General features: G+C 44.4%; 1 protein-coding gene and 2 pseudogenes across 1 annotated transcript; all 3 read left to right on the top strand.

The window, feature by feature from the left end:
• The first annotated feature begins 14,118 nt into the window (after positions 1-14,118).
• LOC141229499 (forkhead activin signal transducer 3-like) lies at positions 14,119-16,427 on the top strand. The gene is made up of 3 exons (XM_073667484.1): positions 14,119-14,397; positions 14,718-14,822; positions 15,822-16,427. Exons 1-3 carry the CDS (start codon positions 14,119-14,121, stop codon positions 16,425-16,427), a joined length of 990 nt encoding a protein of 329 aa, XP_073523585.1.
• A 17,284-nt stretch (positions 16,428-33,711) lies between these two features.
• Positions 33,712-40,132, top strand: LOC141229498 (forkhead activin signal transducer 3-like; annotated as a pseudogene).
• Positions 40,133-53,851: 13,719 nt separating this feature from the next.
• LOC141229497 (forkhead activin signal transducer 3-like) lies at positions 53,852-58,433 on the top strand (annotated as a pseudogene).
• The last annotated feature ends 13,656 nt before the right edge of the window (positions 58,434-72,089 follow it).

Here is a 72,089-nt window from a genome sequence, read left to right as displayed (position 1 = left end):
TTTTGGCCTATTGCAGAGTGTGTTAGTCAGTGGAGTAGCCTATCTGTGTTGCAAGATATACCACCTGTGTATAGAATACCAATTTTTTATTGCACCTAGTGAAGTAAAATCTTTTGGGCATAGCATCATTCTATTAGTCCATCTATACTGACCTCCATCAGGTTGCAAATTGAATATAATTTTTTTCTGCATCTAGCTCTGAAAAAATATTTGGGCTTCTAGCTGTGTGTGGGACTTTCTCTATTAGTCCATCTATACTGACCTCCATCAGGTTGCAAACTGAATATATTTTTTTTCTGCATCTACCTCTGAAAAAATATTTGGGCTTCTAGCTGTGTGTGGGACTTTCTCTATTAGTCCATCTATACTGACCTCCATCAGGTTGCAAATTAAAAATAATTTTTATCTGCATCTACCTCTGAAAAAATATTTGGCCTACTAGCAGTGTGTGGGACTTTCTCTATTAGTCCATCTATACTGACCTCCATCAGGTTGCAAATTAAAAATAATTTATATCTGCATCTACCTCTGAAAAAATATTTGGCCTTCTAGCAGTGTGTGGGACTTTCTCTATTAGTCCATCTATACTGACCTCCATCAGGTTGCAAATTGAATATAATTTTTTTCTGCATCTACCTCTGAAAAAATATTGGGCTTCTAGCTGTGTGTGGGACTTGTTCTATTAATCCATCTATACAGACCTCCATCAGGTTGCAAATTGAATATAATTTTTTTCTGCATCTAACCCAGCCAATAGTTTTGGCCTAATACCACAGTTTGTCCACTCAGCTCTGCTCGGTTCCCATCCATTGTTTTTTTGTGCAAACAGCTCCAGAGTTGTGAATTAGTTAACCACCAAAATGAGTGGAAAAAGGCCTGCTGCTGGTGGAAAGGGGAATAGGCGTGTTCGGAAGGGGAAAAAAGGTTGTGTCCGTGGGGTAGGTGTTAAAGCAACAGTAACATCTGCAGAAGAAAGACCATCTTCCAGCCAAACTAAAATGTCTACTTCTTTTAGCGGACAATGTGATAAGATCCCTTTCTTACGGCCACGCCAATCGCTACAAATTCCAGATGAGGCACAAAAACAGCAGGTGCTTCAACGGATATCAAGTGCTCCTTTAAGTGGGCTCTCCTCCACATCAACTTCAACATCACAAATACTCCAGTCCTCAAAGGTGTCACCCCAATCGCACTTGCTTCCTCACAGCTCCCAAATCTCCAGCTGCCCGTCTGAGTATGAGGTAGAACAGATGGTTGAGTCTGCAGAGCTGTTTACTCATACTATAGCCTGGGAATCAGAGGTCGACTACAGCGCTTCTGTGAATCCAGACGAGGAAATGATCTGCACTGATGCCCAGAATCTTTATGAATCGGATCCAGGACCAGATGCAGAAGGTTCTGACCATAATGTAGACCCTCATTCCCAAACTGTAACTCCTGTTGGTGGAGACAATGAGGAAGACGATGATGAGACTCAAATACCTGATTGGAGCGACAACTTTAGTTTTTTGTCAGGGCAGGAACAGGTTGGCTCTGAGGACGACGGGTGTGATAACGCACAGGGTGATGATGATGAGGTTGGAGATCCCACTTACTGTCAACCCACAGTCAGCCAAGAGATGAGGTCAGCAGAGGAGGTGGAGGAAGATGCTAGTGACGACGAGGTCAGGTTGCGCCTTCCTGGACAGAGACGTAGTACTGGAAGCACGTCAACAACTGCATCCTCAAACACAACTCTGCCTCTCACCACAAGTCGTGGTGGCTCTTCAGGTCGCATGGGTGCTAAGCCTTGCATAGCCTGGGCATTTTTTCAGATCGATAAAGATGACCCAACTCGTGTTATCTGTAACATTTGTCAGCAAAAGCTAAGTAGAGGCCAAAAAATACATAGTTTGAGTACTTCATGCATGAACCGGCACATGGACATGAAGCATAAGTTGCAGTGGGAAGCTCAGTGTGCTACAATGGGGCCTAGCCGGCCGGGCCAACCACCGTCTGCCATATCTTGTGCATCCGCGGCCTCTTCATCCTCTGTGACTGGGGGGACAGCAGTCACACCTGTTTTGGGGCGCAGACCTGTCACCTCTTTACCTGCAACAGCCAGCGTGATTGGCAGGTCATCATTTTCTTAGGAGGTGGTAACACCAGCTGGTGTTGAGCGCTGTCCGACATCGATAGCACCACCTTTGGATCAAGGCAACCTAACATGTCCGCCTGCATCTTCCTCACAGACCGGCAGTTTGCCGGGGACACCCTTATCAACCCCGTCTAAGCACAATAGCCAGCCCTCGGTCCCTCAGATGTGGACAAGTAAAAGACCATTTCCTCCTAGCCATGAGAAAGCTAAGAGGTTGAATTTCACCATCTGCAAGCTCTTGGCTACAGAAATGCTGCCTTTCCGCCTGGTGGACACAGAGGATTTTCAAGACCTTATGTCCGTCGCAGTGCCCCAGTACCAGATGCCCAGTCGGCACTACTTCTCAAAGAAAGGTGTGCCTGCGCTCCACCAGCATGTCGCACACAACATCACCGCTTCTTTAAGAAACTCTGTGTGTGACAGGGTGCATTTCACCACAGACACTTGGACGAGTAGGCATGGACAGGGGCGTTACATGTCGCTGACTGGGCACTGGGTAACTATGGTGACAGCAGGACAAGGGGCTGCTGTCCAAGTCTTGCCGTCCCCACGAGTTGTGCGTCAATCCTCTTTATGTCAAAGTTCCTCCACTGCTTCTGCCTCCTCAACCTCCTCTCGGTCTTCCACCTGCACCCAAAGCCTGTCTGGTCATGCCACAAGCTTTCTAACTGCGCAGAAGGGATCCTGCACACCTCCTTACTATGCTGGCAGTAGGGCTCATTGTCATCAGGCGGTTTTTACTTTGAAATGTCTGGGAAATGTGAGTCACACAGCTGAGAAGTTGTGGTCAGCTCTGGAGAACCAATTTCATGAATGGTTGTCTCCACTGGACCTGAAACCAGGGAAGGCCGTGTGCGACAATGCTGCAAACCTGGGTGCGGCCCTTCGCCGGGGCAATGTCACACACGTGCCTTGTATGGCTCACGTGTTGAACCTGGTTGTCCAGCAATTTTTAGCCCACTATCCCAGACTAGATGGCCTTCTGCAGAGGGCACGGTCGCTGTGTGCTCACTTCCGCCGTTCGCATCCCGCAGCTCAGCGACTTACATCTCTATAGAAGTCGTTGGGCCTGCCACTTCACCGGCTAAAATGCGATGTGCCTACCCGGTGGAATTCAACTCTGCACATGTTGCAGCGACTGTGGCAGCACCGACAAGCCCTGGTGCAATACGTTCTCACATATAGCCTGGGCCAACGAGATCCGGAGGTGGGGCAAATCACGCTGGAGGAGTGGTCTCAGATCAGGGACCTATGCACCCTTCTGCACAGTTTTGAAATGGCGACGAAGATGTTTAGTGCTGACGATGCCATTATCAGCATGACTATTCCGGTGATTTACATGCTGGAGCACATGTTAAACAGAATTCGGAGTCAGGTGGTGGCACATGAGGAGGTGGAGGAAGTAGAGGAGGAGGAGTTGTATGCGGAAGGGCTAACATCTGCAAGGTATAGACGGTCGGCAGCACCAAGGCGGCAGGCATGTGAGGGTGGGGGAGATGGTTTTACCAGGGCGCATGGTAGCAGCCAAACTAGTGAGGAAGGTGCAGGAGCCCAGGAAGAAGTGGAGGACGAACTGATGGAAGACTCATCAGATGAGGGAGACCTTGATCACATTTCTGTTGTGCGAGGTTGGGGGGAGAGGACAGAGGAAGGAAGCATGATTGTTACCTCGCCACCAACACAACAGGGACTTGGTGCTCCTGGATGCGCAACACACATGAGTGCCTTCTTGCTGCACTACCTGCAACATGACCCTCGAATTGTGAGAATTAGAAATAATCCTGACTACTGGGTTGCCACACTGTTAGATCCCCGGTACAAAAGTAAATTTGCAGAAATTATTCCTGCCATAGAAAGGGATGCACGCATGCAGGAGTATCAGCAGAGACTGTTGCAGAATCTTACATGTGCTTTTCCACAAAACACCAGTGGTGCACGTAGTGAATCTCACAGTTCCAACTTGCCAACCGTGGGACCGTCAAGTGTTCAGCACTCAAACCGTAACAGAACCACAGTATCTGCTGGTAACATCAATTTTGCGCAATCATTTCACCACTTTTTTAGCCTATCCTTTGCAAGGCCACAGGAGACAAGAAGTCTGACACATAGTCAACGCCTAGAGACGATGGTACAGGAGTATCTCCAAGTAAACATTGAAGCCATGACTGTGTCACTGGACCCTTGCTCTTTTTGGGCTTCCAATCTGGATAAATGGCCGGAGCTAGCCACTTACGCCTTGGAGATCTTGTCATGCCCCGCAGCCAGCGTTCTGTCTGAACGTGTGTTCAGCGCTGCTGGTGGTGTGCTGACAGATAAGCGCACGCGGCTCTCCACTGATAATGTAGACAGACTCACGTTCATAAAGATGAACAAATCATGGATCCGAAACGACTTTTCTACCCCTGTGTCATCCTGGGGAGAGTAAAAGCTTGGTGATTGGTTAAAATCACCCTACCAACCGTTTTAAGCTTTCAAATTACTAATCATGTTTATCTGTATCTTGACTGGAAAATAATTTGGGCTTTGTAGCAGTGTGCAGCACTGATCCTATTAGCCCATCTATACTAAGCTCCACCAGATTTAAAATTAATAATAATTTTTAGCTGCATCTAGCCCGGAAAATAATTTTGGGGCTCCGAGATGCGCAAGACACATAAGTGCCTTCTTGCTGCACTACCTGCAACATGACCCTCATATTGTCAGAATTCGAAGTAATCATGACTACTGGGTTGCCACACTCTTAGATCCCCCAAACTTTTCGATCAACCTTTTCATTTTAATAAAGACCAAAAAAATGGTCATTTTTGAAATTATAAGCATTAGCAGGTTATTAGAAACTGAAATCAAACAGTTTTCAACTCAAAACTTTATTCTAGGTGATGTTACATTTTCACATAGGACCCCTTGTTCGAAAGGAGCTTCTGAACTCTCTCGTCCATTGAATTTGTCAGGTTTTGGATGGTTTCTGCTTCAATTGTTTTGCATGAGGACAGAATACCCTCCCAGAGCTGTTGCTTAGATGTGAACTGCCTCCCGCCATCATAGACACTCCTTTTGATGATGCTCCAGAGGTTCTGAATGGGGTAGAGGTCAGGGGAGCATGGGGGTCACACCATAAGTTTGTCCCCTTTTATGCCCATATCAGCCAGAGATGCAGATGTTTTATGTGCAGCATGAGATGGTGCATTATCATGCAAAAAAATGATCTTGCTGTGAAATACATGGTTCTTCTTCTTGAACCATGGCAGGAAGTGCTGTTTGAGAAAATCCACATACATTATGGAGTTCATCTTTAGCGCCTTCAGGGATCCTAAAGGGGCCGACAATCTCTCTCCCCATGATTCCAGCCCAAAACATTACTCCACCTCTTCCTTGTTGGCGCTGTAGCCGTGTTTGCGTGGGGTGTCCATCAACCAGCCATCCTCCACTCCATCCATCTGGACCATCGAGCGCTGCACGGCACTCATCCGTGAACAAAACAGTTTTGAAATCAGTCTTCATGTAATGTTTGGCCCACTGGAGCCGTTTCTGCTTGTGTGAAGTGGATAGAGGAGGTCGACAGGATGGCATATGCACAGCTGAAAACCTCTGAAGGACCCTGCATCTTGTTGTTCGGGGGACGTTGGAGGCACCAGCAGCTTCAAAAACTTGTCTGCTGCTATGACAAGGCTTTTTTGCCGCTGCTCTTTTAACCTGACGTAATTGCCTGTAGGAAAGAGTCCTCAATTTGCCCTTATCAGCACGCACACGTGTGTACTGTGAATCAGCTACATACTTCTTGATTGCCAAGACACTTCATCCTGATCATCGCACAATGTTGATTGTAGTCATGCCTTGACCTAAACACTCCACAATTTGTTGCTTCTCAGCAGCCGACACATCCTTTTTCTTTCCCATTTTGGCAGAAAATGTAGGCTGCTTAATAATGTGAGACAGCCTTCTTAAGTAGTCTTGCCTTTCATTGGACACACCTGCCAAACTAATTAGCACAGGTGTCTGCAATTGCTTACAGTGATATAAAGAGCCCTGACACACATCACCATCAATGAGTTTAACTGACAAACAAACAAATTCTTCCCTTATCACTCCTAAACACTTTTTGCATAATAATTTGGAACACAGTGTACATGTGCTTTTCCACAAAACACCAGTGGTTCACGTAGTGAATCTTACAGTTCTAACTTGCCAACCGTGGTCTGTATGGAGTTGTTCAATAAAGGGCCCAAAATTAAGATAACATAGATGGGAGAGGTCTCTATGAATAGGAATTCCTAAGTATTTGATACCCTGTGAGGGCCAGGCAAAGGGAAAGTTGGACTGGATGGAATCCTATATGGATTTGGGGAGGGAGACATCGAGGGCCTCAGACTTCGCTGCATTGATTTTAAAATTTGACCATGTAACAAAGTGATCTATTTCAGCCATAACAGCATGGATGGATATATGTGATTGAGTGATATATACTAGTACATCATCAGCAAATAGAGAGCACTTGTACTCGGTGCCTCCCACCTCAATCCACCTAATATTGGGGTTATGGCGAATTGATGAGAGCAGGTGCTCCGTCACTAGGATGTATAAGAGAGGGGACAGAGGACATCCCTGCCTTGTCCCATTGGTGATTGTGAAAGGTGATGAAAATGTTCTGATGCACCCCCTGGGCCTTGGGACACCCGGAGCCGGACCCTTTTTGGTGGATGCTGGTGGTTGTAGTCTTCGTGGCGGCGACCCGGTTCCGTGGCTCAGGGTGGTCAAACCAGTGGCGGAACTATTTATGTGGTTTTGATGTTTAAATGGCCGACTACGCCACCCGTGGATTGCGGTCAGAGTGAACCGCCGCTACAGGGCAGACCACTGAGGCTGGTGTTGTGGGTGCAGCAGAGCGTAGCATAACTCCCCACGGGAGGAGTATAGCCTCAGGGCAGTGTATGCAGAGGATGGGGGTGATGGTGCAGGGCAGCAGCAGTAACGACACGGAGTCAGTGATGCAGTCCAGGGCCTTTACTCACAGTTCTTATTATCCAGACCACGTCTGCAGGTAACGGCTGCCCACGTCGTACTGTGCTCACCAGGTGAGGGGCTCAGACAACTCCCAGATAACTTTGGAGCGCTTTACAGGACCCCCTTTGTGTGTCCTTTGTCTGGCCTTTCTTACTAACCCTTCTGTCCGGCTGCCTCGGGCCTCCTCTTGGTAAACTTGGCGCCAGTTTCCCTGACCCTATGTGCTGCCCTCCTAGCGGGTGTAGCGAGGGGCTGCGCCACATAAAATGTCACAGCCTCCGGTTTCTAGCTGAGGGTCGTTTCCTGCCTCCACTAGTTTCGGGGACCGGTTTCCCCCTTTGGCCTGACCCCTCCATGCAGGTGGATTCGGGCGTGCGGTGGCGACTCGCCCGTCCGCACCCCTGGGATCCCTTCATTCCTCGTTCCTGGAGCCTTCTCCGCTCCTCTTCCTTCCTTCTCCCTCTTCCAGGCCTGGGCCTCTGTTACTAGGCCCGCCTCCGGAGCAGAGCTCATGCAGAGCCCCTGCTCCCTGCCACTTCTGCTCAGACTTCTCTGCACTGAACTAAGATGGTGCCCACCTTTTATACTCCCTTCTCAATGCACCCAGGAACTGCTTCCTCCCTGCTCCTGCACTACAGGGTTCCCCTTCCTCAGTGTTCCCTCCCCCCACTCCAGCCAGGGACAAGGACTGTCGTGCCCATCTCAGGGGCATATTGGTCGCCCTGCCCCATGGCAATGTGGTGTAATGCATGCAGGTGTCGGGTCCTGATCCACACTCCATCCTTACCTGAGAGTGAGATATCACACCTCTGGGTGAGGTGCAATACCTCTGTAGCAACCGAGCCCTCAGGGTGCTACGGTTCCATTTATCTTCAGCCTAGGTGACGTATTGCGATACAGGGCCGTGATTTTGGCTATAAAAGGGTCCCCTAGACCCCTACCCCAAGCTTTTTAAGAGAATCATATATGGCGTGCCAGGAGACTCTATGGAATGCTTTCTCAGCATCCAACGAGAGTATCTAATTACAAATTTTTAACTGCATCTAGCCCAGAAAATACTTTGTGCCTAGTAGCAGTGTCTGCTAGTCAGCGGATTATCCCGGCTGTTAAGCAAGCTACACCACCTGTAGTTTGGACACTTAATTTTTTCAAAGGAAATGCTTCGGGACCACGGGATACTCAGTGAAGAGCATCAGGAGGCACCCCAAGGCATAGGGGCTGGGACTGGCAGTAGGATGCCTTGCGGTGGACAGCCGAGCTCGATCCTTATAAAAGCTTTTTAACTGCAGCAGCTTTAGTGGACGCTACTGGAGCTGGAATTACGCGGCTGCTGGCATGAGACTTGCCCTCCAATAGATCCTTGTAAATGGATTTAAAGTGTATTCATTCAAATTAGAGAGACAATTTAAATTAAAAAGCTTAGAGCTGCCTCCACCACAGGGGGGCTCGCTCGATCCACCAGCGGACAGGCACCAGTATTGGGAGAGGGGGGCTGGCCGTCAGGGTTCACCGCGGCTCTGGCACAAACCCGGCGACACGGAGGTGGCACGGGCAGGAGCGGACTGAACGTGTCGGCTTCTCACTTTTTGGATTTTAGAAGGGCATGACATGCCTATATCTGTGTCTCCCCCTCCTTTTACTCCTCCACCTCTTTTCTTTTCTCATGACTATATGTACTTGTCACTTTTCCATGTGTTAGTTATGTCTTCTGAGCAGTTTGTCAGCTTTTGGACACCTTTGAAGGTGTTTTCTATGTGTTTCTATGTGTTTTTGTTTGCCTGCCATTGGTTTTAACGGTGTTCGAAGGTGTTCGACGAACAGTTCGACGAACAGTTCGGCGAACACACGGGTGTTCGACGAACCGAACCGAACTCGAACACTACGGGGGTGGCTCAACACTAGTCTTGATTCCTCCACGGATCACTCATCACACCCCTGAGAAATGTGCAGTTCAGTAGACCGGCACCGCACAGCTCCTGTCTGACCGCGCACATGGAGTGGAGTACGGACACGATAGTAAGCACACGCTGTCCGTCATCTGATCTCCGTATCCATCTGTGCGCAATTAAAAATACAAATACAAAATTTGATAGCAAAAATTTTGATATTCTTTATAGGAATGAAAGCACAACCTCCTCTTCCTGCTGCTGCTGACATTTAGACTTTTTTGGGTGCCGGATGTACAGTGATATTCTTCCTCAGACGCAATATTAATTATGATATGAGAGAAAATAAAGATTCTCCAGAGGTTGGTTCATTGCAGTGGTCAATAAAAAGCGTCCACTTCTGAGGTCTACATTTTACTTTTATTAAATAAAACCATATAAGGGATTTTATTGGAAAATATTACATCTTTACTGATCTTTCAGCCATGATTTGTAATACTTTAATACATCGACTATATGACCCGCAGCTTCCCACATTCTAAGATTCGCTGTACCTACAATCTATGAGGAAGTATTTTCTTATATATATGAAATGGGGGATTTATAGGAAGATGGAAACATGGCTGGTGACTTATTCCTGCACTTTGTAATACTATGTAAATCTTCTGGGAGCAGAAACATCGGGTGGGGAAGGTGTTACATGACAACAAGTCTTCTATTCTCAGCAGAGTCCTGAGGGATCAGGAATATGGAGCCTCCTGCGGTGAGAAATCAGTGGAACAAGGGGGTCTTCATAGGGGGAGATTTGGGTCACTCACATTGTAACTGATGTAAATACACAGCAGCCGGAGCAGAAGACGACCGGAGCCGGACAGGGAGATCTTACACAGAAAATAATCACAGCTTTACTGTTACTATCGTCTGACAGAATTCAATACTCCATAGTTGTTGTAAGTGGAGAAATCAGAGGTTAAGGTGAAGCTACAAAGAAATCACCGGTGCAAACGTGCAGAGATCAAAGCATAAGTACGATTTCACATATTTGTCCTTGATCAAATCTTTAGTAAGGACATAAAAATGCTAAAAAAAGAAAGACATCTACTCGAGTAAACAGCAAACAGAGGATAAGCCGATGTTCTAAAAAATTACAGTTACCTATCACTTCATGTCTTCAAGAGTAAAGCAAAATCACCTATCAACGTCTTGAAGAATTTCGCTCTGCCAATAAACGAGAGACTCTCCATGTACACGTTGTTTATGAATCTAACTAAATGATACAAGGATTGTTATAAATCTCCCAACAAATTATTTTTTATAATAATAATAATAGAAGGAATTTGTTTTGTGTTTCAGCTGGAGAGGATTTACTGGAAATTCCAAATCCAACATTTTATTACTCTCTATTATATGTTTCCTAAAGAACAGAACTTTTTATTCTCAATCTGAAAATAAAAAAAATAAAAAAATTTGAAAATTACAAATTGTAAATTTGCTTTTCTTAAAGTGAATTGTTTATAAATTGTAAAATGAACTTTTCTCTTTGTTCTTGTAATGCTTAGAGCAGGTATGAATGATACACTTTCAAGCATATCTCATTTACTAAAGCTCCCTATACACATTAGACCAAATTCGCCCATATAGACAGGTTCAACCGACACTAATGTGTATGGGGCAATGGCCGCTGATTGCTGTGGGTAGATATCTATCGGGCTTGTCCGATTTTAGACTGATGATTGGTTTGTTCTCCCGAAGATAATTTGCAGAAATGTCGATGGCTTTCTCATAGACAACACAGGATTAAGTGGCCAAATTAGAGTTCCTGTGAATAAGAGACAGCCGACAGCAATCTAATGTGTATGGGGCCATTAGGGTCACTCAAGATTCCTATTATATCTGCTTTTCATCACATAAGATAAAAACAGGCCAAAGCGGACAATTTCAACTGTAAAAACCGATCGTTTGTTCTTTCGGTGAAATGACCGACTCTTTGTTTTCATCAATGTCTGACCAACAGACGATCATTCTAAACACAGATCTCCGATGTTGGATTTTTTTCAGGCTGATGATGATGATGACCACTGGCTGCATCATTGGCTGATAATAGTCCAACACGGTCAATGTGGTCTGACGATTGTTTACTATCACCAATGAACAACATTCACACAACAGAGGAATGATCATTCAGCAAAGAACCTTTGTCTGATGTGTGTGAGGGACTTCTCAGGTCTTAAGCCAACGACAACAATGATCAAAATGTGTCCTTATAAATAACAATAATCACTAACCGGCTGTAATCTCCTCTACTTATAAACGGGAAAAGGTATTAACGTTAGAAAGTTAGTATAACAGTGTTCTAAAATGTATCACGGCATTCTAGGAACAAACATTTAAACATTTTCTTGAAAATGAGAAGCCCACAAGACAAAACAAATGCTCCTCATGAACCCAAGCGTCCATAGAGGGCTGTAGGGGATCAGCCTCTAAGATCAATCTCCCCCCTGATATTAGCCAGAGCAAATAGTCCACTGGAGGGATCAGGGAAACCATTCACATGGGCAATGGGTCTATTACCTCACTGGGTAAAAAGGAGTAAATGGCTCCGCTAAATGATACAGACGTCTAATGATGCGTGAACAAGGAACTTACAAAATAAGGAAAAAGAAGAAATCATAAACTACAACAGCACTTCCGATTTATATATGAAAGGAGGGATCTTTATTTATATATGAAAAGTATGAAACCTTTAAAAAGAAAATTGAAACACTGAAACCATATACAGTGCTGGCCAAAAGTATTGGCACCCCTGCAAGTCTATCAGATAATACTCAGTTTCTTGCAATTACAAATTCTTTGGTATTATTCTCTTCATTTAATTTGCTTGCAAGGAAAAAACACAAAAGAGAATGAAGCAAAAATCAAATCATTGATCATTTCACACAAAACTCCAAAAAAGGGCCAGACAAAAGTATTGGCACCCTCAGCCTAATACTTGGTTGCACAACCTTTAGCCAAAATAACTGTGAACAACCGCTTCCGGTAACCATCAATGAGTTTCTTACAATGCTCTGCTGGAATTGTAGACCATTCTTCTTTGGCAAACTGCTCCAGGTCCCTGATATTTGAAGGGTGCCTTCTCCAAACTGCCATTTTGAGATCTCTCCACAGGTGTTCTATGGGATTCAGGTCTGGACTCATTGCTGGCCACCTTAGAAGTCTCCAGTGCTTTCTCTAAAACCATTTTATAGTGCTTTTGGAAGTGTGTTTTGGGTCATGACCTGCTGGAAGACCCATGACCTCTGAGGGAGACCCAGATTTCTCACACTGGGCCCTACATTATGCTGCAAAATTTGTTGATAGTCTTCAGACTTCATAACGCCATGCACACGGTCAAGCAGTCCAGTGCCAGAGGCAGCAAAGCAACCCCAAAACATCAGGGAACCTCCGCCATGTTTGACTGTAGGGACCGTGTTCTTTTCTTTGAATGCCTCTTTTTTTTTCCTGTACACTCTATGTTGATGCTTTTTCCCAAAAAGCTCTACTTTTGTCTCATCTGACCATTCTTCCAAAACGTTTTAGGCTTTCTCAGGTAAGTTTTGGCAAACTCCAGCCTGGCTTTTTTATGTCTCGGGGTAAGAAGTGGGGTCTTCCTGGGTATCCTACCATACAGTCCCTTTTCATTCAGACGCCGATGGATAGTACGGGTTGATACTGTTGTACCCTCGGACTGCAGGGCAGCTTGAACTTGTTTGGATGTTAGTCGAGGTTCTTTATCCACCATCCGCACAATCTTGCGATGAAATCTCTCGTCAATTTTTCTTTTCGGTCCACATCTAGGGAGGTTAGCCACAGTGCCATGGGCTTTAAACTTCATGATGACACTGCGCACGGAAGACACAGGAACATTCAGGTCTTTGGAGATAGACTTGTAGCCTTGAGATTGCTTATGCTTCCTTACAATTTGGTTTCTCAAGTCCTCAGACAGTTCTTTGGTCTTCTTTCTTTTCTCCATGCTCAATGTGGTACACACAAGGACACAGGACAGAGGTTGAGTCAACTTTAATCCATGTTAACTCGCTGCAAGTGTGATTTAGTTATTGCCAACACCTGTTAGGTGCCACAGGTAAGTTACAGGTGCTGTTAATTACACGAATTAGAGAAGCATCACATGATTTTTCATAGGGTGCCAATACTTTTGTCCACCCCCTTTTTTAGGTTTGGTGTGGAATTATATCCTATTTGGCTTTAGGACAATTCTTTTTGTGTTTTTTTCATTGAAGACAAATTAAATGAAGAGAATAATACCAAAGGATTTGTGATTGCAATCATTTTCAGGAAGAAACTGAGTATTATCTGACAGAATTGCAGGGGTACCAATACTTTTGGCCAGCACTGTATGTTAGCCCATAGATGCCAGACATTGTAATCCTGTATCTAAACTCCCCCACTGTGGAAACCCACTAACAATCAAATGCCACCTGAATAATAGTGTGGATGGAAGCAGGAGGAAAACTCAATAAATTATACTTTATTCTTTATCTCATTAACAAGTGTAAAACCTATAAATATATTCATCAAAATACATGGAATAATGGGTTGGAGTGGGAAAAGCCATAATTATCAATGTGGAATATTTTAATGGATTTATTAAAATATAATCTTAATAGAAATGATTGGTAATTTGGTCTAAAAGTGACCATTTATTTATGCAAAACTCACAAAATGTAAGGTCTTCAGTGAAGGGCTCAAACTGTTGTCCCTATGGGCTGTTTTGTTTCTTTCTTGGCCTCAGCATTACTTATGCGGCTGATTGTTAACAAACAAGGGGCCACATGGTATACACAATATACACATGATATATACATGACAAAAGGCATTTTATGGATGGATCACACCCAAAGATGTATCATACTGCTATTGTCTTTATGGATCTAGATCTTTCAATAACATTTGTGGTGTTACCAGCCAATGAGCTCCATCTTGTTTTGGGGGTATTAACATAACAACGTCTTAGCTGGGGTGATCAGCACTTATCAAGGCTCCTTCCCAGAGTCACATCAGAACTAATATTGGCATCTGTGAAGACATCTGTGAGACATGAACTCAAATCTCCAACCTTGGGAAACCACCAATATGCCAACACCCGACGTGTTCAGCATGGAGCAGATACTAGAGATGGACTCCAAGATGGACGGTCGTCCAGGAGAGGATACAAGTGCACAGCGTGACCCAATGATGACACCAGGTCAGGAGGAGAAAACCTCCGGGGAAAAGAAGAAGAATTACCAGCGATACCCCAAGCCTCCATACTCTTACTTGGCCATGATTGCGCTGGTGATACAATGTGTCCCAGACAAGAAGCTGAAGCTGTCGCAGGTAAGAGAACGATGTTATAAAGGAATAGGTTAGTGGGATATGACTTATAATAACTGGAGGGGGCCACAAATCTCTTAATGCTCTAATCACATGGAGTGGACAAATTTAATTTTTTCCAACAATTATTTTTTTAATATACATTTTGGGTGAATATTCTATTACATGTTATTACAGCCGCAAACATCCAGGTTAAAATACTTGAAATCTTTTTGTTGGTTCTTTACGCTCCATAGAAAGAGAGAACTCCCAATTTAGCATAAAAAGCGGTTCACTGTTAATAATAAATTTACAGGACTGAATGTTTATTTTTTTGCTTTTAGATTTTAGAGAAGATCAGTGAATTTTTCCCCGTCTTCAATGGAGAATATAAAGGATGGAAAGACTCCGTCAGACACAACCTGTCCTCTAACGACGGCTTCAGAAAGGTGAGGACTCCGTGTGGTCATTTACTGGGGGGATTCTCTTCTAATGGACCTTGCTGGGTTTCCACATATCAGGGGAGATTTCTTTATATTATAAGATACATCATTTTATGAGATGGTAGAAATAGTGGAAAGAGTAAAAAATTATCAAAATGGTGCACGGGGTAAGATACATTTACATCTAGTTGTCCTATTTAAGCTTGAAAAGTGTCAGATTTTTAATACAAGTTATAAAAATAATGTTGTATTTTACCATTATCTCTTAGACCTGATCTCACTTTCTGGACACTTTTCAACTCTGATACAAAAATAATTTTACTAAAATAACATTAGTAGATTCCAGGTTCTCCTCCATAAACCTCCTCACACACAGCGAGCGCTGTATGTCTCCTCTAATGAGACAGGACTTCTCTTCATCTCACTAAATATTTATAACCTCAGTAACATTTTTCTGACTCATAAATCTCATCTGTTTAATTTTAGTTGTTTTTCAAAGAATTTGCCATTATTTTAGAAGGCATCACATTCTCACTTTATTTCTGAAAATCTATATCCCAATACTAGTATAGTTGATAAATGACCCCCCCAAGACCCATATAAAAACACCTCAAAGTTTCCAGACTTTTCTACCTCAGAGGTGATTATTCCCTAATTTCTAGTGAGATTTTCTATCATTATCCACCCATCCCCCGATTCAAGCTTTCACCCTACACAAGGCACAACATGGATTCAGAGATTAATTACATTAAATATGTAGATGATAAAAGTCTGAGGCTCATAGTAAAATAAGAGGAAACCTATTGTATGAACCTCTTCTATGCGACTATCTATATGCACGTTCTGGAGCAACCCTCCGCATATCCCATATAGCCGTCCTTCCCATATACAAAGTTAAGTCAATCATTTCTTCTCTATGATTCCTATATATAGTAGTGACTTTATATTTCCTAAATTAGAATTTTATTTGAACCATCATCTGAATTTATTTTATCTTTATTTCAGGTGCTGAAGGATCCACACAAGCCTCAGGCCAAAGGGAACTTCTGGACAGTGGAGGTGACTCGGATACCTCCAGAGGCCATGAAACTCCACAACACTGCCTTCAACAAGCAGGACACCTATCCCCATGACCTGGCTCCCTTCATAATTCAAGGACATCCCTACAGGACTTTAGATTACAACCCACATCCTCTTCAAACCACGGAGTCCATCAGACCAGACCAGGAAGCTGCTGCTCCATCCACCTCTTCTTCTCCAGACCCTGCATCCTGTTTTCCATTGATCCCGTGGAACCTTCCTACAGCTTATTCAAGATGTGTTTTTCCCAGTGTAGTTGCCCCTCTCAGTGTACACTCACTTGTACTTTATCCCAACTTCCCATCCATACCCCAGTATAACTATCCATCACCATCTTATTCTAATCCCCCCTTCACATCTTATTCTAATCCTCCTTCCCAAAACTTCCCCAGCCTAGGACCACAATTACCCCTCCCCCCACGGCCCCTGGAATTTAATCACCCTCCTTTAGGTTTCCCGCCCAACAGAGCGGTGTTTGGAAACCCTGGATACTTGACACCCACTGGGAATATTTCCCACCAAGGTCCATGAAGGGACCACCAAGGACACTTCAATCTTCTCCGACTTCTCCCATTATGTGGTTAGGATATTGTGCTACTTGACTATTTATGTATTTATGTATGCATTGTCATTCCACTGACATGGTTCCCTGTTTTTGATATTGGTTGCCTTAACCAGTCTGTAGGCACCCTAAGCTATATTTTGCTGTTTCAGCTTTTGATTTATTCCACATGCCTTGTGTTAGCTATTCTTCTCTTTAATACATGCACTGCTGGGTCTGTGTAGTATTGACCATTACAGATATTGTATTGGACCTGTGCGTTTGATATTACGCAAAAGGGAGGACACATTATACACTGTATCATTATTTACTATTTATTATTTTCATTTTCAGTGTACCAGCTGGCTCCTTAGACAGTGATGTTTTCTCACTACTATTTTTAATGGTGTTTTACTTGTTTGTCGGTTTGTTATTTTGTGCATATGTGTCAGGAACTATTTGTATTCAATAAATTGATATATTTTTATAGATCTTTGTTGTTATTGATAAATATTTGGTTACTTTGTGACCATTTGGGTGATCACTGCTAGTTTGCATCTCTTCTTTTTTTCTGTTCTCATACTTATTACTTTATGAGATGCTGCAGGTAGATCCCGTTTATTGGATGGTGCCCTCCTCATTGTTTGATGGTTCACATGTTGGGAGTTATAGTTCACCCTACATTTATTTCATGTGGTTTCCTTGAGGAGAACTATAACTCCCAGCATGTCCTGCAGCTTCTATGGCATGCTAGGAGTTATAGTTCATCACAGTGGTAGTGTTTTGCTGTATGTGCTTTAACTAGGGTAATGCTTGCCTCACTGTTTCTTGTTTGGAGGGAGCGGGGTCGCACTGCAGGGAGAGGATCATCAGGGATCAACGGCGCTGTTATGAATTCACTATAGTCATGGCCAAAAGTATTGAGAATGAGACAAATAGTAATTTTTCCAAAGTTTACTGCTTCATTTTTTGTAATGGCAATTTGCATATACTCCTGAATGTCAAAGAGTAATCAGCTTAACAGCAATTACTGTACTTGCAAAGTCAATATTTGCCCAGAAAATGAACTTTAACCCCCAAAACACATTTCAACATCATTGCAGTCCTGCCTTAAAAGGAGCAGCTAACATCGTTTTAGTGATTGATCCATTAACACAGGTGTGGGTGTTGATGAGGACAGGGCTGGCAATCAATCAGTCATGATTAAGTAAGAATGACATCACTGGACACTTTAAAAGGAGGCTGGTTCTTGGTATCATTGTTTCTCTTCAGTTAACCATGGTTATCTCTAAAGAAACACGTGCAGCCATCATTGCACTGCACAAAAATGGCCTAACAGGGAAGAGTATCGCAGCTACAAAGATTGCACCTCAGTCAACAATCTATCTCATCATCAAGAACTTCAAGGAGAGAGCTTCCATTGTTGTCAAAAAGGCTCCAGGGCGCCCAAGAAAGACCAGCAAGCGCCAGGACCGTATCTTAAAACTGTTTCAGCTGCGGGATCGGACTACCAGCAGTGCCGAGCTTGCTCAGAAATGGCAGCAGGCTGGTGTGAGTGCTTCTGCACGCACTGTGAGGCGGAGACTCTTTGAGCAAGGGCTGGTTTCAAGGAGGGCAGCAAAGAAGCCACTTCTCTCCAGAAAAAACATCAGGGACCGACTGATATTCTGCAAAAGGTACAGGGAGTGGACTGCTGAGGACTGGGGCAAAGTCATTTTCTCTGATGAATCCCCTTTTCGATTGTTTGGGACATCTGGAAAACAGCTTATTCGGAGAAGAAGAGGTGAGCACTACCACCAGTCTTGTCTCATGCCAACTGTAAAGCATATTGAAACCATTCATGTGTGGGGTTGCTTCTCAGCCAAGGGAATCGGCTCACTCACAGTCTTGCCTAAAAACACAGCCATGAATAAAGAATGGTACCAGAATGTTCTCCAAGAGCAACTTCTCCCAACCGTCCAAGAGCAGTTTGGCGCCCAACAATGCCTTTTCCAGCATGATGGAGCACCTTGCCATAAAGCAAAGGTGATAACTAAATGGCTCATGGAACAAAACATAGAGATTTTGGGTCCATGGCCTGGAAACTCCCCAGATCTTAATCCCATTGAGAACTTGTTGTCAATCATCAAGAGACGGGTGGACAAACAAAAACCAACAAATTCTGGCAAAATGCAAGCATTGATTATGCAAGAATGGACTGCTATCAGTCAGGATTTGGTCCAAAAGTTGATTGAGAGCATGCCAGGGAGAATTACAGAGGTCTTGAAGAAGAAGGGGCAACACTGCAAATATTGACTTGCTGCATTAACTCATTCTAACTGTCAATATAACCTATTGGTACTCATAATATGATTACTATTATATTTCTGTATGTGATATAAACATCAGACAAACACTAATAAAAACCAGAGGCCAGCAGATCATGTGAAAATATCATTTTGGTGTCATTCTCAATACTTTTGGCCATGACTGTAGACAAGAGTTAGTGGGCGGTCCCGGACAACATCACATGCTGCAGTGACGATACAAAAGAGGCAGGGCCTGCAGCACGTGATCTGGCCCAATAACTCCTGTCTAACACTGCCATAGTGAATTCATAACAGCGCCGTTGGATTCACTATGACAGCTCCATCCGGCTATGCAGGGAGAGGGATCACACACAGCAAAATCTGCGGCGCCACGATTAGTACACTACGCTGTGTTACACAGGAGAAAGTGGGCGGTCCCGGGCCAGATCACATGCTGCAGTGACCATACAAAAGAGGCAGGGCCGAGACAACACAGAACTGCACAGCGTGCAGTCCCCCTGGCCCTGCCTCTTTTGTATTGTCACTGCAGCATGTGATCTGGTCCGGGACCGCCCACTTTCTCCTGCGTAACGCAGCGCTGCCACCTCCGCCCGACACCACCACAGTAAGCACCAAAATATCTATATTTTGACTACATTCAGACCATAAAACGCAACCCCTTTTCCCCCCAAAATTTTTGGGAAAAAAAGTGTGTCTTATGGTCCAAAAAATACGGCACTTATTTTTCTTAATGCTAATGATCTGGATTGGAGGGAGCCAGAAAATAAGGTATTGAATTTCTTTTTTTTTATTCTACTAGAGTTTAAAAATGTTTGTTGATGTCAGCAGCCTAATATAGAATTAAGTGATCAGTTATTATCAAGACGCGTTAATATGGGCAAAAATGTTGCATTTTTTTCTACAGGTGTCGACACCAAAAATATCAATTTATTCTGAATATTGGGGGTTTTATGTATTTTTGGTGCATGCACATTTTCTGTGGGACCCAGAATCAGACATTCATGAGATACAAAAATCTTCTTAATGTCAAAGCGAATGAGAGTTATGGAATCTGTTCTCTGCATTTCCGCAAGATGCTACATCTGTGTTGCAGACGGGAGTAAGCTGAGATTGGACGCTCTACCTACGATCTATCATCAGCGTCCTTCAACATCTGGGATTCAACAACAACCCAACATTTCCTTATTGGTTTATAAATATTTCTTCTGTAGTATTGGATTTGTCAACAGACAGTAATCAAGAAGTTCTCACACCAACCACAATATCCATCATTTATACAAGTCGTGGCACAATTATGCCAAACTTCAACAACCGGCGGTACTAGTGTGGTGTCCTAGTCATCATGGTCCATTCCTTCTACATCCAGGTCAGTAAGGCCATTACTTGTTCCTCCTTTCAAAAGAAAAAATAAGGAATAAAGAAAAGCTTCATCAATCCTGACAATCATGACAACAGCATTTCTGCCATGGCGGCTGGGGGTCGGCTAAAGATTCTTTTGCCTCTATATCGGTAGTTCATAGGAGATAGCTTCATAGGAGACTGATAATTACAATCTACCGCAATGCTAAAATAATACAGTATATAGAATGAGCGATCCAAGGATCAAGTCCCCCCAGGGGGACTAAAGAATTCAGTGTAAAATGAGAAAAAAGTTATTTATACTAAAAAAAATATATAAAATAATTTGAAACAGACCCACTTTTTCCCAATTTAAAAATAAATGAAAAAGATTAAAAAATAAACATATTTGGTTTTGTTGTGTCAAACAGGGATCCGATCTATCAAAATATAAAATTATATAATCCATAAGTTAAATGCACGTCCACTAAAATCCCCCCAAAAATGATTTTTGGTATCATTTTGGGATATATATGTTTTAAACTACATCTTGTCGCACAAAAATTAAACTTTCATGGCCCTCCATTGATGGAAAAGTGTAAAAGTAACAGAAAAGGGTGATACAAATAATTTTTTTTTTGCAATTTTTTCAAATTTTTCTTTATCTAAAAATAAAAATATGTACTAATGAAAATAATCACAGCTTTAGTGTTACTATTGTCATATAGAATTCAATATTCCACATTACTTGTAAAAAATCCAACAAATTAGAGGATTTGATGAAGCTGCAGAGAAATTATCAGTTAATATGCAAAATGATGCATATGATGCAAAAGTTCCCGATCATTGCTGCAAAAGTGCAGAGCTCAAAGGATCAGCGAGAATTTCCACATTTATCTGTGATTATATCTGTTAGAAGGATATAAAGATAATTAAAAAAATAAATCTACTTGTATAAAGAGTAGTGTTGAGCCACCCCCGTAGTGTTCGACTTCGGTTCGGTTCGTCGAACACCCGTGTGTTCGCCGAACTGTTCGTCGAACTGTTCGTCGAACACCTTCGAACACCGTTAAAAACAATGGCAGGCAAACAAAAACACATAGAAACACATAGAAAACACCTTCAAAGGTGTCCAAAAGCTGACAAACTGCTCAGAAGACATAACTAACACATGGAAAAGTGACAAGTACATATAGTCATGCGAAAATAAAAGAGGTGGAGGAGTAAAAGGAGGGGGAGACACAGATATAGGCATGTCATGCCCTTCTAAAATCCAAAAAGTGAGAAGCCGACACGGCCAGTCCGCTCCTGCCCGTGCCACCTCCGTGTCGCCGGGTTTGTGCCAGAGCCGCGGTGAACCCTGACGGCCAGCCCCCCTCTCCCAATACTGGTGCCTGTCCGCTGGTGGGTCGAGCGAGCCCCCCTGTGGTGGAGGCAGCTCTAAGCTTTTTAATTTAAATTGTCTCTCTAATTTGAATGAATACACTTTAAATCCATTTACAAGGATCTATTGGAGGGCAAGTCTCATGCCAGCAGCCGCGTAATTCCAGCTCCAGTAGCGTCCACTAAAGCTGCTGCAGTTAAAAAGCTTTTATAAGGATCGAGCTCGGCTGTCCACCGCAAGGCATCCTACTGCCAGTCCCAGCCCCTATGCCTTGGGGTGCCTCCTGATGCTCTTCACTAAGTATCCCATGGTCCCGAATCATTTCCTTTGAAGAAATTAAGTGTCTAAACTACAGGTGGTGTAGCTTGCTTAACAGCCGGGATAATCCGCTGACTAGCAGACACTGCTACTAGGCACAAAGTATTTCCTGGGCTAGATGCAGTTAAAAATTTGTAATTAGATACTCTCGTTGGATGCTGAGAAAGCATTCCATAGAGTCTCCTGGCACGCCATATATGATTCTCTTAAAAAGCTTGGGGTAGGGGTCTAGGGGACCCTTTTATAGCCAAAATCACGGCCCTGTATCGCAATACGTCACCTAGGCTGAAGATAAATGGAACTGTAGCACCCTGAGGGCTCGGTTGCTACAGACGTATTGCACCTCACCCAGAGGTGTGATATCTCACTCTCAGGTAAGGATGGAGTGTGGATCAGGACCTGACACCTGCATGCATTACACCACATTGCCGTGGGGCAGGGCGACCAATATGCCCCTGAGATGGGCACGACAGTCCCTGTCCCTGGCTGGAGTGGGGGGAGGGAACACTGAGGAAGGGGAACCCTGTAGTGCAGGAGCAGGGAGGAAGCAGTTCCTGGGTGCATTGAGAAGGGAGTATAAAAGGTGGGCACCATCTTAGTTCAGTGCAGAGAAGTCTGAGCAGAAGTGGCAGGGAGCAGGGGCTCTGCATGAGCTCTGCTCCGGAGGCGGGCCTAGTAACAGAGGCCCAGGCCTGGAAGAGGGAGAAGGAAGGAAGAGGAGTGGAGAAGGCTCCAGGAACGAGGAATGAAGGGATCCCAGGGGTGCGGACGGGCGAGTCGCCACCGCACGCCCGAATCCACCTGCGTGGAGGGGTCAGGCCAAAGGGGGAGACCGGTCCCCGAACTAGTGGAGGCAGGAAACGACCCTCAGCTAGAAACCAGAGGCTCTGACATTTTATGTGGCGCAGCCCCTCGCTACACCCGCTAGGAAGGCACCACATAGGGTCAGGGAAACTGGCGCCAAGTTTACCAAGAGGAGGCCCGAGGCAGCCGGACAGAAGTGTTGGTAAGAAAGGCCAGACAAAGGACACACAAAGGGGGTCCTGTGAAGTGCTCCAAAGTTATCTGGGAGTTGTCTGAGCTCCTCACCTGGTGAGCACAGTACGACGTGGGCAGCCGTTACCTGCAGACGTGGTCTGGATAATAAGAACTGTGAGTAAAGGCCCTGGACTGCATCACTGACTCCGTGTCGTTACTGCTGCTGCCCTGCACCATCACCCCCATCCTCCGCATACACTGCCCTGAGGCTATACTCCTCCTGTGGGGAGTTATGCTACGCTCTGCTGCACCCACAACACCAGCCTCAGCGGTCTGCCCTGGAGCGGCGGTTCACTCTGACCGCAATCCACGGGTGGCGTAGTCGGACATTTAAACATCAAAACCACATAAATAGTTCCGCCACTGGTTTGACCGCCCTGAGCCACGGAACCGGGTTGCCGCCACGGAGACTACAACCACCAGCATCCACCAAAAAGGGTCCGGCTCCGGGTGTCCCAAGGCCCAGGGGGCGCGTCAGAACATTTTCATCACCTTTCACAATCACCAATGGGACAAGGCAGGGATGTTCTCTGTCCCCTCTCTTATACATCCTAGTGACGGAGCACCTGCTCTCATCAATTCGCCATAACCCTAATATTAGGTGGATTGAGGTGGGAGGCACCGAGTACAAGTGCTCTCTATTTGCTGATGATGTCCTAGTATATATCACTCAATCACATATATCCATCCCTGCTGTTATGGCTGAAATAGATCACTTTGTTACATGGTCAAATTTTAAAATCAATGCAGCGAAGTCTGAGGCCCTCGATGTCTCCCTCCCCAAATCCATATAGGATTCCATCCAGTCCAACTTTCCCTTTGCCTGGCCCTCACAGGGTATCAAATACTTAGGAATTCCTATTCATAGAGACCTCTCCCATCTATGTTATCTTAATTTTGGGCCCTTTATTGAACAACTCCATACAGACCACGGTTGGCAAGTTAGAACTGTAAGATTCACTACGTGAACCGCTGGTGTTTTGTGGAAAAGCACATGTACACTGCGTTCCAAATTATTATGCAAAAAGTGTTTAGGAGTGATAAGGGAAGAATTTGTTTGTTTGTCAGTTAAACTCATTGATGGTGATGTGTGTCAGGGCTCTTTATATCACTGTAAGCAATTGCAGACACCTGTGCTAATTAGTTTGGCAGGTGTGTCCAATGAAAGGCAAGACTACTTAAGAAGGCTCTCTCACATTATTAAGCAGCCTACATTTTCTGCCAAAATGGGAAAGAAAAAGGATGTGTCGGCTGCTGAGAAGCAACAAATTGTGGAGTGTTTAGGTCAAGGCATGACTACAATCAACATTGTGCGATGATCAGGATGAAGTGTCTTGGCAATCAAGAAGTATGTAGCTGATTCACAGTACACACGTGTGCGTGCTGATAAGGGCAAATTGAGGACTCTTTCCTACAGGCAATTACGTCAGGTTGAAAGAGCAGCGGCAAAAAAGCCTTGTCATAGCAGCAGACAAGTTTTTGAAGCTGCTTGTGCCTCCAACGTCCCCCGAACAACAAGATGCAGGGTCCTTCAGAGGTTTGCAGCTGTGCATACGCCATCCTGTCGACCTCCTCTATCCACTTCACACAAGCAGAAACGGCTCCAGTGGGCCAAACATTACATGTAGACTGATTTCAAAACAGTTTTGTTCACGGATGAGTGCCGTGCAGCGCTCGATGGTCCAGATGGATGGAGTGGAGGATGGCTGGTTGATGGACACCCCACGCAAACACGGCTACAGCGCCAACAAGGAGGAGGTGGAGTAATGTTTTGGGCTGGAATCATGGGGAGAGAGATTGTCGGCCCCTTTAGGATCCCTGAAGGCGCTAAAGATGAACTCCATAATGTATGTGGATTTTCTCAAACAGCACTTCCTGCCATGGTTCAAGAAGAAGAACCGTGTATTTCACAGCAAGATCATTTTTCTGCATGATAATGCACCATCTCATGCTGCACATAAAACATCTGCATCTCTGGCTGATATGGGCATAAAAGGGGACAAACTTATGGTGTGACCCCCATGCTCCCCTGACCTCTACCCCATTCAGAACCTTTGGAGCATCATTAAAAGGAGTGTCTATGATGGCGGGAGGCAGTTCACATCTAAGCAACAGCTCTGGGAGGGTATTCTGTCCTCATGCAAAACAATTGAAGCAGAAACCATCCAAAACCTGACAAATTCAATGGACGAGAGAGTTCAGAAGCTCCTTTCGAACAAGGGGTCCTATGTGAAAATGTAACATCACCTAGAATAAAGTTTTGAGTTGAAAACTGTTTGATTTCAGTTTCTAACAACCTGCTAATGCTTATAATTTCAAAAATGACCATTTTTTTGGTCTTTATTAAAATGAAAAGGTTGATCGAAAAGTTTGGGGGATCTAAGAGTGTGGCAACCCAGTAGTCATGATTACTTCGAATTCTGACAATATGAGGGTCATGCTGCAGGTAGTGCAGCAAGAAGGCACTTATGTGTCTTGCGCATCTCGGAGCCCCAAAATTATTTTCCAGGCTAGATGCAGCTAAAAATTATTTTTAATTTTAAATCTGGTGAAGCTTTAGTATAGAGGGCCTAATAGGATCAGTGCTGCACACTGCTACAAAGCCCAAATTATTTTCCAGTCAAGATACAGATAAACATGATTAGTAATTTGAAAGCTTAAAACGGTTGGTAGGGTGATTTTAACCAATCATCAAGCTTTTACTCTCCCCAGGATGACACAGGGGTAGAAAAGTCGTTTCGGATCCATGATTTGTTCATCTTTATGAACGTGAGTCTGTCTACATTATCAGTGGAGAGCCGCGTTCGCTTATCTGTCAGCACACCACCAGCAGCGCTGAACACACGTTCAGACAGAACGCTGGCTGCGGGGCATGACAAGATCTCCAAGGCGTAAGTGGCTAGCTCCGGCCATTTATCCAGATTGGAAGCCCAAAAAGAGCAAGGGTCCAGTGACACAGTCGTGGCTTCAATGTTTACTTGGAGATACTCCTGTACCATCGTCTCTAGGCGTTGACTATGTGTCAGACTTCTTGTCTCCTGTGGCCTTGCAAAGGATGGGCTAAAAAAGTGGTGAAATGATTCCGCAAAATTGATGTTACCAGCAGATACTGTGGTTCTGTTATGGTTTGAGTGCTGAACACTTGACGGTCCCACGGTTGGCAAGTTGGAACTGTGAGATTCACTACGTGCACCACTGGTATTTTGTGGAAAAGCACATGTAAGATTCTGCAACAGGCTCTGCTGATACTCCTGCATGCGTGCATCCCTTTCTATGGCAGGAATAATTTCTGCAAATTTACTTTTGTACCGGGGATCTAACAGTGTGGCAACCCAGTAGTCAGGATTATTTCTAATTCTCACAATTCGAGGGTCATGTTGCAGGTAGTGCAGCAAGAAGGCACTCATGTGTGTTGCGCATCCAGGAGCACCAAGTCCCTGTTGTGTTGGTGGCGAGGTAACAATCATGCTTCCTTCCTCTGTCCTCTCCCCCCAACCTCGCACAACAGAAATGTGATCAAGGTCTCCCTCATCTGATGAGTCTTCCATCAGTTCGTCCTCCACTTCTTCCTGGGCTCCTGCACCTTCCTCACTAGTTTGGCTGCTACCATGCGCCCTGGTAAAACCATCTCCCCCACCCTCACATGCCTGCCGCCTTGGTGCTGCCGACCGTCTGGACCTTGCAGATGTTAGCCCTTCCGCATACAACTCCTCCTCCTCTACTTCCTCCACCTCCTCTCGTGCCACCACCTGACTCCGAATTCTGTTTAACATGTGCTCCAGCATGTAAATCACCGGAATAGTCATGCTGATAATGGCATCGTCAGCACTAAACATCTTCGTCGCCATTTCAAAACTGTGCAGAAGGGTGCATAGGTCCCTGATCTGAGACCACTCCTCCAGCGTGATTTGCCCCACCTCTGAATCTCGTTGGCCCAGGCTATACGTCAGAACGTATTGCACCAGGGCTTGTCGGTGCTGCCACAGTCGCTGCAACATGTGCAGAGTTGAATTCCACCGGGTAGGCACATCGCATTTTAGCCGGTGAAGTGGCAGGCCCAACGACTTCTGTAGAGATGTAAGTCGCTGAGCTGCGGGATGCGAACGGCGGAAGTGAGCACACAGCGACCGTGCCCTCTGCAGAAGGCCATCTAGTCTGGGATAGTGGGCTAAAAATTGCTGGACAACCAGGTTCAACACGTGAGCCATACAAGGCACGTGTGTGACATTGCCCCGGCGAAGGGCCGCACCCAGGTTTGCAGCATTGTCGCACACGGCCTTCCCTGGTTTCAGGTCCAGTGGAGACAACCATTCATGAAATTGGTTCTCCAGAGCTGACCACAACTCCTCAGCTGTGTGACTCACATTTCCCAGACATTTCAATGTAAAAACCGCCTGATGACGTTGAGCCCTACTGCCAGCATAGTAAGGAGGTGTGCAGGATCCCTTCTGCGCAGTTAGAAAGCTTGTGGCATGACCAGACAGGCTTTGGGTGCAGGTGGAAGACCGAGAGGAGGTTGAGGAGGCAGAAGCAGTGGAGGAACTTTGACATAAAGAGGATTGACGCACAACTCGTGGGGACGGCAAGACTTGGACAGCAGCCCCTTGTCCTGCTGTCACCATAGTTACCCAGTGCCCAGTCAGCGACATGTAACGCCCCTGTCCATGCCTACTCGTCCAAGTGTCTGTGGTGAAATGCACCCTGTCACACACAGAGTTTCTCAAAGAAGCGGTGATGTTGTGTGCGACATGCTGGTGGAGCGCAGGCACACCTTTCTTTGAGAAGTAGTGCCGACTGGGCATCTGGTACTGGGGCACTGCGACGGACATAAGGTCTCGAAAATCCTCTGTGTCCACCAGGCGGAAAGGCAGCATTTCTGTAGCCAAGAGCTTGCAGATGGTGAAATTCAACCTCTTAGCTTTCTCATGGCTAGGAGGAAATGGTCTTTTACTTGTCCACATCTGAGGGACCGAGGGCTGGCTATTGTGCTTAGACGGGGTTGATAAGGGTGTCCCCGGCAAACTGCCGGTCTGTGAGGAAGATGCAGGCGGACATGTTAGGTTGCCTTGATCCAAAGGTGGTGCTATCGATGTCGGACAGCGCTCAACACCAGCTGGTGTTCCCACCTCCAAAGAAAATGATGACCTGCCAATCACGCTGGCTGTTGCGGGTAAAGAGGTGGCAGGTCTGCGCCCCAAAACAGGTGTGACTGCTGTCCCCCCAGTCACAGAGGATGAAGAGGCCGCGGATGCACAAGATATGGCAGACGGTGGTTGGCCCGGCCGGCTAGGCCGCATTGTAGCACACTGAGCTTCCCACTGCAACTTATGCTTCATGTCCATGTGCCGGTTCATGCATGAAGTACTCAAACTATGTATTTTTTGGCCTCTACTTAGCTTTTGCTGACAAATGTTACAGATAACACGAGTTGGGTCATCTTTATCGATCTGAAAAAATGCCCAGGCTATGCAAGGCTTAGCACCCATGCGACCTGAAGAGCCACCACGACTTGTGGTGAGAGGCAGAGTTGTGTTTGAGGATGCAGTTGTTGACGTGCTTCCAGTACTACGTCTCTGTCCAGGAAGGCGCAACCTGACCTCGTCGTCACTAGCATCTTCCTCCACCTCCTCTGCTGACCTCATCTCTTGGCTGACTGTGGGTTGACAGTAAGTGGGATCTCCAACCTCATCATCATCACCCTGTGTGTTATCACACCCGTCGTCCTCAGAGCCAACCTGTTCCTGCCCTGACAAAAAACTAAAGTTGTCGCTCCAATCAGGTATTTGAGTCTTATCATCGTCTTCCTCATTGTCTCCACCAACAGGAGTTACAGTTTGGGAATGAGGGTCTACATTATGGTCAGAACCTTCTGCGTCTGGTCCTGGATCCGACTCATAAAGATTCTGGGCATCAGTGCAGATCATTTCCTCGTCTGGATTCACAGAAGCGCTGGAGTCGACCTCTGATTCCCAGGCTATAGTATGAGTAAACAGCTCTGCAGACTCAACCATCTGTTCTACCTCATACTCAGACGGGCAGCTGGAGATTTGGGAGCTGTGAGGAAGCAAGTGCGATTTGGGTGACACCTTTGAGGACTGGAGTATTTGTGATGTTGAAGTTGATGTGGAGGAGAGCCCACTTAAAGGAGCACTTGATATCCGTTGAAGCACCTGCTGTTTTTGTGCCTCATCTGGAATTTGTAGCGATTGGCGTGGCCGTAAGAAAGGGATCTTATCACATTGTCCGCTAAAAGAAGTAGACATTTTAGTTTGGCTGGAAGATGGTCTTTCTTCTGCAGATGTTACTGTTGCTTTAACACCTACCCCACGGACACAACCTTTTTTCCCCTTCCCAACACGCCTATTCCCCTTTCCACCAGCAGCAGGCCTTTTTCCACTCATTTTGGTGGTTAACTAATTCACAACTCTGGAGTTGTTTGCACAAAAAAACAATGGATGGTAACCGAGCAGAGCTGAGTGGCCAAACTGTGGTATTAGTCCAAAACTATTGGCTGGGTTAGATGCAGAAAAAAATTATATTCAATTTGCAACCTGATGGAGGTCAGTATAGATGGACTAATACAACAAGTCCCACACACAGCTAGAAGCCCAATATTTTTTCAGAGGTAGATGCAGAAAAAAATATATTCAGTTTGCAACCTGATGGAGGTCAGTATAGGTGGACTAATAGAACAAGTCCCACACACTGCTAGAAGGCCAAATATTTTTTCAGAGCTAGATGCAGAAAAAATTATATTCAGTTTGCAACCTGATGGAGGTCAGTATAGATGGATTAATAGAACAAGACCCACACACAGCTAGAAGCCCAATATTTTTTCAGAGGTAGATGCAGAAAAAAAATATATTCAGTTTGCAACCTGATGGAGGTCAGTATAGATGGACTAATACAACAAGTCCCACACACAGCTAGAAGCCCAATATTTTTTCAGAGGTAGATGCAGAAAAAAATATATTCAGTTTGCAACCTGATGGAGGTCAGTATAGGTGGACTAATAGAACAAGTCCCACACACTGCTAGAAGGCCAAATATTTTTTCAGAGCTAGATGCAGAAAAAAATTATATTCAGTTTGCAACCTGATGGAGGTCAGTATAGATGGATTAATAGAACAAGACCCACACACAGCTAGAAGCCCAATATTTTTTCAGAGGTAGATGCAGAAAAAAATATATTCAGTTTGCAACCTGATGGAGGTCAGTATAGATGGACTAATACAACAAGTCCCACACACAGCTAGAAGCCCAATATTTTTTCAGAGGTAGATGCAGAAAAAAATATATTCAGTTTGCAACCTGATGGAGGTCAGTATAGGTGGACTAATAGAACAAGTCCCACACACTGCTAGAAAGCCAAATATTTTTTCAGAGCTAGATGCAGAAAAAAATTATATTCAGTTTGCAACCTGATGGAGGTCAGTATAGATGGATTAATAGAACAAGACCCACACACAGCTAGAAGCCCAATATTTTTTCAGAGCTAGATGCAGAAAAAAATTATATTCAGTTTGCAACCTGATGGAGGTCAGTATAGATGGATTAATAGAACAAGACCCACACACAGCTAGAAGCCCAATATTTTTTCAGAGCTAGATGCAGAAAAAAATTATATTCAGTTTGCAACCTGATGGAGGTCAGTATAGATGGATTAATAGAACAAGACCCACACACAGCTAGAAGCCCAATATTTTTTCAGAGCTAGATGCAGAAAAAAATTATATTCAGTTTGCAACCTGATGGAGGTCAGTATAGATGGATTAATAGAACAAGACCCACACACAGCTAGAAGCCCAATATTTTTTCAGAGGTAGATGCAGAAAAAAATATATTCAGTTTGCAACCTGATGGAGGTCAGTATAGATGGACTAATACAACAAGTCCCACACACAGCTAGAAGCCCAATATTTTTTCAGAGGTAGATGCAGAAAAAAATATATTCAGTTTGCAACCTGATGGAGGTCAGTATAGGTGGACTAATAGAACAAGTCCCACACACTGCTAGAAGGCCAAATATTTTTTCAGAGCTAGATGCAGAAAAAAATTATATTCAGTTTGCAACCTGATGGAGGTCAGTATAGATGGATTAATAGAACAAGACCCACACACAGCTAGAAGCCCAATATTTTTTCAGAGCTAGATGCAGAAAAAAATTATATTCAGTTTGCAACCTGATGGAGGTCAGTATAGTTGGATTAATAGAACAAGACCCACACACAGCTAGAAGCCCAATATTATTTCAGAGCTAGATGCAGAAAAAAATTAGATTCAGTTTGCAACCTGATGGAGGTCTGTATGGATGGACTAATAGAATGATGCTATGCCCAAAAGATTTTACTTCACTAGGTGCAGTAAAAAAATTGGTATTCTATACACAGGTGGTATATCTTGCAACACAGATAGGCTACTCCACTGACTAACACACTCTGCAATAGGCCAAAAAGGATTAGCTTTGCTAGATTCAGCCAAATGCTGTGAAAAAAACTTGCACAGCACTGGCACAGACCTGCCTGGCAAAAACTGATAGGAACTGATGTAACCTAGTCCTGAAAAGGACTGCAATTACAATTAGTCTTTACTCCCACAACCTATCTATTTAAGAGCACAGACCTCCCTGATAAAAGTCGTAGGAAATGCTGTAACCTAGTCCTTAAAAGGACTGCAATCACAACTATTCCCTACTCCCAAGCTATCTGTATATTTGTGCGAAAATTGGCTTGAAATTAACAAGGTATAGCGCACACAGCAACAGCGGTGCCGTCTAACACGCAGCTGCAGCAGTGAGAAAATGGTGGCGACGGGGAAAATGGCTTGGTCTTATAGGGCAAGGACATGTGACATACACTGCCAATGACACATGCCCTTGCTTGTGTGAAAAAAAGCACTTCGCTCCGTGTGTGCGCTGCTGATAGGCTGACAGATTGCACCTCCCCACTGTAAATGCGGGAAAGAGAAAAAAAAATGGAGATCTTCATTGTTCCTGCAGAGATCCATCCCCTGCCCCTCCCCCCACCCCGCTGTACACTCAAACTGTGTATTAACATTAATTTTCATCATTACTGAGAAAAAATCCAGTTATGATTTTGGTGCACGAACAGTTATCGAACATAACCTCGAACAGCCGAATTTTTCTCAAATTGTTCGTGTTCGCCGAACGGCTCGAACACTGCCCAAAACAGCTCGAATTTGAGATTGGCGAACAGTTCGAGTAGAACAACGCTCATCTCTAATAAAGAGCAGAAGGAAGCGGAAAAACAAGTGTTCTCCAAAAATTTCTATTACATAAATTTCATATCTCTCGAGGAGTAAAACTTGCAAAATCGTCTATCGGCGTTTTTTTGTACTAATTTATCTCAGTCAATGAATGAAAGGAGATCTATGTTGTTTTTCAGTTTTACATGTAAATGTGGCAATAAGCTTTACAACCAAATGTAAAATGTATAAAAATAATAATAGAAGGAATTAGTGTTGTATTTAAGCACAGAAGCATTTACAGGAAATTGCAAATCGAAGACATCTTATTACGCTCTTCTATATGTTTCCTAACGGACAGAACTTTGTATTTTAAATCTAAGTTATATTGTGGTATATTGTAATCCCGCCTGAAGAAGGAGCCTCTGTGCTCCGAAAGCTTGCAAATATATATTTTCTGGTTCGCCAATAAAGGTATCACTCCGTGAATACTTCTGTCATTTTTGGGCATAAAAGTATTTACACATATTTTAAATCTAAAATTGTAAAAAAATAAAATAGAATTTGAAATTTAAAAATTGTAAATTCGCATTTCTCAAATTAAATTGTTTTTAAATTGAAAAATTAACTTTTATCTCTGTTTTTGTAGACATTACAGCAGGTATGAATAATACACTTTCAAGCATATCACAATTATTAAAGCCCCCAAACACATTAGACTAATATGGGGGCATCGGCAAACCAACTGTCGGGGACGATGTCGATCGGGGATGTTAGGTTTCATACTTTTTTCTCTCAGAGATAATCCATCGGCAGAGATGGTTTTTCATAGAGAACACCAGAGTACTCGGCCGAACGAGCGCTTCTGTGCATGGGAGAAATAGCAGACATGGCTGTCGACCAAACGATCGGCAAAAGCTTCTAATTGTATGGGGACCTTTAGGATCCCTCAGCATTCGTATTATATCTGTTTTGGTCAGATAAGATAAAAGCAGCCAGAATGGCCATTTTCACTATAAAGATCGATCGTCGGGTATTTTGGTGAAAAAATGATTGTTTGTTTTCACCAATGTCTGATCAACAAATGATCGTTCTAAACACAGATCTCCGATGTTGGATTTTTTTCAGGCTGATGATGACCACTGGCTGCATCAATGGCTGAAAACAGTCTAGCATGGTCAATGTGGTCTGAGATGATGGTTTTCTATCGCCAACAAGCAACGTTCACAGAACTGAGGAATGATCATTCGGCAAAGGACCTTTGTCTGACATGTATGGAGGACTTCTCAGTGGTTAATCCAATGGCAAAAATGATCAAAATGTGTCACCAAGTATGACATTAATCACTAACGGGCTGCAACCTCCTCTACTTATACACTTGGGAAAAGCTATTAAGATTATAGTAAAACAGCGTCATACAAAAATCATGGAGATCAGAATCCATGAAGCTTATTAACTTATACTAGGGACAGACAAACATCTAAACATTTTCTTGCAAGTGGGGGGCCCACAAGACAAAACAACAAATACAGCTCATACAATTGAAGCTTCCATAGAGAGGCATGGGAGTCCAGTCTTTAGTAACACCCTCCACTTGACATTAGCCAAAGCAAATAGTCCACTGTAGAATTTAGGGCACATATGTCAAATTCTGGCCTGAAGAGTGAGTATATTTTGCCCGCGATGCTGGGTGGGTCCCCCGAGTATATTCTTGACTCTCTCTCCTCCATCATCGCTTTCACAGGCATCATGGATGCCTGTGAAAGCGATGATGGAGGAGAGAGAGTCAAGAATCAGCTGAAACTCCCTCTCCCCTGATTCCCCCTTTGCGTCTGACGTCTCAGTGCAGCGGGTGCGATCACATTGTTACAAAGCGCCCGTTGTACCGAGATGTGCAAAGGATCTGAAGACACCATGAAGAAACCAGAGCAGAGAGGGAACGGGCAGAGGTGAGTGTTTTTTTTTTAATGTGGGGCCCATCATACTTTATGGAGCACTATGTAGGCCCCTTATACTGTATGGAGCACCATGTAAGCCCCTTATACTGTACGGAGCACCATGTAGGCCCCTTATACTGTACGGAGCACTATGTGGGCCCATTATACTATGTGGAACACTATGTGGGGCCATTATTCTGTATGGAGGACTATGTGGGGCCATTATACTGTATGGAGGACTATGTGAGGCCATTATACTGTATGGAGGACTATGTGGGGCCATTATCCTGTATGGAGGACTATGTGGGGCCATTATACTGTATGGAGGACTATGTGAGGCCAATCTATTGCACCTTCATAAAATTAGCAAAAAAGAAGCAAGACAAAAATATATCTCATACCCTACCATAATTATATTGGTATATATGTAGCTTACCACGGGCCTAGGTGGTCTGGAGTTGGGACCCGGTCCTATTTGTCTACCCTTTTATATGCATTACTTCAACTTTGATATACAGTAAGGTTTTTAATAGAGGCAGTATAGGTACCGTCCCAATTTAGGGTCACCTTGCCGCTGGTGGGACGGCTTGTATACTTTTTTTGATCAAAAATAGTTCACTAAGTACCCTATATTTATTATGCAATTTTGCTTTACATTTATATATAATTATGGTAGGGTATGAGATATATTTTTGTCTTGCTTCTTTTTTGCTAGTGTGAACATGCCTCTGTTTCTTGTATGTCTGCCATCTTAGACCTCAGTTCACATTGTCTGGTTTTTTGACTTGTTTGCATTCTGTGCAATTTAAGGGTGTGGCATGCCCTTTGTTGAGCTGATTGGTATATATGTAGCTTACCACGGGCCTAGGTGGTCTGGAGTTGGGACCCGGTCCTATTTGTCTACCCTTTTATATGCATTGCTTCAACTTTGATATACAGTAAGGTTTTTAATATAGGCAGTATAGGTACCGTCCCAATTTAGGGTCACCTTGCCGCTGGTGGGACGGCTTGTATACTTTTTTTGATCAAAAATAGTTCACTAAGTACCCTATATTTATTATGCAATTTTGCTTTACATTTATATATAATTATGGTAGGGTATGAGATATATTTTTGTCTTGCTTCTTTTTTGCTAGTGTGAACATGCCTCTGTTTCTTGTATGTCTGCCATCTTAGACCTCAGTTCACATTGTCTGGTTTTTTGACTTGTTTGCATTCTGTGCAATTTAAGGGTGTGGCATGCCCTTTGTTGAGCTGATTGGTATATATGTAGCTTACCACGGGCCTAGGTGGTCTGGAGTTGGGACCCGGTCCTATTTGTCTACCCTTTTATATGCATTACTTCAACTTTGATATACAGTAAGGTTTTTAATATAGGCAGTATAGGTACCGTCCCAATTTAGGGTCACCTTGCCGCTGGTGGGACGGCTTGTATACTTTTTTTGATCAAAAATAGTTCACTAAGTACCCTATATTTATTATGCAATTTTGCTTTACATTTATATATAATTATGGTAGGGTATGAGATATATTTTTGTCTTGCTTCTTTTTTGCTAGTGTGAACATGCCTCTGTTTCTTGTATGTCTGCCATCTTAGACCTCAGTTCACATTGTCTGGTTTTTTGACTTGTTTGCATTCTGTGCAATTTAAGGGTGTGGCATGCCCTTTGTTGAGCTGATTGGTATATATGTAGCTTACCACGGGCCTAGGTGGTCTGGAGTTGGGACCCGGTCCTATTTGTCTACCCTTTTATATGCATTACTTCAACTTTGATATACAGTAAGGTTTTTAATATAGGCAGTATAGGTACCGTCCCAATTTAGGGTCACCTTGCCGCTGGTGGGACGGCTTGTATACTTTTTTTGATCAAAAATAGTTCACTAAGTACCCTATATTTATTATGCAATTTTGCTTTACATTTATATATAATTATGGTAGGGTATGAGATATATTTTTGTCTTGCTTCTTTTTTGCTAGTGTGAACATGCCTCTGTTTCTTGTATGTCTGCCATCTTAGACCTCAGTTCACATTGTCTGGTTTTTTGACTTGTTTGCATTCTGTGCAATTTAAGGGTGTGGCATGCCCTTTGTTGAGCTGATTGGTATATATGTAGCTTACCACGGGCCTAGGTGGTCTGGAGTTGGGACCCGGTCCTATTTGTCTACCCTTTTATATGCATTACTTCAACTTTGATATACAGTAAGGTTTTTAATATAGGCAGTATAGGTACCGTCCCAATTTAGGGTCACCTTGCCGCTGGTGGGACGGCTTGTATACTTTTTTTGATCAAAAATAGTTCACTAAGTACCCTATATTTATTATGCAATTTTGCTTTACATTTATATATAATTATGGTAGGGTATGAGATATATTTTTGTCTTGCTTCTTTTTTGCTAGTGTGAACATGCCTCTGTTTCTTGTATGTCTGCCATCTTAGACCTCAGTTCACATTGTCTGGTTTTTTGACTTGTTTGCATTCTGTGCAATTTAAGGGTGTGGCATGCCCTTTGTTGAGCTGATTGGCATATATGTAGCTTACCACGGGCCTAGGTGGTCTGGAGTTGGGACCCGGTCCTATTTGTCTACCCTTTTATATGCATTACTTCAACTTTGATATACAGTAAGGTTTTTAATATAGGCAGTATAGGTACCGTCCCAATTTAGGGTCACCTTGCCGCTGGTGGGACGGCTTGTATACTTTTTTTGATCAAAAATAGTTCACTAAGTACCCTATATTTATTATGCAATTTTGCTTTACATTTATATATAATTATGGTAGGGTATGAGATATATTTTTGTCTTGCTTCTTTTTTGCTAGTGTGAACATGCCTCTGTTTCTTGTATGTCTGCCATCTTAGACCTCAGTTCACATTGTCTGGTTTTTTGACTTGTTTGCATTCTGTGCAATTTAAGGGTGTGGCATGCCCTTTGTTGAGCTGATTGGTATATATGTAGCTTACCACGGGCCTAGGTGGTCTGGAGTTGGGACCCGGTCCTATTTGTCTACCCTTTTATATGCATTACTTCAACTTTGATATACAGTAAGGTTTTTAATATAGGCAGTATAGGTACCGTCCCAATTTAGGGTCACCTTGCCGCTGGTGGGACGGCTTGTATACTTTTTTTGATCAAAAATAGTTCACTAAGTACCCTATATTTATTATGCAATTTTGCTTTACATTTATATATAATTATGGTAGGGTATGAGATATATTTTTGTCTTGCTTCTTTTTTGCTAGTGTGAACATGCCTCTGTTTCTTGTATGTCTGCCATCTTAGACCTCAGTTCACATTGTCTGACCTTCATAAAATTGTAGATGGAATCACAAGGAAAAATCAATAAATGATTATTAATTTGGTCTTTTATCTTTGGTAAATACAACTCTTCAGACAAGGGCACAAGCTGCCATCACTATGGGCGTTTATATACATAAGGGGCGGCAGGGTATACACTGAATGTATACACAATATATACATGACAAAACACATTTTAAGGATGGATCACACCCAAGGACTGAAACTTTGTGTATTCATACAGCTATTGTCTTCATGGATCTAGGTGTTTCTATAGCAGTTGAGGTGTAACCAGCAATGGGCTCCATCTTGTTTTGGGGGTATTACCATAACAAAGCCTGAGGTGGGGTGATCAGCACTTAACAAGCCCTTTTCACATCAGATCTAATATTGACATCTGTGAAGACAACAACTCAAACATCAACTCAACTCAACTGTGAAGACATCAACTTAAACATCCAAGCCCAGGGAAACATTCAATATGCCATCACCGATCCTGTTCAGCATTGAGAAGATACTGCAGATGGACTCCAACATGGACAGTGGTCCACGATAAGACGATGGTGCACAGTGTGACCCAAACATGACATCAGGTCAAGAGAAGAAGTCCTCCGGGAAAAAGAAAAATTACCAGCGATACCCCAAACCTCCATACTCTTACCTGGCCATGATTGCGCTGGTGATACAAAGTGTCCCAGACAAGAAGCTGAAGCTGTCGCAGGTAAGAGAACGATGTTATAAAGGAATAGGTTAGTGGGAGATGGACTTAGGACAATTAGAGAATAACAAGAAATCATTTAAGGCTGTTCTCACACTGAGTGGAAAAATTATGTCTTCTGCTCAATCACACAGAGGAAAAAATACTTAGATTTTCCTGCATTGTGTGAATAAACTGATAAATGTTATAACAGCAGAAAACATCCAGGTTCAAAGATTTCTACACTTCTTGCTGGTTCTTTACCCTCAATACAAAACTTCAGTTCTAAGAAATGCTCTATAGGAAAGAATTCTCAATTTAGGATAGAAAGGTTCGCTGTTATTAAGATATTTGTAGGACTGAGGTTTTTTCTTTGCTTTTAGATTTTAGAAAAGATCAGCAACTTCTTCCCCATCTTCAATGGACGATACCAAGGATGGAAAGACTCCGTCAGACACAACCTGTCCTCTAACGACGGCTTCAGAAAGGTGAGGACTCCGTGTGGTCATTTACTGGGGGGATTCTCTTCTAATGGACGTTGCTGGTTTTCATGTATGAGGGGAGATTTCTATACATTTTAAGATGCATCATTTTATGAGATGGTAAATGGTGGAAATCGGGTGAAATCATCAATATGGTGCACGGGGTAACACCTACTTAAATCGCTACAAATCCTGTCTTAAACCTTAAACATTTCATGATTCTAATACAAGATCTAATAAAATTGCTGTATTTTACAATGGTCTCTTAGATCAGGTCTCACTTTCTGGACACGTTTCAGCTCATAGTAATTTTATCTAATTCGCTTCGTACACGCCAGGTTCTCCTCCATAAACCTCATCACACACAGCGCTGTAGTTCTCCTCTAATGAGTCAGGACTTATCTTCATCTCACAGAATATTTATAACCGTAGTAATAATTTTCTAGCTCATGAATTTCATCTGCTTAATTTTAGGTGTCTTTTTTGCTACAATATTTTTTAAAGAATTTGATATTATTTTAGAAGGTATCATATTGATAACAGTTTCTGAAAATCTATTTCCCATTCCTAATATAATTGAAAAATAGTGCTTCCTAAAGACCCCTAAAAATAAACTCAAAGATGCCAGACTTTTCTATATTGATAGAAAATTTCCCTAGAAATTAGGGAACGATCCTACACCCCGCTCAAGGCCTTCACACAAGACACAGACATGGATACAGACATTACTTACATTAAAAATGTAGAAGGGAAAAGTCTGAGGCTCTGAGTAAAAAATGGAAACCTATTGTATGAACGTCTTCTACATGACTATGTATATACACGCTCAGTAGTAACCCTCCACATTTTCCATATAGCCACCCTTCCCATTTACAAAGTTATTATCACAATAACTTATTCTCTATGACCCCTATATACAGTAGCGACTTTATGTTCCTGAAATTAGAAATGTATTTCAACCATTATCTGATTTTATTTCATCTTTATTTCAGGAGCTGAAGGATCCAAAACAGACTCAGGCCAAAGGAAACTTCTGGACAGTGGATGTGAGTCGGATCCCTCCTGATTCCATGAAGCTCCGGGACTCGGTGGTCAGCAAGCAGGACATCTACGCACCTGACCTGGCCCCCTACATCGTTCATGGATATCCCTACAGATCTATAGGTTCCCATCCTCATTCTCTTCCAAACCACATAGATCCCATCAGATCCGAAACAGAAGCAACTGCTCCGGCCAACTTTTCTGCTCCAGATTCCGAATTTTCTTTCCCAATGATTCTATGGAACCTTCCCAAATCATATCCCAGATGCGTTGATCCCCCTCCCAGTATACACCCACTTGTGCTTCATCCCAACTACCCAACCATAACCTTGTGTAACTACCCATCACCATCTAATTTTTATCCCCCATTTCCATCTTCTTCCAATCCGCCTTATTAATACTCCTCTAATCTACGACCATATTTACCCCTCCCCCACGGCCCCTGGATATGAATCCCCTTCTGTCAATTTTCCCCCCAACAGAACTGTGTTTGACATCTCAGGATACTCCACACACGCTGGGAATATTCCCCACCAAGGTCCATCCAGGGACCACCAAGGACACTTCAAGCTTCCCCGGCTTTTGTACATAGTTGTTCGTTGTTTGCTTATTTTTGTTGTTTTGCTTTTAATAAACTGCTTTTCACTATAAACAGTTATTATCCTGGTTCTTTATATGTAAATGTGACCCTAAAGCTTCCCATGAAAATGAACGTTCTAGTCACCAACTATCTCTGTAAGATTCCGGCCTTAGTCTTTTTGGGTCAATATCTCCATAAACCTCTTGAAAAGAGATTCTGTATGGCTGTGTGCCCACGTAGCGTTTTGCAAGCGTTTATGCTGCGGAAATTCCGCAGCGTAAACGCTTCAAAAACGCTTGGTAATCCGCCCCCCATGGTCCTCAATGAGAAGCCGCACTGTCAATGCCCACGCTGCGTTTTTTTCCGCTGCGTTTATGCTGCGCGGAAAAATCCGCAGCATGTCATTTAATTTTGCGGAAGCGCGGCGTAATCGCCGCCATTGACTTGCATTGGGCCACTTCAAATCCGCAAATATGTAAAAATAATTGCGGAAGTGAAGCGCATTTGCTGCGGTCTTGTACCTCAAAACCGCAGCAAATAGGAAGTGACGTCACAATTGGGCGTTCCATCCATCCATCCCATGAGCATCCCATAATCCAGGAAGACGAGAATCCCATAATATTCCCGTCTCTCAGCATCATGGCTGCTAACGTGGGATGGTATAAGCGCATGAATGTCAACGTGGGATTCATGATTAGTGTGGTAAGTGTCTGTATGTGTCTGTGTGGTGTGTATGTGGGGTCTGTATGTGTCTGTGTGGTGTGTCTGTGGGGTCTGTGTGGGGTCTGTTTGGGGTCTGTGTGCGCGGGTGTCAGCAGGCAGACATAGGCCGATGTGACACTACTACTCCCATCGGCCTATGTCTGTGCCCCGTCCACTAGTGCCAGCAGGATCAGCTCGATGGGAGCAGTAGTTCCCATCAGCCTGCTCCTGCTGTAAAATGTGCCCCAAAATTAAATTTAATAGCCCCCATATGTGCCTCCATATATTATTGACCCTATTCCCCCCCCCCCCCCCTATTTTTTTTTTTTTTTTGGGGGGGGGGGTGCGGTGCTATCATTATTAAAGTTTTTTGTTTATTGGCCCCAATAATATCTAATCTACTGCCCCCTTTTTTTTCATTGGTGGCCAGTGGTTACCTAAAAAAAAGTTTATACATTACCTGTCCCCGCCGATCGCCACCTAAAATAAAGTAAAAAATAAAAAACTACACCTATACTCACCTAGACACCTAATTCCCCGAAGCCATCGATCTCCTGTAATAAAATATAAAATAATAAACCACAACCTTATCCTTACCCCTCCGTAGTAGTCCACGAGTGTCCCACGAAGATCTCCAGTTCAGAGCAGCCACATAGAATGTGACCGCTCTGAACCGCTGCCGCCGCTAGAATGAACGGGTTCGCCGGAGTTCAGGCAGCGCTGCTCTGGTGATCTGCTTTACGGCCCCGCTGTACCGTGAGAAATTCCCACGGTACAACAGGGCTGTAAAGGAGGTCTCCGGAGCTGCGCTGCCTGAATGCACTCCGGTGACCTCAGTCAGTGGCTCCCGCTGCCGGGAGCGGACGTGTTCCCGGCAGCGTGAGCTTACAGCAGCCATGACAGCTGTCACATCTCCAGATGTGACAGCTGTGCATGGGAGATCAGCGCAGGAACGTGGACAGGTAACTATTTTTTTTTTAGTAAAATTAGAATTAAATAAAATTGTGTTTTATTTCAAATAAAATTATTTTTTTCTGGGTGTAGTGTGTGTTTTTTATTTTTAACACTTTGTAGGTTAGTAATGGGGGTGTCTTATAGACGCCCATCATTACTAACCTGGGCTTCATGTCAGCTGGCGCTGACATGAACCCCAGCCCTATTACCCCCTGCCACCGCACCAGGGCAGCGTGGAAGAGCGAGGCTAAGTGCCAGATTTGGCGCACAAATATGATGCGCCAAATCTGGGGCAGCTGAGGGCTGATATTATAGCCTGGGAGGGGGCCTATAACCATGGCCCCTTTCTAGGCTATTAATATCAGGTCGCAGCTGTCCGCCTAGCCTTTGCTGGCTACAATTTATAGGGGGACCCCATGTCACTTTTTTTGGGGGGGTCTTCTTATATAGTAGCCAGAAAAGGCAAAGCGGCTAGCCTTTGCTGGCTACAATTTATAGGGGGACCCCATGTCACTTTTTTTGGGGGGGTCTTCTTATATAGTAGCCAGAAAAGGCAAAGCGGCTAGCCTTTGCTGGCTACAATTTATAGGGGGACCCCATGTCACTTTTTTTGGGGGGGGTCTTCTTATATAGTAGCCAGAAAAGGCAAAGCGGCTAGCCTTTGCTGGCTACAATTTATAGGGGGACCCCATGTCACTTTTTTTGGGGGGTCTTCCTATACAGTAGTCAGAAAAGGCAAAGCGGCTAGCCTTTGCTGGCTACAATTTATAGGGGGACCCCATGTCACTTTTTTTGGGGGGGTCTTCTTATATAGTAGCCAGAAAAGGCAAAGCGGCTAGCCTTTGCTGGCTACAATTTATAGGGGGACCCCATGTCACTTTTTCTGGGGGGGTCTTCCTATATAGTAGTCAGAAAAGGCAAAGCGGCTAGCCTTTGCTGGCTACAATTTATAGGGGGACCCCATGTCACTTTTTCTGGGGGGGTCTTCTTATATAGTAGCCAGAAAAGGCAAAGCGGCTAGCCTTTGCTGGCTACAATTTATAGGGGGACCCCATGTCACTTTTTTGGGGGGGGGGCTTCCTATATAGTAGCCAGTAAAGGCTAAGCTAACTGCTGCAGCCTGGTATTAATAGCAAAGGAAGGGTCCATGGTTATTGGCTACTTCACAGACTATAACATCAGCCAACAACCGTCTGCTTTCCCTTTGCTAGTTATTAAAACTATGCGTGAGCCCACTTATTTTTTTTGGTTAAAAGATTTTATTAAACTGAAAGATTATTGTACAGTGTATGTAGGTTCATTCACTGAAAGCTCCTGCATACGCTGTAAGGTTGATTTCTCACGTCCACATATCCACGTTAGTACAGATAAGTGTGACCGAGCATGCTTTGCAATGGGTCTGTGTGTGGGTCTCCGCTGTGTGTGGAAAATGGCATCAACACTCGTCCCGGAGATTGACGTGTGAAAGAACCGTACAATATAGGTGAGGGGTTACTGTTGGTGTGTGTGCATACATATCTCCATATGTTTATTTAATTATTTTTTGGGGGTTAATCTTTTATTCCTCCATTTTGTTTTTAAAATAATATTCACAGACGTTATTATTCACTGTAGATTGAAAAATATCCCGAAATATGGGACCGAGCTAGTCCTGACTACAAAGACAAGCAGAAGAAAAAAGACGCCTGGGCCTCTGTGTTGAGCCAAATGTATCCCCAGTGGGTGAATGTGGAACGTGATGCCCAAGAGGAAATTAGTAAGTTTTGATTTTTACATTTATTTTTATATCTATTTATAATTGCACTTTTTGGTGTTAAAGCAGTTCATAAATTGTTTTGGTTTTGTCATTGCAGTGTCTGATATTAAAAATCGGTGGAGATCGGTCACCGACCGGCTGGTGAAGTATCACCAGTCGGTGCAAAGTGGCTCATCACCAAAAAAAAGAAAATTTCCTTTTGCGGATGAGCTGGCCTTCATACTAACCAGTAGGAGTTTGCGGAGGTAAATTCCCAAAACATATTAATTTAAATGTTTCCAAAAATGTTGTATTTACATTGGTTTTTACCTTTTATTTTATACAGAACTGAAGGAAACATCAGGGCCCCAACAGCAGAAGAGGACACAAACACAGAGCAAGCAGAGGAGGAATCCGAGGACTTTTTCCAGCTTTCCTCACCGTATCCATCTGCTTCGGCATCTTCAGCATCTGGTTGTCCCTCACATTCTTTGTCCAATCCAGCGGACATCGGGACGGGTTTGGTGACTGATTCTCCTGCTCCAAGTGATGCTGGTAGCTCTACTGGTGATGTGTTGAGGCCCACTGGGAGGGGGTCTGGTTCTGCTCATCTCGTGGCATCGAGAAGGGCGGGCAAAAAAAAGGCCAAAAGCCACGGGGGTGGGACTATTGTGCTTGAAGCACTCACAAATCGAACCCTCAGCCTTGTGGAAAGGGCAGCCCAGGAAGATGCCATCGATAAATTTTGCTCAGCCCAAGCTGCCCGCATCAGATCTCTGCCACGAGATAGGCAGAACATGTACATGACTGCAGCAGGCGCTATGGTCATAGCAATTGAAGAGGCAGCAGTTATGCCCTCGCCCCCAGCCGTAGTATGCAGAATATTTAATTGTTTCAATCCCAGTGGGCCTCCACCACCACCAGCAGCTGCAACCCAGCGTTTTGTTCACTTTTGCGTTGACGTATTGTCGGAAAACAATACGTAGAAGGTTGCAATTCAAGAAATATTTTAGACAAATTTAAGTTTAACCAAAATTTATTTTTTTTATAAACATTTTTTTTTACATTTTTATTTAAAAAAAAAAAAAGGAGGAAGTTCTTCTTTTATTGTTCATCAGATCTTCTCTGCTGGTCAGGCTGCTCAACACCAGCACAGGAGTATTGCCAGTGCACGGCACCTTCAGGACTCATGAAGTAGTCAGCGAAGGTTTCTCGCACCCTGGCACCAGAGTTGGATGGCCTTCCCTGACCGGAGTTGACAACTGGAATTAATTCAGATAGCTGTGACTCCTCATCTTGCTCGGTGCTGTATTCACGAGCATAGTTGTGGAGTACACAGCAATGCCTTAATTACAGTGTCAACGGTCTCCGTATCCAACTGGATGGCAGTGTGAAAGATCCTCCACTGACTGCACATGATTCCGAAGGTGCATTCCACATATCTGCGTGCATGACTCAGCCGATAATTGAAAATCCTCCGCCGGGCATTCAGTGCCCTTCGTGGGTATGGGCGCATCAGGTTGGTCTGTAAGGGAAATGCCTCATCCGATACCATCACAAAAGGAACTGGATGTGTGGAACCCGGCAAAGGTCTTGGGGCTGGGAGCGTTACGCCATCTTGAAGAATTTGCAGCCCAATCTGTGATGATCTAAACACCCGAGAGTCCCCAGTACTGCCATAAGCACCAACGTCAATGGCAACAAATTTGAAATGTGCATCAGCCACCGCCATCAGGACCACAGAAAAATATTTCTTATAATTAAAGAAGCGTAATCCTGATCGTGGTGGCTGCTGAACTCTCACATGTTTGCCATCGACAGCACCTATGCAGTTGGGGAAATTGGCCACAGTTTGAAAGCCTGCTGCGACCTGCAGCGAAGTCTCCTCGGTTGGAGAAGGCATCACGATGGGCTGCAACTTCTGCCAGATGACGCTACATGTGCACCTCACAATTCTGGAAATGGTGGATTTACCAACCCTAAATTGGAGGTGCAGTGATGTATAGCTCTCTCCTGTGGCCAAAAATCTTGAAAGGAAAAATAGAACATTAGAAAAGCCATAAAAAGAAATACAAGCCAACAGTAATTCTCCATTATTGATTCATCATCATTATTGATTCATCATTTAAAAAATTAAGGTCTTTATTACAAAAAACTATTCCAACAATGGGAGCGTTTTTTTTTTTTTTGGGGGGGGGGGGCTCCACATTTTCAATCTTTTTTGGTCATCTTTTGTTTTCTCTTGAGTTCACACATATCAATTTATAATGTGTTTTGACTTTGTGTCTGTGTTTGCCTACGATGTTTGCTCTAGAGTTAACACATCTGTGACCTTTTCAATCTGATCTCTGTGCATGGTGATCTCATGGTCAAGCCAAAAATATGTACACAAAGACAGACACAGGGGAGCCATCACCACAGGGTAACAAAACCAGGTACACCAGCCATCACCGCAGGGTGGCGAACAAAACCAGGTACATATAAATCAACATTCAACTTACCGCAAGGTGATGAGCAGCCTTTCCTCAGCAGAGATGGCCCTTCGCATTACAGTGTCTTGGAAGTCCAGGTCAGGAGACATAAGGCTCAGCAGCCGATCAAATGCAATAATGTTCAGACGGCAGAACTGTTTAAATTTATCAGGAAAACTATAGTAAACAGAGAAAAAAAAATTATTAAAAGATAATTTTGTAACATAGTATACAAACAAAACCTTAAAAAAACAGCATACACAGGTGACATTATACTTTCTTCACATATATCTTGCCTCCTTAAATCCTGGTAGAGAACATTAAAGTGGCCCTTGTCCGTCCGCTTATGCAAGATAGGGTGCACCCAAATTTTTTTTTGTCGTCTTCTCCTCCTTAAACGCTCCTATAGAACAATAATAGGTTAGTACACACACTACATAAAAATAATGTACCCCAAAAAAACATATAGTTTATATTACCTGCTCAACGTTGTAGTGCAGGAGATTTAAGCAAGTCATTAGCAGAAGGTTTAGGCATGGTCTGCTGACCCGCAGGGGCTGCAATTCCTGTGGCATACTGTCTTTTGCAAAAAACAAAATGGTGAAGAGGGGTTGAACTAGGAAATGACATCAGGATTTCCCTCTTTTTTTTTTTTTTTTTTTCAATAACTTTATTTGTGCTCAAAAACGCATGAAATAAGCTTACAAAAACGCATGTAAAATCCGCATACAAAAACGCGTCAAAAACGCGACCAAAAACGCATGCGTTTTTCTGGCAAGGGACATGCAGAAATGTTGCAGAAATTTTCTGCTTCATTTCTGCATCGTGGGCACATAGCCTTAGTCTCGTTATATAACCAGAGGCGCAGAGGATCAGTATGGGCGGCTCGTCTCCGCATGTAGAACCAGATCTTCATTAAAAAGCCTCACTCTGCTCTATCAATCAGTATGTTTATTCTGATATCAAATATTTACACTTTATGTTTTACTACTTAAAAATAAATAGAAAATTCAATGTCATATATATATCACTTAACATTGGATTTTTTATTTATTTTTTTATATATAAAATAGATTTTTTTAAGTGCACACCTTTTGATGGCTGTTTAGCCCATTTTTATTGGGGGGCGAGGCAAACAAAGCCTGCCGTTATAGAGCAATTATTTTCTTTCTGTGTTAGATCCAATGACATTTATTGTGGGATCTGATTGTATTAGTTAAAGATGGTTTCAGGCTGTATAACACTGACATTAATTTGTTCTCCAAGAGTCAAATAGCGCTCAGTCCCTCCCGAGTCTCATTTTCTCCTATTATGCCTTTGAAAATTAATAACTTGGGCCCAAAGCAACATTTTAGTGGAAAAATGGTAATTTTTCATTTATTCAGCAATTATACAATTTTGTGAAGCGCCTGAGTGTTAAAAATGCTCAGTACACCCCTAGATGAATTCCTCAAGAAGTGTAGCTTCCAAAATGAGGTCACTTGTGGGGGTTTCTGCTGTTTTGCATTTCAGGGGCTCTCCAAATGTGACATAGCGTCCGCAATCTATTCCAGCCAAAATTACGCTCCAGAATTCAGTTGGTGCTCCTTCCCTTCTGAGCACTGCCATGCGACCAAACAGTAGTTCTCCATCACAAATGGGAAATCAGAATAGTCAGGAGAAATTGGACAACAAATTATATAGTCCATTTTCTCCTGTTAACTTGTGAAAATGAAAAATTGGAGGCTAAAGCAACCTTTTTTGTGGGAAAAATTAGATTTTTTATTTTCATGGCTCAACGTTATAAAATTCTGCTAAGTAGCTGGGGGTTCAAGGTGCTCACCACACCTCTAGATACATTCCTTGAGGGATCTAGTTTCCAAAATGTGGTCACGTTTTGCTGTCTCCACTGTTTAGGCACAGCAGGGGCTCTGCAAACACGACTTGGCGTGTGCTATCGATTTCAGCCAGTTTTGTATTCCAAAAGTCAATTGGCGCTCCTTCCCTTCAGAGCCCTGCTATGTGCCACAATAGTAGTTTTTCACAACATATAGACTATTGGTGAACTCAGGAGAAACTGCACAACAAATTGCATGGTCTATTTTCTCCTGTTACCGTTTTAAAAATGCAAAATTTGGGGCTAAATCAATATTTTGGTGGGAAAAAGCAAATTTTTTAGTTTTTCCTTACACATTTCTTTAATTCTGGTGAAACCTGTAAAGGGTTAATACATTTCTTGGTTTTGAGCACCTTGAGGGGTGCAGTTTTTAAAATGGTGTAACTTTTGGGTATTTTCTGTCATATAGACCCCTCAAAGTCACTTCAAATGTGATGTGGTCCCTTAAAAAAATTGGTTTTGTAAATGTTGTTGGAAAATAAGAAATCGGTGGTCAACTTTTAACCCTTCCAAGTTCCTAACAAAAAAAAAAATTGTGCTGATATAAAGTAAACATGTGGGGACTTTTATTTATTAACTATTTAGTGTGACATAACTCTCTGGTTTAAGGGCATACCAATTAAAAGTGTGAAAATTGCAACAATTTTCAACATTTTCTCTAAATTTCCAATTTTTTCACAAATAAACACAAGTCATATTGAATAGATTTTACCAATGTCATCAAGTACAATATGTCACAAAAAAATCTCAGTATCAGTGGGATCCATAGAAGTGTTCCAGTTATTACCTCATAAAGTGACAGTGGTCAGAATTGTAAAATTTGGCTTGGTCAGGAAGGTGAAAACAGGCTGGGGATTTGAAGGGGTTAAAGCACTGATATAGCAGGAAATCCCGATAAATCCCATATTATCTGTGTTAAGGGAATGTGAAAATTGAAAGAGCGGAGAACTATCATATTTTCGGACTATAAGACTCACTTTTTTCCTCCAAAATTTTAGAGGAAAGTGTGTGGTGCGTCTCACAGTCCGAATACTATATACCTGTATATACTGTATGGCTCTGTGTGGTAGGAGGTATGGGGGAGCGGCAGCGGGGGATCAGCGGGGCACAGGAGGTAGCAGCCGCTTGCTGCAGCCAACGCTGTGCCCGCTACTAAAGAAAATGAACATTCGCTGCTCCTCATGCCCATGGGCGTGGAGAGCAATGAATATTCAGTTTCCTTAATAGCGCGCACACTGTACCTGCAGCGCGCTCCTGCTGCCGCTCTGCGGTCTTTGTGCCTGCTAATAAAACTCATGAATATTCCCTACAACCCACTCCCATGGGTTGTAGTGAATATTCATGGGTTTTTAATAGCGGGCACACTGGCCGCAGAGCGGCAGCAGGAGCCGGGGTGCTGTACAGTGTGCCGGCTATTGAAGAGACTGAATGGTCACCACTACCCACGCAGAGTCCCGGCGTGGGGAGCAGTGACTATTCCGGCACAGCACTTCACTGTGTGAGGGCGCATTGCAGGGATGTCATGTGCGCCCTGCCATGCGCAGCTCATGCAGTAAGAGTGTCAGCAGAGAGAGGAGGTGAGTATGATTATTTTTTTGTGGGCAGCATGACCGGGGCCATGCATACCAGGGTAGAGGATCAAGGGGTGCCATGCATACCAGGGTGGGGGATAAAGGGGTGCCATGCATACCAGGATTGGTGATAAAGGGGTGCTATGAAGACCAGGATGGGGGATAAAGGGGTGCCATGCATACAAGAATGAGGGATCAAGGGGTGCCATGCATACCAGGATGGGGGATCAAGGGGTGCCATGCATACCAGGATAGGGATCAAGGGGTGCCATGCATACCAGGATGGGGAACAAAGGGGTGCCATGAAGACCAGGATGGGGGATAAAGGGGTGCCATGCATACCAGGATTGGGGATCAAGGGGTACCATGCATACCAGGATGGGGATGAGGGCCACGTATACCAGGAAAGAGGGGCCATACATACCAGGATGGAGAATATTAACAGAATTGGGAGACATTACCCCAATACCAGTGTCAGCAGCAGACCCCCTCCCCCATAACAGGGCTTCATGACCACATTTTTTGCTTACATTTTTTTTCCTATTTTCCTCCTCTAAAACCTTAGGTGCGTCTTATGATCCGGTGCGTCTTATAGTCCGAAAAATACAGTAATCCAACAATTGATCTTTATTGCTGAATTACTAATCGAGGACAAATGGTTCTCCGGAGAATTTCCTACATTGTGAGAACACAAATGCCACATTAATAGGGGATTAATCATTGAAAGGAACTTCTACATCTCTATAGGGATAACAGCAAATTATAAAAATAAAATGAGAAATCATGGACAGAATTTCTAGGGGACGAGCGAGGACACTTATTTGGTGCAGATCGAGCTGAAACAATAGATTGATAAAATTCTTTCCCAATCCAAGAGAGGAAAAAACAAGGAAAACCTGTATGTATGAAGATGGTTATTACAAATTCAGAATGAAAAAAACCTTTGAGGACTCTTAGGTTTTATTTTTTTTCTGAACTCACAAACAAAAATTTTTTTTTTTCCTTCTAGGGAAGGAGAGTGGGGGGCCGCCTGTGGAGTGGTGTGGCCTGGAGTTGTGGGGGCTCAGTCTTGCAGTATGGGCGCTGGGAGGGTCCGGGCCGCCTGCCCTGCTGGAGCATGGCCACTGTGGCGGTGGTGAGCGCACGACGCCGCTCCTTTAAGGCAATAAGTTTGGACCCACTGAGAGGTTCGCCGTGACGTGGCAGTGGGCTTCATACAGTCTGAGCAGAATGTTAAACTAGGAACCTCATATTCAGTATATACATTTTTGCAGAGAGGCATTAGATCAATGCATGATTTTATGATTTTTTTCCTCTGCGGTCCATATCTCTTTTTTCAGCACTTTGCAAGAACTGTAACTCTTGTTTCAGGAGAATGTGAAGTAAAATGTCTGTCTTTACCCCCCTCCCTTTCTCCATAGAATTTTGCAAGCACCAACTGCCATCTATCTCAGTCATGTCTGTCTTTCTTCATTGAATACAGATTTTACAAATGTTCCCCCTGAGTTGAGAGTGAAAGCTCAGTCCTGGAGGAGAAAGAAGCGGATTTCTCTGAGATATAGGACGTTGTTACTTATTTTCATGGCCACTATTGAGTTATGAAATAAAGATTAAAACGTCTGTTACTCTTTAATCGTTTTCTTGTGAATGGGGTGCCCACAAGACGAAACAGTAAATGCACCTTGTAAATTCAGACTTCACTAGACGAGGCGTAGAGGTCCAGTTTTTGGTGACCCCCTCCCTCCTGATATTAGCCAGAGCAAATACTCGGTGGTTGGGATCAGGTTCGCCGTTCACATGGTCAATGAATATATTCCCTCAGAGAATACAAATGAGCGAGTGCTAAATAATACATATGAAAGGCAAGGATCCGCCCACTGCTTTCTCCCCCTATAAGACCCCCTTAACACCTTCTCCGCTCCCCTCTTTCAGCTTCTTCTTCTTAGCCCACTTTCTTCCATACATTTTTGACACTTGGAGCATTTTTACCATTTCAGTACCCCCTTGGTTCTGGCTTTGCACCAGACTTCTAGCACCGCACCCATTTACTGCACCGGTCTCCTCCGTCTATATCGTCATTAACCCTTTCCAGCCTTCTTCGTCTTGTCAGATTCTCGGAGACAATGCCAGGACATTGCAGCCAATTCTCCCACGGTTTTTCAGACTTACTTCAGGCTTTTCTCGTCATAGAAATTTTCCTTTCAAGTTGTTTCTTCCCGATCAATGAATTTATTCTTTCCACTCATCTTGGAAGCTTCTCCTGTAACCAACGTTTCACAATCATTTTCCTGGCTTGATGAAGTATTTTTGCAATAACCAATTGATCTGCAGCCGGACCCATTAATTCCCCACATATCCCAACAACCCCACTGTAGGATCTCTTGGCCCCTTATATTACATATTCTATAAATCAGTCCTATTACCGCTCTCCCCAAAACCCCAAAACATGTGTTTAAGATCTGTTACGTCTTCAGGGCACCTGGGACACTTTCCATCTGTTCTCAGGACCGTTTTCCATTGGATTGTTGGGGATTTGTTTCTTCATTTTTAAATGTTAAAAAAAATCCTTTTATTAATTATATTAAAATAAACATACTCGTCATCACAAAAAAATCCTCAATCAGAGTGGAAATAACTCTGGGATTGCATCCTGTTACAAACGTCTTATATATACCTCCACTTAGTCAATAAGTTATAACCACAGTTCATCAATAGTACATCATCTTCACGAGGGAAAGCTAGGCGAAACGCGCGTCGGGCATGTGGCAATAGCACTGGGTCTGTATCCTTATATCCCTTTGTCTGCCATTCTTTCTCTAATGGACTATTGACATTTTTTGGCTTATGTTTTTGCTAATACAGTTTTGCACTGGTCACTTTACAATAGTATTTGATGTGATGAATTTATGGATTATCTTTATAGTGGGCGGTATGCACTATTCACTTTATTTGTTTACTACATAATATATTTAATTATTATATAATATAATAAATATTTAATATAATAAATATATTTAATTAGCAATTAGATATTTCACCCCAATTTTTAATAGAGTGCAATGCAGAGTATTAATACCTTAATAACTAGATGATGTACTATTGATGAACTGTGTTTATAACTTATTGACTAAGTGGAGATATATAGAAGACGTTTGGAATAAGATGCAATCCCAGAGCTATTTCCACTCTGATTGAGGATTTATTTGTTTTTTTTCTGTGATGATGAGTATGTATATTTTAATATAATTAATAAAATGATTTGTTTTAATAATTGTATTGTGTGTGTGCAATTTATAGGTTTAATAAGTTACCAAGCTCACACTCCATGAGATACCTGTTCATCTTGTTACGAATTCATTTGGATTTTTATGTTTTTTTTATCTTGTGGCCTTGGATCGAACTCGGACGCTGCTGATAAAGGCCGGTGTTATATACAGAACACAGACAGTACCTGCCGATGCTTCTCCTCCATACACCCGCACCGTGACGGAACAGCATTTCCTGGGGCAAGAAGGGTTAACATCCAGGTTTCTGGTTTATAAAGGTAATTACTTACACATCAAACCTGTGTGGAGGAAATCGAGCAATAGGGAGAGATTTAGGATTGTTCCCCAATATTTAGGTTATACCCCAATATCTTCCGCCTCTGATCCACACAACAGTCTGGTTTCCGGCAGAGAAACATCGGAATTTTGCAGTAACAGATTCCATCATAAGTGAAATGGGAAATCGATGAAGGAAAAATGACCAAAAGTCAATGGCCGATATTTATCAAAGCTCCAATCTGATATCAGAAACTTATTCTCATCATTTTATCCTATTTATGTTAATTCACAGACTTTATTATACAGCTGAAGATGAAAAACAATGTTTGTCTTCAATGTGCCCTGGAAGAGGCGGATTTTCTCCACATTACCAGGAAATGCCCAAAGATAGAGAATTCATTGAATTGTTGGGGTAAATCTAAAGATTGAAGGAGCGCAGTGGTCTAATCCAACAACTGATCTTCATTGCTCCATTACTAATTGGGAATAAATGGTGATCACCGGAAAATTCATTTTTAACTTTTCTCCCCCAATTTTTTTATTATTCGTTTCTCATCTCTAAGAAACAACTTTTTTTTTTCAGGAGGTGATTATGGGATATAAACATTCAACAGGAAAAATATATAGTAACATTTATATCAATGGCTACTAATTTATCATTAATTGGAAAAATATATCCGTACATACTGCCCCCCAAAAGAGCCTAAATGGCATCAGCCGGAGGGGGCTGTGCCTCTCTGAACTCAAAGATTGAACATTTGTAGTAAAATTTTACACTTTTTTGTGTCTTCATTTCCAAGCAGAATCTGCAAAGAAGTATTTTATTACATATCTGATATTAGATCAGATAAAAATGTTCTAAAAAATTAGGAAATGGCAAAAAGTAATCTTTAATTATAATGAAAAACGTGGTGGGATTTATAGGAAGATGGAAACATGGCTGGTGACTTATCCCCGCACTTTGTAATACTATGTAAATCTTCTGTTCCTCGGAAACATCAGGTGGGGAAGGTGTTACATGAAAACAAGTCTTCTATTCTCAGCAGAGTCCTGAGGGATCAGGAATATGGAGCCTCCTGCGGTGAGAAATCAGTGGAACAAGGGGGTCTTCATAGGGGGAGATTAGGGTCAGTCACATTGTAACTGATGTAAATACACAGCAGCCGGAGCAGAGGACGACCGGAGCCGGACAGGGAGATCTTACACAGAAAATAATCACAGCTTTACTGTTACTATTGTCATATAGAATTCAATAATCCATAGTTGTTGTAAGGAATCCGGCAAATCAGATTCTGGTGAAGCTACAGAAAAATTATCATTCAAGGACTTTTTTCCACAGGTTTTTAAAAAAACTCACATCAAGCAAAGGTTCCCAATCATGGCTAAAAAAGTGCAGAAATCACAGGGTCAATGAGAATTCGCACAGTTATCTCTTATCATATTTCTTATTAGAACATAATGTAAAAAAATTCTACTTGAGTAAACAGCAGAAAAAAAAGAAAAACCAAGTGTTCAAATGATATGAATTTAGGTGAGGAATCTTTAAGAAGAGTAAAACTTTCACCATCAGAGTTTTCACAGATTTTGCTTTGCTGATGAATGGGATGAGATCCATCTATACATTTCTTTTGAACTTTGCATTACTTTAAAAATTGGAAAATGATCTTTTAACTCTGTTCTTGTGAACATTAGAGCAGGTATGAATAATGCACATTTAAGCATATGTCAGAGACTAGAGCCCCCCCCGTACACATTACACTATTGTCGGCCAAACTCTCTGAAACCGACAGGTGCCACCAGCACTAAGGTGTATGGGAGATCCAGCCAGCTGATTGTCGGGGGAGATGTTCATCAGACATGTCTGATTTTGGACTGTCAATTGCTTTTCTCTACTTGAGATAAGACTCTGGCAGAGATGTCTGTTGGTCGCTTTCTCATAGAGAAGACAGGAGTGCTCGGCCAGTGTATGAGAGAGACAACCGACTTGGCTTTCACCTGAAAGATCGACCAAAGCATCGTCTTTAGGGTCCCTCAGGATTCCAGGTTTTGTTCATATAAGATAAAAGTAGTCCAAAATGGCCAATTTCAGTACTAACAACTTATCAAACAACTGAGGAATGATCATTCCGCAACTCACCTTTGACTTGTGTATGGAGGACTTCAGAGTGGTCAACACAGTAATAATGATCAAAGTTTGTCATTATGGATGACAATAATCACCAGCTGGCTGTAATCTCCTCAATTTATACACTTGGAAAACGTTATTAAGATTAAATAATAAAACCGCGTCATATAAAAATTGTGGAAAGTGGAATCCATGAAATTTATCAACTTAATCTAGGAAAAGACAAACATCCCAAAATGTTTGTGCAAATGAGGTCTCACAAGATAAAACGATATGTATATAGTTACATAGGCTGAAAAACGAATCAGGTCCATCAAGTTGAATGAATCGCGTAATTTCAAGCTTCTTTAGAGGGGTCTAGGGGATCAATCTTTAGTAACACCCTCCCCCCTGATATTAGCCACAGGAAATAGTCCACTATAAGGTTGGGGGTAACCACTCACATGGTCAATGAGTCTATTCCCTCACTGTATAAATATGAGTAAGTGTGTGCCGCTAAATAATACAGACGTCTACTGATGGGTGAACAAGGAACTTACAAAATAAAAAAATAAGGAAAAGGAGCAAATCATAAACCACCAGAGCACTTTCCATATATACGTATAGAGAGACAGTAATTGATATATGAAAAGTATAAATTATACAAAAAAAAAACCTGTAAAAGCATATGTTATCCAATAGATACCAGTCATCGTAATCCTGCATCCAAAGTGCCCCACTGTGGAAACCCCCCACTAACAATCTAATGCACCTGAATAATGATAATGAGATAAAGACAAAAGTAAGAAGTGTAAAACCTATAAATATATTCATCAGAATACATGGAATAATGGGTTGGAGTGGGAAAAGCCATAATTATCAATGTGGAAGATAATATTTTACTGGATTATTTAAAATATATATTTAAGAGAAATGATTGGTAATTTGGTCTGTAAGTGACTTTATACAAACTCACGAAAGGTAAGATCTTCAGTCAAGGCTTAAAATGTTGTCCCTATAGACAGTCTATTTCATTCTAGGCCTCAGCATTATCTATGCGGCCGGTGATTAACACACAAGGGGCCGCATGGTATACACAATATATACATGGTAAACATGACAAAAGATATTTTAACGATGGATCACACCCAAGGACTGAAACTTTGTGTATTCATGCTGCTATTGTCTTTAAGGATCTAGGTCTTCATATAGCAGTTAAGATGTTACCAGCAATGGGCTCCATCTTGTTTTGGGGGTATTAACATAACAAAGCCTGAGATGGGGTGAGCACCATTTATCAAGGCTCCTTCAGTGGTCCAGGGTCACATCAGATCTAATACTGGCATCTGTTAAGACACCTGTGAGACATTAACTCAGAAGTCCAAACCAAGGAGACCTTCAATATGCCAACACCTGACATGTTCAGTATTGAGCACATGGAGATGGACTCCAATGTGGTCGGTGGTCAAGGAGAGGAGAAAAATGAACAGTGTGACCCAGACATGACACCAGGTCCGGAGGAGAAAACCTGTGGGAAGAAGAATTACCAGCGATACCCCAAACCTCCATACTCTTACCTGGCCATGATTGCGCTGGTAATACAAATATCCCCGGACAAGAAGCTGAAGCTGTCGCAGGTAAGAGAACGATGTTATAAAGGAATAAGTTAGTGGGAGATGGACTTAGGACACAACAAATCTTTTAAGGCTGTACTTCTACTGAGTGGTCTTCTAACAATTTGTAGTAAAGGAGAATTCACAATAAAAGCGGTTCACTATTATTAATACATTTACAAAACTGAATGTTGGTTATTTTTTGTCATTTTAGATTTTAGAGAAGATCAGTGAATTTTTCCCAATCTTTAATGGAGAATATAAGGGTTGGAAAGACTCCGTCAGACACAACCTGTCCTCTAACGACTGCTTCAGAAAGGTGAGGACTCCGTGTGGTCATTTATTGGGGTGACTCTCTTCTAATGAACGTTGGGTTTTTGCATATAAGGGGAGATTTCTTTATATTGTAAGATGTATTCATCTATAAGATGGTGGAAAACATCGAAATGTCAGGTTTCTAATACAAGTTCAAAAGAAAATTGTTGCATTTTACCATTAGATCAGATCTCTTTCTGGACACTTTTCAACTCTGATACAAAAAGTAATTTCACCATAATAACATTAGCGGATTCCAGGTTCTCCTCCATAAACCTCATCACACACAGCGCTGTATGTCTCCTCCTATTTATAACCTCAGTAACAGTTTCCAGCTCATGAATCTCATCTGCTTAATTTTAGTTGTTTTATTATTACATTATTTTTTTGTAACAATTTCACATTATATTAGAAGGTATCGCTTTGCTACATAGTTTCTGACAATCCATATCCCATTCATAATATAATTGATAAATGCCCCCTCACCCTAAAGACCCATATAAAAACACCCAAAGTTCCCAGACTTTTCTGTCCCGAGGTGATTATTCCCTAATTTCTAGAGAAATTTTCCTCCATTATCCACCCATCCCCCGATCAAAGCTTTCATCCTACTCAAGGCATAGATATTACATTAAATATGTAGATGATACAAGTGTGATCCTCGTAGTAAAAGAAGAGACAACCTATTGTATGTACCTCTTCTACATGACTATCTATGTACACGCCCTGGAGCAACCCTCCATATATCCCATATAGCCACTATTCCCACATACAAAGTTTCACATAATTTCTTCTCTATGACCCCTATATACAGTAATAACTTTTGTAAATTTAAATTTTACTTGAATCATTATCTAAATTTATTTCATCTTTATTTCAGGTGCTGAAGGATCCACACAATACTCAGGCCAAAGGGAACTTCTGGACAGTGGATGTGAGTCAGATCCCTCATGATGCCATGAAGATCCAGAACACTGCGGTCACCAGGCAGGACATCTATGCACCTGACCTGGCCCCCTACATCCTTCATGGACATCCCTACAGGCCTTTGGCTTACAACCTTCATCCTCTTCCAAACATGGAGCCCAACAGACCAGACCAGGAAGCTGCTGCTCCGTCCACCTCTTCTTCTCCAGACCCCGCATCCTGTTTTCCATTGATCTTGTGGAATCTTCCTACAGCTTATTCAAGATGTGTTGCTCCCAATGTAGTTGCCCCTCCCAGTGTACACCCACTTGTCCTTTATCCCAACTTCCCATCCATACCCCAGTATAACTATCCATCACCATCTTATTCCAATCCCTCCTTCACATCTTGTTCTAATCCTTCTGCCCAAAACCTCCCCAGCCTGCGACCACAATTACCCCTCCCCCTACGACCCCTGGAATTTAATCACCCTCCTGTAGTTTTCCCACCCAACAGAACGGTGTTTGAAATCCCAGGATACATGACTCGAGCTGGGAATATTCCCTGTCAAGGTCCATGAAGGGACCACCAAGGACATAGCTCAATCTTCTCCGGCTTTTGTAAATAGTTCATTTGTGTTTGTTGTTTTACTCTTAATAAACTGCTTTTCACTCTAAAAATTATTATCCTGGTTCTTTATATGTAAATGTGTAAAGCTTCCCCATGAAAATTAACTTTCTATTCACCAAGTATCTCTGTAAGATTCCAGTTTTAGTAATTAGAGTTAGTCAAACCTAAACTGTAAAGTGCCCGTGGAAGCCCATGGTACTGTTCAGCATCCCCAACAAAGTTTGTTCAAGGGCAGCAGCACAGCCAATCAACAAGCTTTGCTGGTGTGGGCACTTCCAGCTCAATCACAGCTATGTCACGTATTGGCATGGCTGTGATTGGCTGGGGCACACTGTGTAAAAAAAAAAAACAAATAAAAAAAAACAAACATACGGTCCCCACTATTTTTCCTAAGCAGCAAAAGCAAAGCTGATAGCTGTGAGCTGTAGCCCCCAGCTGTCTGTTTTATATTGGCTGGTTATCAAAAACAGAGGGGTCCCATGCCATTTTTTTAAATTATTTAAATAAATAATTTAACAAAATGGCGTGAGGTCCCCCCATTTTTGACAACCAGCCAAGATAAAAGCAGACAGCTGGGGGCTGGTATTCTCAGACTGGGAAGGGGCCATGGGTATTGGCCCTCCCCATCCTAAAAATAGCAGCCCGCAACCGTCCCAGAAGAGGTGCATCCAATAAATGTGCAAATTTGGGCGCTTTGCCCGGCTCCTCTCACTTGCCCTGGCGCAGTGACAAGTGGGGTAATATTTGTGGGGTTGATATCAGTTTTGTAATGCCAGCTGACACCAAGCGCAGGGGTTATTAATGGAGAGGCATCTATAATACACCCCCATTACTAATCCCGTTTTGAAAATTAAATAAAGACACAGGAAAAAGTCTTTCATTTGAAATAGACACTCTCCATCCTCTTTTACCCATTTATTATTGTAAAATTTTAAATAATAAAACACCATAGTTTTCATCTGTCCGCCGATAATCCTTATGTCCCACGAAGAGGCCAACTCTGTTTCATCTGGATTGCATGGCTGAGCGGTTGTATGATGCGACTTCTCAGCCGTGAATCCAGGAGATACTGAGCTGAGCCTGAGAACGCTGCTCCAGTGCTGAGCAGTGATATCAATAGGATGATTGGAGTTCATAGCCGATGAACTCCAGTCACCTCACTGACATCACTGCTTGGCACGGAAACTGCGTACTCAGTTCTCACTCAGAACTCCTGTTTCTACTGCAAGTTATTCCTCGGATATCTGTTGTTATTCACTAGTACAATATGTAACCTAGTATTTATTTACTTGGGTTTCTTAGCTGTCTGCTGATATCTTCTATTATACTTTGCCTTGATCTTGCGTCATTCGTTATGTACTTTTCATGCTGAAACTAACCTAGCTTAGTTTGCGGTGCCATTCATAGGTCATTTTGTGTATTTTACCCTAGTCCATCCTATTTTTACTTTAAATATGTTACAATAAAGTTTAGTAATTTTATAATTTACAAGTGCACATTTTTTATGTGCTGTTATACTCCCTTCTGCACTGAACTCTTTAGTTGTTGCTAAACAGTAGATTTACCTTACAGTTATACTTAAATAATTTACCTTTGCTGATAACTCGCATATGTAAGGCATCCTGCGTAGAGCTATGCAGAGTACATCAGGTTGTCATATGTACCGCATTTTGTGGACTATAAGACACACCAACATTTTGGGTAGGAAAATAGGGAAAACAATTTTTTAAAATAAAATAGTGGTGTGTCTTATAGTCCAATTTTACGGTAGCTTTCTGGGGGGAGGGGGCAGGGTGGCTGCGATGGAGCAGGGTCACAGGAGGCAGGGTCACCGCTGCAGGAGGCCAGCGGCAGCAGAAGTAGGGCGATGCTGCGGGTCACGGGCTGGGAGTAGAGGGTGCCCTGGCGGTGGGCTTCAGGAAAATATCCGCCGGAGGTAGAGATCTCGTCTCCAGAGACCTCAAATCAGCACATGCACCGCCTCCAGTGTCCAATTTACTGAAGCCAACAGCAGGGAAATCAATGGGAAAGGGATTCTGCTCATCGCTGACATTTTATGAAACCCCAGGTCCGCAGCTTCACATCGCCAGGACACCCCCTCCTCCCAGCCCGGGACGTGCAGCAGTGCCCCTCTCCTGCAGCAGCACCCCTCTCCTGCAGCAGCGCCCCTCTCCTGCAGCAGCTCCCCTCTCCTGCAGCAGCGACCCTCTCCTGCAGCAGCACCCCTCTCCTGCAGCAGCACCCTTGTCCTGCAGCAGCGCCCCTCTCCTGCAGCACCACCCCTCTCCTGCAGCAGCGTCCCTCTCCTGCAGCAGCGCCCCTCTCCTGCAGCAGCACCCCTCTCCTGCAGCAGCGCCCCTCTCCTGCAGCAGCACCCCTCTCCTGCAGCAGTGCCCCTCTCCTGCAGCAGCACCCCTCTCCTGCAGCAGCGCCCCTCTCCTGCAGCAGCGCCCCTCTCCTGCAGCAGCGACCCTGCCTCCTGTGACCCCGCTCCACAGCAGCATGTAAATTACATTTGGATTATAAGACGCAGCCCATTTTCCTTTGGGAGGGGGTGTGTGTGTGGGGGTGGGGTGGGCGATGTGTCTTCTACTTTATACAACATAACGTATTTTTCGGATTATATCAGGTTGTCATATCCGAGTTATTCAGTCGTGCAATCAATTAGAGCAAGTCACACTTTTAAACAGTCTTTTATACACAGGCCAGGTTTGTCGAGGGACGGGGAAACACTCAAAAATGGTGTATTTTCTTATCCCCCTTTTGTAACACTTTATGGCCTTCCTTTCTTCCCAGATCGGGGGGAACCTCTCCAGGGAAATGTTGCCCTGGTACGATATGTGCACCTTCTGTTCCAGAGGTACTGGGACCCTCCCTTCCTTACTTCCAAATATGAGGTCCTTGATCACTACCTCCTGTAACTGAAGGAAGGTCCCGGTCTGGCCTGCACATCATGATCGCACGTTGGCGTCATACAATACCATCTGTACAATGTGTACGCTCGGCTTTTTGTACCACAGTGTAGCTTTCCGCATGACACTGTAGGGCTGGAGGACTTGGTCAGAGAGATCTGGGCCGCCCCCCCCACCATGTTCTTATTGTACCCCAGGACACAGTCTGGCTCAGGGACCTGTGTAGGGGTACCTCGCACAGCGGTGGCGGTGCTGCCATCACTATGTACAGGAATAATTTGTGGATTTTCTGCGCTGCCGGAGAACAATAAGATTCATGACACACATGAATGCGGTTTTATTATCAACGCGTTTTGAAGTTGGCACAATTCTTCCTTAGGCTATAACCACATGTCACATATGGTTACATCCTGCCAACTTCGAAACTAGTCGATAATAAAACCATATTCATTACAGTCTGTATCATGGATCTTATTGCTATTCACCATCTCCAGCAGTGTGAATACTTGACCCTTTCTGAGCAGCTGCACAAATAGCGACCTCGGGAGGCCTCCCTGGTGCCTGCGCCCGGTACTGCAGGCTGCGGTAGATCCGGCAGAGAGGGATCTGAAGAGTGAGATGCTGGTGTAGAAGTTATCCACGTAGAGATGATAACCCTGATCTAGCAGTGGGTGCAACAAATCCCTCTCACTCCCAGGACAGGGGGGCATTCAGGGAGTTCAGTCCAGGTGTCCCTTCCTTCATAAACCCTAAACCTGTGAGTGCACCCTGAGATACAAGCTGTGCGAGTACATTTTATTCCTCTACCGGGCCCTCTGCTGAGCAGGTATTGCAGGAATTTGAGCCTCTCTTGGAATGTATTAGGGACTCATCTACACAGATGTCCCTTTGGGGAACGTACACCTCTGCAAGTTTGTTACTGAGGTGATCAATGACTGGCCGGATTTTGAAAAGTTGGTAAAAATTGGGTTAGTCTCGGGGTGGAGACTGTGCATTATTGTAGTGCAAACATTTGTGGGTGGTCTCAGTGTCCGGGTTATAGCCATAGGAAAACATTTAACCCCTTAACAACATTAGACGTACTAATACGTTAAGAGCCAGACCCGTATTAGTACGTCATGGCGATCGCGCGCGCACACAGGCTGTGCAGGCGCGATCGCCGCCGGGTGTCAGCTGATTCTCACAGCTGACACCCGTTACTATGTGCAGGGAGCGGTCACGCACCACTCCCAGCACATTAACCCCCGCGATGCTGCGATCGAAGTCGATCGCAGCATTGCGGAGGCAAGGGGAGGTGATCGCAGATACTCACCTCCTCTTCCGGCCTCCAGCGCTGAATGCCGTGGCTTCCAGGATGTTGCCATGACGACCCGATGCGTCTTTTAGTGTGTGACAGCTGCCAGTCATAAAAACCCCATATGATTCTGGTATCGCTGTAGTCTCACCGACCCGAAGAATAAAGTCGTCTAATCACTTATACCGCATGAGGAACGGCGTAAAAAATAAACTCTCTGGTTAGGGTTGTGCTAGGGTTAGGGTTGTGCTAGGGTTAGGGTTGTGCTACGGTTAGGGCTGGGGTTGGGGTTAGGGTTGGGGTTAGGGTTGTGATGGGGTTGTGATTTTTTTCAAAAGTAAGAAAAAAAGATGACGATATGGCGACTAGTGTTGAGCGCAAGTGCTCGCTACTTGAGTTTGCATCGGGTGTTCTGGTATGCATTGAGTATCGTGGGTATTTGAGTGACATGCTCGAGTATCCGCCCCATATGCTTCACGGCCCAATAAACTTTGCGGGGATTGTCTGCAATGCACGGGGTGTCTAATGAAAAACACTTTTTCATTTTTATGAATCAATTTGTGAAGCACCTGGGGGTTCCAAGTGCTCACTATGCATCTAGATAGGTGCCTTGGGGGATCTAGTTTCCAAAATGAGGTCACTTGTGGGGGAGCTCCAATGTTTTGGCACACAGGGGCTCTCCAAATGCAACATGGTGTCCGCTAACAATTTGAGCCGACAATTTGTTAGCGGACACCATGTTGAATTTGGAAAGTACCTGTGTGCCCAAACATTGGAGCTCCCCCACAAGTGACCCCATTTTGGAAACTAGACCCCCCAAGGCACCTATCTAGATGCATAGTGAGCACTTGGAACCCCTAGGTGCTTCACAAATTGATTCGTAAAAATTAAAAAGTGAAAAAAAAAACACTTTTTCATTTCTACTAATCAAGTTGTGAAGCACCTGGGGCTTCCAAGTGCTTACTATGCATCTAGAAAGGTGCCTTGGGGGGTCTAGTTTCCAAAATGGGGTCAATTGTGGGGGAGCTCCAATGTTTGGGCACACAGGGGCTCTCCAAACGCAACATGGTGTCCGCTAACAATTTGAGCCAATTTTCCATTCAATTTGTTAGCGGACACCATGTTGCATTTGGAGAGTACCTGTGTGCCCAAACATTGGAGCTCCCCCACAAGTGACCGCATTTTGGAAACTAGACCCCCCAAGGCACCTATCTAGATGCATAGTGAGCACTTGGAACCCCTAGGTGCTTCACAAATTGATTCGTAAAAATGAAAAAATAAAAAAAAAACACTTTTTCATTTTTACAAATCAATTTGTGAAGCACCTGGGGGTTCCAAGTGCTCACTATGCATCTGGATAGGTGCCTTGGGGGGTCTAGTTTCCAAAATGGGGTCACTTGTGGGGGAGCTCCAATGTTTGGGCACACAGGGGCTCTCCAAACGGAACATGGCGTCCGCTAATTATTCAAGCAAATTTTACAATCAAAAAGTCAAATGGCGCTCCTTCCATTCCGAGCCCTGCCGTGCGCCCAAACAGTGTTTTTTCCCCACATATGAGGTATCTGCGTGCCCAGGGAAAATTGCACAATAAATTTTGGGGTCTATTTTTTCTTGTTACCCCTGTGAAAATAAAAAAAATTGGGTCTAAAGTAACATTTTTGTGAAAAAAGTTAAATGTTCATTTTTTTCTTCCACATTCCAAAAATTCCTGTGCAGCACCTGAAGGGTTAATAAACTTATTGAATGTGGTTTTGAGCACCTTGAGGGGTGCAGTTTTTAGAATGGTGTCACTTTTGGGTATTTTCTGTCATAAGGACCTCTCAAAGTGACTTCAAATGTGATGTGGTCCCTAAAAAAATGGTTTTGTAAATTTTGTTGAAAAAATTAGAAATCGCTGGTCAACTTTTAACCCTTATAGCTCCATAACAAAAAAAATTTTGGTTCCAAAATTGTGCTGATGTAAAGTAAACATGTGGGAAATGTTATTTATTAATTCTTTTGTGTGACATATCTCTCTCTGATTTAAGGGCATAAAAATTCAAATTTTGAAAATTGCAAAATTTTCAAAATTTTCGCCAAATTTCCGTTTTTTTTTCACAAATAAACGCAAGTGATATCGAAGAAATTTTACCACAATCATGAAGTACAATATGTCACAAAAAAACAATCTCAGAATCAGGGGGATCCGTTGAAGCGTTCCAGAGTAATTACCTCATAAAGTGACAGTGGTCAGAATTATAAAAATTGGCCTGGTCATTAACGTGCATACCACCCTCGGGGGTTAAGGGGTTAAACATTATGCAAATGTGGAACCCCAGGGGTCTGCTAACCACAGTAATAGCAATATTACGTCTGTGAGCAGGTGGGAGGTCTCCTGGTCAGGAATCCTAAGCATGCCACACCTCCTGCCCAGTCCTGGGAGGGGAAGAACTTCCCCTATATAAACTGGGGCTGAGGTGGGGTTAGAAAAGAACACAGACAGAGACAGAGACACAGTCTGGTCTGGTGTGGAGCAGTTGCAGGGAAAGTGACAACAGGAGCTCTGTAGGAGCAGGAGTGAGTGCCAGAGGCTGGAAGCTAGATAGCTCGCCTTGGCTGAAGAGATCTCACCGGACACGGAGTCCGAGGCTGTGGGGACTGTTCCATACCCAGCAGCAGAAACCGACCGGCAGGGGATTTCAGGTCCTCTGGCCAAGAAACCCGAAGGCACGGTCACACGCAAGGGACCAGCACCGCCGTCGTGGAGCGGAGGCTACCAGAAGGCCCCGAGTCACCGGCCATACGGGTGAGCACCACACGGTACACTCAGGGACGTGGGCTACTTTTACCCGCTTCTAGCAAGGTAGCCAAGAAGAGTACAGTTAGTTGGGGAGGCCTACAACTCCGCCTGGCCAGGGGAGATCCTGTCTGCTCACGGACTGACCAGACCCCGACCGCTAGCCAGTACTCCCGGGAGGGTCTATCTTTGTCACCAGTAAAGACCCTGAACTACACCGCACCGTCTCTGAGTGGTTCCTGGTGCCTGCGTGCAATTCTACCATCCCCATCATCCACGTCCGCTGCCCTGAGGCCATACCCCTCCCGTTGGGGGTTATACTACCCACGCTGCACAACTGTACCACCGGCCTCAGCGGTCTGCCCTGCAGCGGCGGTTTCGTAACCGCATTCAACGGGTGGCGTAGTCGAACAATATCACATCTGCCACTAAAAACATCGCCACTTAGTTTGACACCCTGGGCACGGACCAGGTCACCGCCACGAGGACTACCACCCCCAACAGATCCGGCTCCGGGTATTCCCCAAACATGGCCCAGGGGGCGCGTCAACTTTTGGCGTAGTCGGCAGGATCTCGTGCCCGCAACCACCGCGTACTGCGTGCCTGAAAAAGACTGTTAAACTTACCTGTGGTGAAGATTCCCGCCATCCGTGGAGTTTTCCCGCCATCCGACGCCATCTTTTGCCTTCTTCCCGCCATCCGTGGAGTTTTCCCGCCATCCGACGCCATCTTTTGCCTTGTTCCCGCCATCCGTGGAGTGTTCCCGCCATTGGACGCCATCTTGAGGACGCCGCGCGGGAAGAAGAGGGGCGTGGACTCCGAAAGCGCGCGAGAACTGAAGCCCCGTCTCACGTCCGGACGTTGCGTAAGGTCCTGGAAGGAACCCAGCAGACGCCGACGTCACAGGAGCGCGACGGAAGGTCCTCAACCCTGACGATCCACTGCAGAGCCGCGGCCTACGGAAGAGGATCATCGCAAGGTAGGCCACGGTCCACTAGGGGGGAGGAGGATGTCGGATACGGAGGAGAGCTTCACTGCTACAGCCACCGCCAGCACCACCGCTGCTGCGGTCATGCCTTTCACCATGCCCTACATCCCGGGGGCAGCCTGGCTACCCCAGTACTCAGGGGAGTCACATACCCTAAATGACTTCAGAGAAAGGCTGGATAGCCTCTTCCAGGTGTACCCCCTCACAGAAGAGCAAAAAGTGAGCATCCTGGTGGCTCAATTAACAGGGGCAGCCCAAAGGGAGGTAAAGTCCTGGCCACTTGGGAGGAGGAGGACTGTCGCAGAGATACTAGCCCGGCTGAAGGACACCTTTGATACCCGTACCTCAGCCGAGATCAAGCTTAGATTCTACGGGTGCAAGCAGCGAGCACATGAGAATATAAGGGACTATGCACTAAACCTACAAGAGGCCCTGAGAGCCATTAAGCAGGCCGACCCTGACGGCGTGGGAAACGAAGACAAACTGTTGACTGAACAATTTATAGAGGGTCTACATTGCAATGCCCACCGAACCCAGTTGCGAGCAATGGCCTTACAGGACCCTCATCTGGACTTTGCACAGGTCAAGGACAGAGCCATCCGGGTGCTCCGAGAACCGGCACCAGGTGGCGCTGTGACCCACAAACGCCCTTCTACCACTTACCACCAGGAGACGGCGCCCGTGTCGGCAGGGCCTGTGGGAGCTGATGCGCAGGCTTTAAACAATGACCCGGCTACAGACCTGCACCATCAGGTCCAAGAGCTAACTAAAAGCGTTGCCGCGCTAACCCGAACTGTGCAGTCTTTACAGGTTTCTACTCCAGGGAAGATCCAGCTGGCATCCGGACCGGAGGATATCCCGTGGCGCCGACCAAGGAGGACCCCACCGGCCAGAGGAAGACCCAGCGACCGATACAACGAGGACGGACAACCCATCTGCTGCCGCTGCAATCAACCCGGACATATGGCAAGGTACTGTCCTTTTAAACCGGCACAACCTGGGGTAGAGGGTCAACCCCTAGGAATAAGATCACCAGGCCCATCGAACTGGCGTGACAAATACGTGGGAGGACGTCCAATCTTACCTGTAGTACTGGATGGCATTCCTATGAGTGCCCTACTTGACACCAGGTCATAGGTCACCACCATCCCGTACGCGCTCTTCAAGCAGTACTGGAATGACTCGGATATAACCCGCTACCCAGACGACGACTTGAGTATCATCGCCAGCAATGGTCAGCCCGTGCCACAGATCGGATTTAAAGAGATGACCATTAAAATCGGTAAAGTCGAACTGGCAGCACAGGGACTGATCATTGTGGACATTGACAAGCGCGAGAGTCACCCAAAGATAACTCTAGGAACTAATGTGATTGAAAATTGTCTTGCAGAGGTGATTCTTATTTTACAGCAGGTTGCCAAGAACGCCAGCTCCGGCCAGCAGCGAGTGCTCCAAAAAGAGATCCGGGCACTGATGCGACGGCAACAGGTGGAACTCTCCGGTGGTGAGATTGGTAGCGTGAGAATGTGTGACCCTTTCCCTATTGCCATGCCCCCGAAAAGTGAAATGATGATTTGGTGCCGGGCAGCTATTGGTCTGAGAGGTAGAGATTACCAGGCAATGGTAGAACCAGTCTACTCAGATAGTAGGCCCACCATTTTGACGGCACGGGGGGTGGTTGATGTACGCCATGGGAGGGTGCCCGTTCGCATAATAAATATCGGGAAGAGGGAAGTGTACCTGCCCCGGTATGCTACGCTAGCCAAATTGTATACCATCAACCAAAATTCTGTACAGTCTGTGGAACCCTTGCCTCCATCTCATCCAGAGGAAGGTAACGGCTCTAAGCAACAAATGGAGGACTGGTGTCAGCAACTGCATTTGGGTACTGACTCCACTCCTGCTCACCAAAAGCAGGGAGTCTACCGGGTGATCCAGGAATACGAGAGAGTGTTCAGTAAACACCCGCTAGACTTCGGGCGAGTGAAGGGAGTGGAACATCACATCCCCACGGGAGACCATCCTCCCATAAAGGAGAGGTATCGTCCCGTACCCGCTGCACATTACCAACACGCCAAGGGGATGCTTAGAGACATGAAGGAGGCTGGGGTAATCAGGGATAGCTGTAGCCCCTGGGCAGCTCCACTAGTCTTGGTTAAAAAGAAAGACAACACCATGAGAACGTGTGTAGATTACCGGAAAATCAACCGTATCACACACAAAGATGCGTACCCCTTACAAAGGATAGAGGAGTCTTTGGCTGCTTTAAAATCTGCTAACTTCTTCTCCACTTTGGATCTCACTAGCGGGTACTGGCAGGTTCCTGTAGCAGAGGCGGACCGGGAGAAGACTGCATTCACCACCCCGATGGGACTTAGCGAGTTTACCTGCATGCCGTTCGGACTCTGCAACGCACCAGGAACCTTCCAACGATTGATGGAATGCTGTCTGGGACACCGGAACTTTGAGACGGTCCTGCTGTACCTGGACGATGTTATAGTTTATTCCAAAACCTACGAGGACCACCTGAAACACCTGGCGGAAGTGTTTGAAGCCCTGGCAAACTACGGTCTGAAGGTGAAACCGTCGAAGTGTCACTTGCTAAAACCAAAGGTGCAGTACTTGGGACACGTGGTGAGTGCTGACGGAGTGGCTCCCGACCCTGATAAGATCACCGCGATTAAGGAATGGCCAAGACCCTCCAGCGTAAAGGAAGTGCGGCAGTTCCTCGGGTTGGTAGGCTACTACCGAAGGTTCATTCCCGGTTTCACCAAAAAGGCAGCTCCTATGCAGGACCTCCTGATAGGCCAGTCCAGGAAGGCCAAGAACCAGAAGCCGCCCTTCAGATGGGAGAAGTTGGAAGAAGAGTCCTTCCGCCAGCTGAAGATGGCCCTCACGGGGGATGAAATCCTGGCGTACCCGGATTACAGCCAGCCCTTTATCCTCTACACCGACGCAAGTAACATCGGGCTAGGAGCCGTACTGTCACAGATCCAGCAGGGGAGAGAACGGGTAATTGCTTACGCCAGCCGAAAACTGCGACCCACCGAAAGAAACCCTGAGAATTACAGCTCATTCAAGCTAGAGTTCCTGGCAGTGGTGTGGGCAGTCACCGAACGCTTTAAGCACTACATCGCCTCTTCCCGGTTCACCGTGTACACGGATAACAACCCGTTGACACACCTGGACACTGCAAGACTCGGTGCCCTGGAGCAGAGATGGATGGCCCGCCTGTCCAACTATGAGTTCACGATTAAATACCGGGCAGGACGCTCCAATACCAACGCGGATGCCTTGTCCAGAATGCCAAACCTACCGGACGTAGGGGAAGATCCAGAGGAACTGGAAGAGGTTGAACTCCCCGCGTTTCACCGTCATGGGACTACCCAGTATTCCCACCGTGTAAGGGGTAAGCAATCCGCTACGTTCAACCCCTTACCTCATTACAACTGGGCAGAAACGCAAGACAGTGACCCCGCCGTCCGACTGGTGAAGGAGATGCTGACTCAGCCAGATGCCCGCCTTGACCCAGACGCTCCGGAGGAGACCAAGCAACTGTGGGCTGAGAAGAGTCGACTGTTCCTTTACAAGGGGAAGTTGTGCCGCAGAATGGTTAACTCCCGGACGCATGAACTGGTCTGGCAAGTAGTGGTGCCAAGAAGAGACGCGGCAATGGTACTGGAGGCATACCACGACGGAGCTGGGCACTTCGGATGGAAGAAGCTGGAGTTCCTGCTGCGCGGGCGGTTCCACTGGGTAGGCATGAGAGGAACCATCGAGAGGTGGTGCAGAGACTGTGGCCCATGCAACCTAAGAAGGAAGGACCGTGCCAGCCAGAAGACTCCCCTGCAGTCCATCGTCACCAGGCAGCCGTTGGAACTGGTAGCCTTGGACCATGTAAAACTGACCCCCAGCAGAAGTGGCTACGTCTATGCGTTAACCATCGTGGATCACTACTCCCGGTTCTTGGTTGTAGTCCCCGTCAAGGACTTAACGGCTCAAACAGCAGCTAGAGCCTTCCAGCAGCACTTCTGCCGTCCACACGGATACCCAGAGCAGGTGCTGACGGACCAAGGACCTGCCTTTGAAGCGGAAGTCTTCCAGGAGTTCTGCACTCTGTATGGCTGCCGGAAGATAAGAACAACACCCTATCATCCGCAAACCAATGGACTCTGCGAGAAGATGAACCAGGTGGTGATAGACCTTCTGAAAACATTGCCCCTGGAAGAACGCAATCTGTGGCCTGAGAAACTGCCTGATCTGGTGGACCTATACAACCACATCCCAGTAGGTTCTACCAACTGTACCCCGGCTTACCTAATGAGAGCAAGACCTGGTAAGCTGCCTGTTGATCTGGATATGGGAGTCCTGACACCCGAGGACACTTCACCAGAAGCAGACTGGGACACAGAGAGGCAGCAGCAGTACCGGAAAGTACAGGAGAGCGTTGAGCGAAGTCTCCGCCAAGCAAGAGAAAGACAGGAGAAGACTTACAACCAGTATGCTCCTGCTGTTCCCCTGGTACCTGGAGAGCAGGTCTTGAAGAGGAAAAGACGGCTCCACAAGTTGGACGACCAGTGGGAAAAGGACCCGTACACCGTACTGCCATCAAGCCATGAAAACCCGAAAGTCTGCACAATCAGTAAGGATGGAGGAGAAACCACAGCCATTGTCTCCCGAGATCACCTGAAGAAGTGTCCCGAGCAACTACGAAACCCTGAAGAAGATCACGAAAACCCTCGACCCGCAGAGAAAAGGGAAGAGATGGTCAGTACTGTACTCGGAGACTTCCCTCGGTCTTGGACACAAGTAAATGGCGCTGTTGTGGTACCCGTCCTCACCTTCCTCCAGCCAGCATCCCAAGTGCCTACGGAAAAAGAAGTAGAGCTGGAAGAGCAGCCGGTCCAGGAGGCAGAAGACCGCACGCAAGCAGACCAGGAGAATCGACCCTCTGCTTATAGTGAGCCTGCCGTGCCCCTAGTGAGCCAAAGAGTCCCTAGACAGCTGCCCAGCTTACCTTTAACAGCTCCTACACCCTGTAGTGCAGGACCAGTTAGTGAGCTCCGTAGGTCCACTAGAGCCACTAGAGGCCAGTTGCCCGTACGTTGGAGGATTTAAAGTGTTTAGACTGTTTTATTAATATTTACCTGTTTATTGTTGCTTGTAAATAATTATGTTTTTCCAGTTATTTTATAGGTATCTTTTGTGGATTTACTAGAACTCTATTGTATATATGTTTGGAGCGTAACCCAGGAACGGACTAAAGACTGTTAAAGACTCGGGGTAGGACAGACGCCTACCTGGTTACGGCTCCCTGTTCTTTGGTGAAATGGACACCCTTTTGCTTCAAAAATTGCACCCGGTTGCGGACACGCCGTGACCACTTTAACATGTTTTTCCTTATTGTATTGTTCCTGTTTATACCCTGTTATGTTTTCAAAAAAATATGTTTAGTCCCGGAGTACTAAATTTTACTAGGGGGGAATGTGGAACCCCAGGGGTCTGGTTACCACAGTAATAGCAATATTACGTCTGTGAGCAGGTGGGAGGTCTCCTGGTCAGGAATCCTAAGCATGCCACACCTCCTGCCCAGTCCTGGGAGGGGAAGAACTTCCCCTATATAAACTGGGGCTGAG

Source organism: Phyllobates terribilis, unplaced genomic scaffold (genome assembly GCF_046119375.1).
Source record: "Phyllobates terribilis strain yellow unplaced genomic scaffold, ASM4611937v1 Scaffold_482__1_contigs__length_1377538, whole genome shotgun sequence".
NCBI lineage: Eukaryota > Metazoa > Chordata > Amphibia > Anura > Dendrobatidae > Phyllobates > Phyllobates terribilis.
The sequence above is the reverse complement of the archived record's forward strand: the minus strand, read 5'-3'. Positions and strand labels throughout refer to the sequence as shown.

What these genes read in the sequence shown, in the direction of transcription:
- LOC141229499 (XM_073667484.1), top strand. Translation starts at nt 14,119, where the DNA reads ATGAACTCAAATCTCCAACCTTGGGAAACCACCAATATGCCAACACCC. An exon ending in AGAAGCTGAAGCTGTCGCAG is followed by an intron (nt 14,398 to 14,717) that starts GTAAGAGAACGA and finishes TTTTGCTTTTAG; the next exon opens with ATTTTAGAGAAGATCAGTGA. An exon ending in CTAACGACGGCTTCAGAAAG is followed by an intron (nt 14,823 to 15,821) that starts GTGAGGACTCCG and finishes TCTTTATTTCAG; the next exon opens with GTGCTGAAGGATCCACACAA.